This window comes from Trematomus bernacchii, unplaced genomic scaffold, assembly GCF_902827165.1.
Source record: "Trematomus bernacchii unplaced genomic scaffold, fTreBer1.1, whole genome shotgun sequence".
Lineage (NCBI taxonomy): Eukaryota > Metazoa > Chordata > Actinopteri > Perciformes > Nototheniidae > Trematomus > Trematomus bernacchii.
Genome location: NW_022987803.1, coordinates 5,804,254 through 5,876,342, shown reverse-complemented (window position 1 = coordinate 5,876,342; position 72,089 = coordinate 5,804,254). Strand labels below are relative to the sequence as shown.

Here is a 72,089-nt window from a genome sequence, read left to right as displayed (position 1 = left end):
AGAACTCCCCTCCCCTCAACTAGAAGGCAAATGTATGAACTGAACTAAGATACAAAGCCTAAAAAACTGGACGCCCATATCCTCCTTAGAAACAACAAAAAGATGGACAAATAAAGGGTAAAATCCATAAAAAGGATGACTGAGCTCTGCGGCGTCTGGCAGCTGAACCAGAGAGACCTTTAGCCTTCCTTTATATGGGTCACTAGTGCAGATCAGAAACACCTGAGCTGAGGGGGAGCCAGGACCAGACCAGGAACACCTGAGCAAAGAGAACAAAAAAAGGGAATGTATAACAACATATACAGAAATACTTGACGTATATTTCCAAGTGACAGAAACAAAACTCCAAACACATACACGTTAGGGATGGGAATTTGAAAGCAAATGTATATTCGAATATTCGACCCCCCAAAAAACGGTTAACCGGTTAACCGAAATGTACATATCCTATAAAAAAAAATTGGGTAAAAAAAAAAATGTCTAACATTTTTTATCGAACATTTTTTTTCAATAACTTTTGGAAATAAATAAATACATGTTCAAATAAGTATAGAAACCAAGTCGAATTTGTCAAATTTATTAAACTGGTGATCACAGTTTGACAGCTATAGGCCTACAGCTTTCATGTGCGGAGGCGATTCACAATCAGGCCAGCTGTAGAGAAGACCCTCTCAGCTGGAACGGAGGTTGCGGGTATAGCAAGGTATAGTATGTATATATATATAAGTTTAATTTGGCATAGTTTGCACTCTACACCGCACTCACTAACCTGGTCGAAATATTTCCACACATTACTCCTTTTTGACGCCTATTGTGTAGGACTCTTCTTACGAGTGTAAATAATTACCGGACTATACGGTAAAATATGTTGAATACCGGCAAAACTAAATCTCTCCAGTCAAAATGTCTATGTACTTTACCGCCACACACGGTTGCCAAGCAGTGCTTATTGTTGTTTAGGCTGGCCACTCATGTGTCGCGAGTGTTGACAGGGGGCGGGGGAGCACGCTCATGAACTGCCCCGGAACCTCGCAACGGCTGCGGAGTGCATTTGCGCCGCATTTGGGCATAAGATGAGGTTTGAGTCTGCGTGATTTGCGTGTAGGCAGGGGCAGCAGCCATATCATTAGCTAGAACTAGCTAGATCTGATGGATTTGGACATAAACGCGAGTGAAGTACCGGATGCGAGAGAGAGAGATCAGCACCTGCAGCTCTGCCCACTGTGACGGACCGTCCACACAGCAGCGTTAAAAAAATCTTGGAGGTGGGTATCTGAAGCTTGGGGATTTTTTGCGAGCAAGGCACCAACAACCAATCACATGAATCTCCCGCCCCCGACATACGAAGCAAAAAAGTTTGAAGTAAACTGGATATAAACTCCCCAAACAGGCGAAAACATACCACTGTCTCTGCCACCTCCCTCCATGCCTGGCTCCTCCGGTTTATATCCCGGTAGGTAAATAGGGACTGGTCATAAAGCACCGGGTGATTCCCTACCGCTAATTTCTCCTCCATTTTTTGGAATATGAGGAAATGACCTGCGGTATGTCTCTCCCAGCATACATGCGGTTTGATTGGCTGGCGCTTGAACTGTCAGGTTTGCATACACGGGATTTGATTGGCTGACGCTTCCACCTCAGCTTCAAAAGTTGAACATTGCTCAACTTTGAATCCTGAAAATCCTGAAAATCTCCGCTCGCCTGCCCACAATGCAGTTTGGCGAAAAGTGAGGCAAAGTGACGTCACCCCATTCAAAGTGAATGGGTAGAAGCGTTTCAAGATTTTTTAACGCTGCTGTGTGGACGGTCCGTGAGGGACCGGTGAGCGGAGCAAAACACACCTTTAGACGTCACCTAACACATTTAGCTATGGCACTGTCGTATACATTTAATTATTCAATTTGATAATATGTAATCAACTTAGGCATCCCTCCCAAAAAAATAAATAATAATAATAATAAAAATATTCATAACTCATATTCGAATACCTGAATAATTATTCGAATACCTGAATAATTTCGAATATTCGAATATTCGATTAATCGTTCCCATCCCTAATACACGTGTCTCCGTATCTAAGCTTAACCAAGTAGTTTTGCTACCAAATCAGCAAAGAGTGTTTCACAATATTAACCTTCTACCTAAAGATGCTCTGTCCTAGTGGCAAACGAAATGACAGAAATAAGATCAAGTCCATCACACATATGCTTCCATTTATATCAAATACCTTCTTTTTAGATCAAGAAGCTCATAAACATTGAAGTGTGTCAGATTCTGCACCTGTCGGATACATATTTAATCAAAGCAACATATGCTCCGCTGTCTGAATATTCATTATTTCTGTGTATACTGAACATATTCGGCTATTCTTACAGGGTTCATTTATTAATTTATCTATCCTCTTAGTAGTATTGGATTAGTGCTGGATTAGTTTTGGCATCAAGAGATTCATTACTAAGGTGCCTCGGATTAAGGCCATGTAATACCTAAGGCACAATGAAGTTCTACGTATCTTGACGTCAGTTAGGGTTAGGGTTGATAAACCGTTAAGTTTTTCCTCTGCTGGTCCATGTAGCGGTCATGATGTAGGTTGACAGGAATATAAATTGTCCAATGAATGAGTTTCTGTCAATACATGTTTACACCTTTTGGTTCATGGGTCATACTTTGGTTTGGACCAATTGAACTGAAATGCTGTGTTTTCAGGGCAGTACTGTGACTTTACAGCAAAAAAATATCTGGAATCTACCATGCGACTGTGACCTTTTCTTCGTGGACTTTGGCTGCATCTCACTTCTCTTAAATGCAATCCTTCCGTCCCTCGCTTGCGTCTTTTCCTTGCGTCTTAGTCCCTCCCACCAGGGAAGCATGGAGAGACGCAAGGAAACCACGAGAAGGGAGAAGAAGCAGGGCAATGAGTTTTAAGAGCAATGAGACGTCCTTTCCTCCGGAGCGTCACGTGAAGCGACGTCCGTTTGTGATGAAGCCGCACAGCTGATCGTCTTAAGGTCCTTACACACCAAACTGACACCAAAGAACACCAAAGAACACGTCCCGAGGGAACGTCGCCTCACGTCTCCTGCGTCTTGGCCATGTTTCGCACTGAAACACACCGCAAAGACTTCAGCCAACGGCCAAGTTGCACGCACGAACTGCGCATGCGTGAGTGGCAATAACTCTCCTTACAAGCAGGCGGCGGTAGTGTGTATTCGTCATTCAAAAGAGGCAACAACCGGAAGACAGACTGCGTGATACACTGAGAGAAGAAGAACAGACTGTGTGATATAAACAAACAACAAATAGCGTGTGCGTTCCATTTTCACTCTACAGCGAGAAGCTCATGGGGCTTTCCCGAACCTGTGTCGAGAGCTGGAGTTAAATGAAACCTCAGATTTGCCTTCTTAATAGTTTGTTTGGGTCCCTCACTTCCGTTTCGCTTCTCATGCACTGATTCGCTAAGCTGAACAGCCAATCAGAGTGATTTATTTTGCATGACGGGCTTTAGCCGACAGCCTCCCGATTCAACATGTTGAATCGGCGGCGGAAGGTGTCGGCACAGCCGAAAAGACACGACGGTGCGGGACACACCAAGACACACCAATCTGAGTAGGGCGACACAACGCTCATCGACGGCCCGACATCTATCGACGGCCGAAATCGGCTTGGTGTGTAAGGGACTTTAGAGCAGCCAGCTCTGTCCCCGTTTTCTTCACAAACACCCCCCGCCTCTGTTAGTACACATTTACTGACATAAACATTTGTATCATCTGTTGTAGACCCAAATAAATAAAATAAGAACTAATTCTCAAAAAAGATAAACGCCATTCTTAAAATGTATAAACGAGCAATAGTTCGATTAATAGTTCGATTAATATTGATTTGAGTGCACAAAAGAATGAAAATTATTGAGAGAAGAAAAAGAGATATGTTATCTATCTAGGGTTGCAAAGGGGCGGAACATTTCCGGTACATTTCCGGAAAGTTTCCATGGGAAGTTAAAGGGGACCTATCATGCAAAATGCACTTTTGTACGTCTTTTATACATGAATATGTGTCCCCGGTGTTCCAAGGAACTCACCAAGTGTCAGAAAACACAACCCTCTCTATTTTCCTCCATACCCAAATCTAAAAAAAAGGGGCTGCAACGGATCTGATGAAAACTGATCACCCACGACTGCGTGGCCACACACAGCTCCAACACCATCGTGAAGTTTGCTGATGACACGACCGTCATCGGCCAGATCACAGACGATGACGAGACGGCGTACAGAGAGGAGGTCGAAAACCTGACATCTTGGTGCCAGGATAACAACCTCCATCTCAACATCAGCAAAACAAAGGAGCTGATTGTGGACTACAGGAAGCAGCAGGGAGAGGGACACGCCCCCATCGCCATCAATGGGACTACGGTGGAGAGAGTCAAAAGCTTCAGGTTCCTTGGGGTCCACATCACTGAGGACCTGACATGGTCTCTTCACACCACCACCATCACCAAGAAAGCTCGACAGCGGCTCTTCTTCCTCCGCAGGTTGAGGAGGTTCAAAATGGATTCCAGGATACTCTGCAACTTCTACAGGTGCACGATAGAGAGTATCCTCACTGGCAGCATGACGGCCTGGTACGGCAGCTGCACCGACCTCGATCGTAAGGCTTTTTTGGTGAAAACTGCACAGCACATCACCAGGACGGAGCTGCCATCCATGGAGGACCTTTACTCCCAGCGGCTCAGGAAGAAATCACTACGGATTATCAAAGACCCCCATCACCCCAGCCACAAACTGTTCTTTCTGTTGCCGTCTGGCAGACGTTACCGCAGCATCCTGGCAAGGACAAGAAGATTCGGAGACAGTTTCTTCCCGCGGGCAGTGAGACTGTTAAAAAATTGAACTGTTGAAACAACATCAAACATTCATCTGCTCCTCAGTAGTATGTATCTAATACCTAATATATATATATCATTCCAATAACTTGTATATAGACTCATACTGCACTATTCCACATCATAACTTTATTTCATTTTTATAACTATTATTATTTTTGTATTGCTCATGCTCTTATTGTTATTATGTTATGTTATTATGTTGCATTGTTGGAGAAGCCTGTGACATAAGATTTTCAACTGCATAATTACTCTGTAGCTATGTCAGATTGACAATAAAGAACCTTGAACCTTGAACCTTGAACTGTCCTGACGTCAGTAAAGTGGCGCTACGGCTATTGGGCCAACTCTCCACCTATCAGGGGAATGTGGGGTTGGGCCACGGCCGGCCATTGCCGCTCGAAAGCGCTGGAGACGCTGTAGTACATATGCCAGGCCTGTAAGTGGCGCTGTAGTCTGCCACAAAAGCAGCGAAGAAGACTTCCCGCCCATAGTTACCATGGTTACCCTTCTGTTTATTCTCCGCTGTGGCTTTTTTTCTCCCTCCCCGAGGCAAGCGTTTGCTCCCGCTGCTTTAATTCAATGCAATCCCTCCCCGTCGAGGCAAGCACTGTAATTCTCTCCGGTTAGTCCACCAGCAGATGACAAACACCCACCTCTCCGCCTCTTCCAAGGAACGAGGGGACCGTGCGGCAGAGTTTCAGTTTCAGTTTCTTTCGCCGGTCAAGATGTCCGTTAAAATGTAAATCTTCCGGACAAAATTAGAAAAGTGCCGGTCAAAGGTCTTCTTTGTTATTTATTGAGCTTTAAAACAAATGAATAACGACTCTATAGGCCTATAATAATATAATAAAACACGGAGGACGGAGATCTTTTTTTCTCCCCCTCTTGACTTGATCAGAGCACGGCTCCCCTCTCCTGCAGGGGGGCGTAGTCAGCTGCAGCTCACAGAATCAGCCCCGTAGACAGCAAACAGCACATAGAGCGAAATGAGGCATGGCTAAAATGCATGATCTGTTTGGTATTTTGAAAACAGAAACGTATAAATATACCTTATATAGGTATGGCCCTACAATATATCATTTAAATATAGCATGATAGGTGTCCTTTAAGCTGGGGAATTTTGGAAATATTCGATGCAAAATTAAACAGAAAACATGACATTTCAATAGATTTTTTCTTTTTTTCTTTTTTAAGTAGAACAGAACAAGTTTTAATTATTTTATTGAACAATTATTTGTTTCATTGAAGAATGAAAACAGGAATGTTGAGTTAAATATTACTCATCCCCCCCAACCCCACTCATTAAAAAATGAACAAAAATGCACCCCCCATCAAAAAATCCCCACAAAGTCCCATTCAAAATGTTAAATGAAAAGAGCCCTTCTCACTCCAAAAAGTCCCAAAGTGTGATCCAGTCTTCTCGAAATCATCTGTGCATGTGATGGAGGAATGCACAGTGCCTGTAGGGGGTGTGGTCTCAATAGCCATGCAGTAAGCAGTGTGCTATGGCATGGATATTCAAGTGTACTTGAATGGCATCTGTTTGTTTTAGTCAAGATTATGCTAAAATATACTTTCCCCAACTATATTTAAGTTCCCTATGAAGAGCCAACCTTCAAATTTGAAAATTCCCAGTTTATTCCCATAAATTCCCGTTTGTTCCCGTTAATTCCCATGGAAAGTTTCCATCTTTGAAAATTCCCGGAATTTTGCAACCCTATATCTATCAAAACCGAGTTAGATTAACATTCATTGGATTGAATCCAATCCATCCACTTTGTTGTTCAGATATATCACATATTTGTAACTAAATGATACATTAATTGAAACAAAACACAGTATAGACTGAGGAGTGAGTCCCGTGAGTTTCATGTGTTTTTTTCACTCCGCTGGTAAACTGCTCTCATGTCAAGAAGCATCAGATCAGTGCATGCGCTGCATCGTCCAATCAGTGAGCGATACACAGTAAGGGGGCGGGGCGAGTGGCTGAGGATTTCACCGGAGGATGGTCTGGTTGTTCCTCGATTATCGCTCCTCCGTTATCGCTCCTTGATCCTCGATCCTCGGTCCTCCGGCACAAATAAGGGCAGTGGGACGCTACTCAAGATGGCACAGACAAATCAACTTCCGGTGATGCCGAGGACCGAGGACCGAGGAAATAAAAAATAAGAGAAGTGAGAAGCAGCCTTTGCGTCTTCTCACCATGTCAGCATGGTGCAGCTGTGGGTGCTAGATGCTAATTCAAGTGTTAGCGTTTCCAAATGTCTCTCGCTGGGATGGACCACAAAGCCTGGTCAGGGTTAGCAGATGGATGTGTCTAATGCGCTCACAATGTAATCTCCATTTGCAACATGTGAGGATATAGTCATTTCCTGAAGAGTTGCTAAAAAATAATCATTATAATTGATGTCAAGGCTAAAACAGGTCTATGAAAGAAATGATAAAGGTGACTAATTCACAACGTAACAAAGACAGCATTCAAGCCAAGAAGCTGTTTGTAGAAGTGATTCTTCCCTTTTCATTTCACTGAACGCACGAACCAGTGGTGCATTATCTTGTGTTCTAAAGCTGGATACTTCAAGGAAGGCAGAAACTAGTCGTATCCTGTGATCGCAGCATTATTCATAGTCTCTTGAAGGCTGAAATAAACAAAAGCCTAGCTTGTTTACACACTTAACATTCAAGATATATTGATGTTTCAAAACCAAATCTCATATCATCGTGGAATATTTACAACTTTGAGAGTCTCTTAGACGTTAATCTTGAATTATGAAGTATTGGAAGATGTTATTTCTGAAATGACCCGTTTTTCACTGGAAGAAGTGACTCATCTTTACATAACATACGTTACATTACCACAACAGAAAAAAAAGTATCTGCGATTGTGTCAAGGGGCTTTAGCCTCTGTGCAACATACAAACTATTATTTGATTGAGAAAAAGCGAAGAAGCTTCAGGAAGAATAAGAACAGAAAAACGTACAATAGATGACCTGTGTGAACAGAATAGACAAAGACGTTTCCTCCTCCATTACATTGTTTGGTTTCTAAAGTGGACACTACGAAGATTTTTTTATGGAGGTATGAATGTGATCCATCAGTAGAGAACAACAGATATTGTTAGGCCCACCAAACGTTTGACTTGTTTGGTTTTGGTTTCCTCTCCTGGTAGGGATTTTCCTTCCTTTTCATTAGATTTTTTTCCGTTGATGGTGACAACCAACTAATTCATGGGTTGGACAAATATTTTTCTCTCCAGGCACAAAGGCCACAAAAGGGATTTTTATCAGAGCCCCTAAGAACGTCTTGGTTACAGCTTGAGATATGATCACACATACGCAGATATGATGCGTGATACTCAAGACAATTACCAAATGATAAAAATAACTCTAGCAATTTTAAATGCACCAAATGTGGAACAAACTAGCCTTTTCTCCTTATAAAATGTTCTGCAGGCTCAGTTAAAAACCAGCTACTCAAACTATGAGGATGAAACATTATAAAAAGTAGGGAAAAAGCCGGTAAACATGCTTGCAATTGAAGTGAAAACATTCATATGGAAGCACTCCATCAATACTTTAGCACAACTCATATGATCAACAAAGCATATGATCAACCATCATTGATGTCAAATGTAAAACAAACAGCAAGAGTAACATAAGTTATTTTTGAAATTACCTTTGACAAATTAAATTAGCAAGAAAAATAAATACTTGGGGTCCCATCTCTGAGGTACAGATTCACAACACGCATAAATCCTTATCACCCTTAATACATTTCATTAGGAGGAGATGGTTACCACAGGTTTATTTGTTGTAAAAATAACCCCACTGTCACTTTGTTTGTAGAAGGATATTATACTATAGATATATACTGTGTATAGCAGAGTAAGCATTTGACCAAATAGAGTGGCCTTACCCATTTTATACTCTTCAGTATTTGTTTTGGTCCCAACGTGCCTATAGTGGTTGAGAGCACTGTTTCATGAAAATCTTTCCACTGGCTGCCACTTGTCCCTATTGCTGTTTTCCTTAGGATTGGAATCTGTTGCATGCATAATCTGAAGGAAAAATCATATTACTTGTGTTTCAAATCGTCTGGCATGATCTTTATCTAATTGTATATGTAGGTGATATTCTGTTTACCCTGTCCAAGCCATTACCCTATGCCAAAAGTCTGATGCCATTCATCAGTTTCTCAGGCTTCAAAATAAACTGGACCAAAAGTCATATCTTTGAATAACTGTACAGTACTGATCTTGGACCAGCTTCTTTTATATGGAAAGCTAGGGAGGTTAAATATGCAGGTGAAATGGTTAGAACACCCATGAGTCAAATATTGTATTTGAATTCACAATCTCTTAAACATTCTATGAAGGAAGACCTAAGAGGGAGGTCCATCCCATCTTTGTCCTTATCGGACCCCCTGGAGTGCTGCAGATAAACACACTCTATTCCTAATGTTCACAATTTTTTTTTCTGTGGAATGACAACGATCCTAGAATGAATCAGAACTACCGGATCTTGGTATAAAATGTGAATCTGTATTACCTTGAAATACAAAGGATATACAAAAGGAGAACAAATAGGTAGTTTAAATAGGGTAATGGAGTTATTAAATTCTCGTTTGCTATGACAAAAAGGGTATAAGAACTGCCTCCAATCCGGCACAATGCACCATTTACAGCTGCAGAGCATCTAATGTGAGAGTATGTATGGCAGAGACTCAATTTAACAGAGATTTCACAAATCATAAATAATGGGGAGACTTTATCCTTAGAGGAGCTTATAAGGAGAATCATTGGTATCAGGACAGCAGGAAGTCTACAGATTTTCTGTGACAGAATGGAAAACCTTGGTCCACCTTGGTCTCACTTCTGCATGTAAGACTTAGTGTAGCACTGTATGAAATGCTTGGCTTATTTGGAAGCAGTGCATTAGCTTTTACGATGGTTTGGCATAATGAAAGCTAATGAACTTGCAGGGTTTTTGATTTGTTGAGTTTGTATCTTCATGATTGCACTGTCTCTTTGGAAAGAAGCGTCAGCTAAATGTATTGCAGTTTATTGAAATTCAAACACAATTTTCTAACAAAATATCACATTTCAAAGCAATTTTCCCAAAACTTCCCGAACAACTAATTTACTAAAATGTTGAGACACATACAAATTCAGGTCATTAGCATCAAACTGAGGTAATGATGTTGATGTATCCTCTTCAATGCCTTTTATTCAGACACCCAGTCCCAATTATATTTCTCTTAATCACCTTGGCGTAGTAGGTAAGAATGTGGAGGGACAGATTAAGAACTATACAATTGTAAAATCCTTCACAGAGCATATTTCATTCTTCCATATCCATTATTACAACTAACTAAAAAATACAAGAATGGGGTGACTCTATCCTTTGACGAGCTCAGAAAGAGAATCAATGGTATCAGGACAGCAAAAACTCTACAAGATGGCCACATTAGACGATAAATAAAACTTGTGGCTTAATTGAAGGCAATGCGGTAGTCCTTCTATTGTTTGGCCTTATAAAAGCTGATGTACTTGCAAGGTTCTTGATTTTTTGTTTCAGGGTAGAAGCATCAGCTAAATTAAATGTAATTTTTTACATCTTACTAAATATCTAATTATCAAATAGAATTTCTCAAAAATTGATGATCAACACTACTTTATCTTATCTTATTTATATGGATAAATAGCTGATATGATCAGTGACACTGAATACAACTCTGGAATTAATTGGCAGTGCATTTGGAAATCCACTTCAGCTCTGTTTCTGAAGTTCATTCAGTCTACTACTGAGCAACCCTATGTGAGTATATCTAAAAACCCTGATTCCCCCTATATACTGAAGATCAAGCACAGGATATCATCATCATTAATTATGAGGCACTATACTGTACATCCCCCTCCTATGGCATGTGTGAAGTGCATTTGTGAGAGAAGAGGAGAGACCCAGATCTAACATGTTGAATGAGGTGCTGACAGCCAGAACACACAGAGAAATGTCCTATGGTGGCCGGTGGTCCAGCACTAAAGCCTGACTTGAAAGAAAAAGTGAGGGGGGGTTATTGAGAGAGAGAAAGTGGTACACAGCAGTTCTTGTATGGTACAAACAACAGGATTACTCAGAAGCAGGGTTTTCAGGAAGTTAATATTATTCTTGTGAGGACAGGACTGTAGGCTTATTGTATACATTGAGTCTTAGACCAAACACGCCTGCAGGATAATGAACAGATAAGCTACTAATTGAAAGTTAAGGCCAAAAGATCAGTTTTGATTTGAAGACCTCAACCGAAACAGACTGTCTGATGTCCATAAGAGGATTATTCAGAGGAAGGCGATGGGAAAGGCCCTGAGGAAATGGATGTTCCTATAGGTCAATGTTTCTCAAAGTGGGGGGCGCGCATGCAGAACAGGGGGGGCGCAAGAGACCAGGAGGAAGAATTGTTATGACAAAAAATAAAATAATTCATAATTTGAAAAATTATTGATTCGAAAATAATATGCTACAGTACAGTATAGTACGTCTGGGTCTCTGTGTTTCATTCAAGCTCGGCTCTGTGTGTGTGTGTGGAACGAGCCATTTTGTGTGCGTGCGTGAGCGAGAGAGAGAGAGAGCGCACCGGTACCGGAGATCGTTGTTGTTAGCTTCTGGTGCTAGCGAGCTACGCTAACGGGTATAAGGAGCTTTTTCAACAACAAGGTGGAGGAGAGTCCTAACTTTAGTCTAAGTTATCTCAGTGGGTCTCAAACGTTTTGGTCACGATTAATGTAAACAATTATTTCCGAGGCACACGTTTATATGATCATTATAGTTATAAAAATATAAGAGAATAAATGAAAAACAGGTATGAAATACTATATGACAGTAAAACAAGAATAACGTTTAAAAGGGTGATTTGTAAAATATCCATAAAGAAAAAGTAAATCTGTTTACATTTCTGTTTCATATGGGTGTTGAGAGATGTCCATAGATCTCTTAATTTTGCTCTCAAAATGCACCAGATTGATGCATTTAACTTCAATATTTAAAAAAAATCTTCCCGGGGGAGCATGCCCCCGGACCCCCCTAGAGGATGTTAGGTCCACACACCACCTATAAAAATAGCACTTTACACCTATAAGCCGTGAGCTGATTATCGAGCCTTCGTTGTAACAGTCGCGGGTGTACTGTGTATTTGCGTGTGGATTGTTGCAGTACAAAATTCAACTGTAGCGACCGGTACATTAATGGGAAACCCTACATGTTTGAGCACCCTCTATAAAACGTCAAGCTACCCCACAGCACCCCCAAAAGAAAATCTCTGGCGCCGCCACTGAGCCTGCAACGCCGTTTTGAAGAAATGTGCAGTGCAAAACAGGCTCATTGCAGACACACTTTTTTGCCAAATATCAGCATTTTCTTTCTTTTCATTTTTTTGCACAGATTGCAAAGTGGCAAAGTATTATAACTTATTGTTCTAGCAAAGGGATTGCACAATTGTATTATGTATTTATTTTTTTTGAGCACACAGACTTATGGAGCATTGTTTTATTATCACTGTTCTAGCAAAGTGATTTTTTTGAAAGGAATGCTCACGTTCATATTGATGTATTTTAATAAATGTTAACTTGGCCCATTACGTGACTATTTGTGTTGGGGCTGCCCGACTTTTTTTTTCTCCAAAGGGGGGGCCTGACAGAAAAGGTTTGAGAACCACTGCTATAGCTGGTGGTAGTGTGTATCTTCTCAACCTGAAAAACAGGTTGAGAAGATACGCTAGACTGCAGCTGCAGAAGAGGGGACTGCTATGCTGGATGTTTCAGTTAAAAAAAAGAATGCTTCATAACAAAGTGAATTGTAAGAAATTGAAAAGAGTGACAGAACATCAAGGACAATTGTGTCACAGGAAGCACTATCAGCCACTCTGTAATTGGATTTATTGATCTAGCAGCGATGCCCAATTAATTTCAGCTAAAAAGTCATTATTACGTGAAAATGAGTACTTTTTAAAATCTTTACAGGTTAACTAGTTAGAGCAGTTATTTATATGCAGAACATTGACATAGAAAACAAGTGTTTGTCTTTAGGAGACTTAAGAAGGCTACATTTCCCTTCCAAGTTCTTGGGACCTTTTTCAGGTGAGCTATAAAAAGCATCCTGAATGGATGGGTATTGGATGTGAACAGCCTAAAATAGGAGCTCTCTGCAATGACTGATACAAACTGCCCAGAACACAATCGGTACAATCTACAGAACATAGTCAGAGCAGGTGTCTGCAAAGAAGCCCAAAGGATTTTAAAGGGAAAAACTCACCCCAACAACAGTCTGTCAACCCCGCTGTCATCTGGCAAGAGATAGAGAAGGCAAGGCAAGTTCATTTATGTAGCATTTCAACATAAGGCAATCAAAGCCTTAAGAAATAATTAAAAGCATAGTGCAACAGAAAAACATAATGAAAACAAATGTAAGTACTTTAAATTCAAAAATCATTCAAACTCAAAGAATATATAGTCCTAAAAGCCATAAATGACGTAACATTTGACCACTGCCGGTTCCTTTGTTTGTGGCTAGAGGCTCAACATAAGATATATGGCTAATACAAGCTGAATAGATGTTAAAAAATATGTTGGCAAATACCTCACTTGTGAATGTCCGAAGCTTCTATGGGCCGTGTCTCAATTCAGGGGCCGCATCCTTCGGAGGCTGCATTTGTAGACCGCATACGTCACTTCCGCCGAAAGAAGGCTTTCCCAATAGAGTGGCGAAGTCACGCCCATCTACTTCCGGTCCATGGGACCTTATTTCGGAAAAATAATGTATTGAAGTCAATGGAGAGAGAAAACGTATCTTTCGATCCCGTTTGAATTGTGCCATGAATTACACATATGTGACCCGCTCTATCGAAATCAGTCGGATGTCGCAACGGCTCATTTCAAAATAAACGTGGATTTGCGTAAAAAACAATTTTTTCGGGGTTCGGGTGTTTTGTTTGATTTTAAATAAACAAAGTCTTGGCTTTCAGAATATGAAACTTTTATTTCCAAAATCACACGATAAATACATTTGTGAAGCTTGTGAAGGGAAGATGACAGGCACCTCTCGCTCGCAATCTGCTCTTCCGTAGCGCAGCTCACCCTCCCTCCGGCTGAAATTATGAATGTAAGGCATATAGTTATCTAGATAACACGGCGGGGTCCGTTACAGTTTGTTTTCATCTGATTTCAATTAAACAAAGTCTTGGCTTTCAGAATATTAAACTTGTTTCGGCAAATTTAGATGATAAATACAACTATGAAGCTTGTAACGGCATATTTACAAGCGGAGAACGGAGTCATTTAACGTCACAGCAAGCATAACAACAGCCGGTGTTTCTCGTGAGTGTTTTCCCCGGGAAACAAACACAATACACACAAACGCAAAAATACACAAACACACACACACACTCGCGAGCTTCCCCCAGACCAGTAATCCAAACGGAAATATTTTCCCTCCGGACTATTTTGATCATTTGCTCCGCTAATAATCAATCAGATCGATGGATTCCAGAGAAGAGGAAACTTTGAAGGCCTTTTTCTCAAAATGATGACTCGGTGACAGTCATTATATAATGTGACATATTTTGCTTAATATTTGGAGTACAAAAACAATCTTGATATCATTAGAAAGCTAGGAATCTCCTCTTTCCAACAGTGTATACAACTCAAAATGTGTCTTCGGGTCAATGCGACTGATTTCGATAGAGCAGGTCACATATGATGTTTGTCAATCTTAAAAAATAATTTCCATGTCAAAAAAGTCACAGTTTGTCGTAAAACTGTTGAAATATAAGACTATGAAAAATACGCAACTAGAAAGACTACAAATCCCAGAGTCGCGTAAGTGATGTCACAATTGTTTTCCTCCACTAAGAGATAGCTAAGATCAGCGCCATATAGATAGAATCTATCTATATGGCGCTGGCTAAGATAAGATAACTTTAACAAGATGCCTGTGTGCTTAGTACCAGGTTGTTATCATACCAGCAATGGGTCTTGCTCGTTCTTTTGCTTCCCGTCTGATGAAAGGACCAGGAGTGGCTTGATCAAGTTAGCTACCTAGCTAGTAGCTAGCACGTTAGTTAGCATTACAGCCTTGTCATTTTTATTAGCCTTAACATGAAGTAACATTAAGTAACCCAAAATGTTAAACAGTAAGAGTAGTAGTCATATTTCGTGAACCCTTTGAAGAGTACTGTCACCGGTGTGATAATTCTATAATACACAATTTAAGCCCGGGGGAGAAATGCTAATGCTAACGCTAGCATCGGCGATCTTTTCTACTTCATACTATCTGCACAAATGGTTGAAATTAAAAAGACCAGGCAGTTCAGAGAGAATCAAAGGAAGGCAGGCAGGCAGCTTTGCATGACATTCTTCTGGACGTGTTTCATTGTGCTGATAGTGAGGGTAGTCAATCGTTTTGTTGACAAGACAGTAGTGACGGCCATCTTGGTGACGTGTGTTGTTGACGAGAGATGTAGTTCATTGAGCGTTTCACACAAACAAATGTGTTACTTCACAGTTTTACGACACATTTTATTTGTTTTGACTTGCAAAATTATCTTTTAAATTGACAAACATCATATGTGTAATTCGTGGCACAATTCAAACGGGATCGAAAGATAATCTTTCTCTCTCCATTGACTTCAATACATAATTTTTCCGAAATAAGGTCCCATGGAGGTCCACCGGAAGGGGAGGGACTTCGCCACTCTATTAAAAAAAAAGACAAGACAAGACTCTTCCGAATGCGGCCCACGAATGCGGCCTCTGATGTATCCTCCGCAGTCTACCATATCCCAGGATGCAATGCGCGATGGGGGTGAGTTCGTTTTTTTCAAGTGAAATGGCGGTCCGATCTCCCCAGCAGAGTGGATTTAAAAGCAGCAGCAAGCAGAGGAATCACTAATAAATGTGAGTATTGGGTTTTAACTTAAAATAACTAACGTCACACACGTCAAACCCAAGGGGCATTAAAACATACATTTTCGTTAAATAATACGGATAAATACTGACGTTAACTAGCTAGCTGGACGTGCTGCACTGTTGGTTTACACTTATTTTTTAATTCAATTCAGAAGTTTACTTAAGTCATATAGAGATATTGACTCTGTTATAGATAAGTTATACTTTATATTACATCTATAAATAGACCAAAGTGAAAACATTTAGACCTGTATAGCCTACAGTACGGTGGGATTTATAAAATGGTACCCTGACGTTTAGCTGCTGTTTACTTTATTTATTTCTCTGACATTTTGCAATGTTTTACTGTTTATTAAACTTTGGGACAACATTACAACCTTTTCATTCAGCTCATGCTGCTTTGAGGTAGGGCTAAAAAAAGCCTATTTGAAATATTTCCAACATATTTGATCATCTTTTATTTAGGTTAAAGTTTATTTATTTATTTAATTTATCCTAATCCCATAATAATAAGACAATCAAAAATGGACAGCAGCCTTTTGCTTGATTTTAGTGTTTGCCGTGCTGTCAAAGGGATGCAAGTGAGACTGTCACTTCATCTCTTTAGTTTTTTTAAACCAAAACAGTACATCATTTTAAATAATCCTTTAGGGATTTTTTGTCTGAAATGCTTAGAGTTACATTTTGCAATAATAATTTAGCAACCCTGTGTTTAATGTGATTAATTCATTTTTCTTTTTCTCTTGTTTTTCTCTGTGATTAGGACAATTCTGGAGAAATAGATCTGAAAGGTGCACGGCAAATCAGCAGGACAGAGCTGCCATCCACCTGGACCCCCGTGGTGCTGGAGGAAGCAGAACGGCGTTCAGGAACATCATCCACCCAGACCTCTGCTTTCTGTACTCCTACAGACGTATGAGTGCAGAACTGTAGAGATCATCACTGCTGTCCCTTCAGCCTTACATAATTTTACTTCAAATTAACATATTTAATCTGTGTGTCATATATAACATCTCATTTTGCATATGCTGTATATACTTATTACATTGCTGTTAACAGTTAATTTATTTGCAATACTGTCTAGATTTAATCTACAATTAAGATTATATTACTTTATCTAAATTATGTTTGTTTATATTTATCTATATTTTATCTTGCACTTTTCTGTGTCTTAGTTTCAGAATTGTATTTTTTCTGTGTCCTTTCTTTTAATAGATATTTAATGATTATAGCTTGAGTCTGTCTGATTCCCGAAACAGCTGCTTCTATATACTTGCTGCACATATAATACAAATAAACAACTCCATAAACACACTTTTGCTGCTGATATTTGTTTTACTGTTGTTGATGTTAAATGGCATGATTGATTTCCTCTGTCTCTCAATGATGAAAGAATACATGAAGCTGCAGAGAGAGGATGGATATATTCTTACCTCTACATTGTGATAAGATGAAAATGCAAAATTGAATGAAAATAGTAATTGTTAAACACATTGTTTATTTCATTTACTGAGGTTTTAACCATTATTTCCAACATGGTTAAGAAGTGGAATAATAGGATATCTCTAGGTCATTAAACTGTCTTAAATTCAGTTTAGTTATATCAATACAGAACATAGGCCATACAAAATGTTTAATTGTGTATTTCAGCAGAGCAGGGGGTCATGGTGCTGCTGGACCTGGAGGTGCTGACCTGAGGCCTGTACTACGAAGCTGGTTCAACCTAACCTGGATATGTTTGAGTTAGCCGGTTGGCCCAATCCAAAACATACGCGCTCTGGCTAAACTGTACTACGACGCTGGTTATCAAGTGGATCGCTCAAGCCAGTCGTGTCCTATCTAGTTAGGTGCGCGTTCACATGAAAGGGGTGGTATTTGGAGCATTCGACCAATCTCAAACACGGACAAGCGTACTGACAGCGCAGCGTCATACTTCCTGAATGAAAAGTGAACTTTAATATTAGTCAAATATGAAGAAGTTAAACTTTAAACATCCATGTCTTAAACACTTTATCCAGGATAAAAGCCACATAGCTGCACCTGCAAGGTGAATACAGCTGGTAAAAGAAAAAGGTTTGAATGCGTACATTAACAGGTTTATGAAATCACTGCCCCGTCCAAGACACGAGTGGATCTGACTTTAATTAGGAGAATTTGACTCGAGTGTTTCATCAACTTAATGTGTTGCTTAAAATAATACTTCTGCATACAGTATGTGACACTGTGAGTGTTGCACGGCCAGATACGGCTCAAGAAGCTGACTCAAATAAGGAAATATATGATACATTATGATGTGATATGATATGAATGATAATGGGACACATCGACGTCTGCACTCACAGTGCCGCGGACTGTACTTAATGTTACTCTGATCCGGTTACTTATGTCGTGGCAGATATTTAAGTAAGCTTTCTTAACGCTAATATTATAATAGTCAGATTGCTCTGAAGATGGGAGGGGATATTCTATTAATTTTCACGTTCACACAGTCAGTTGATTTTGGCCGGCCGTCTTTCCTGCAACGGCAGTTTTTCTGTATTTCCTCTATCCTGTAATATGAATTGATCGCTTTAAACTCCGCACACGGAGCTCTGATTGGTCAGCAGGCGGTGCTTTCACTGAGTTGATCTCTTAGCCTGCCACCTAACCTGCTCCGGAGCAGGTTTGCCGCTCAGCATAAGTTACCATGGAAATCTAGCCTGCTAAAAAGAGAACCAGCGTCGTAGGACCGGAAAGCCCGAGATTTCCCTGAAGTTAGCCGGCTAAGCGAAAATCCAGCTTCGTAGTACAGGCCTCTGGTGTAGGTAGGATATCATCTGGGCTGGTTTAGGGGAAGAGGGAGAATATAAACAGTTATAAACCATAGCTAGATATTAAGATTAGAAAAGTAATATTGTTAAAAATCAATCTATACAACATGCTTTTGTTCATTTAAAAAAACATATTGTTTTATTAGTACAGAAACATTAAGACTTATTTTAAATATGAAATAATATGATTAAATTACATCAGCTATATACATAATGTACTTGTTAATTTACTAATGTAAGATTACTGGGGGCTAATGGAACAGCTTAATCTTATTTACCTGGCCATGGTCCTCTTTATTTAATCGCCGTCTGTGATCTCCAAAAAATGGTTAAAGTAAAAAAGTAAAAGTAAAGTTTCTGGATCCTTTTCAGCTGAGTTAGCTTGTAAGCTAATTTGCTAGCAGGCTGCTGGAGCAGCGCAACCGAACAGCGCGTATCACGTGACGTAAATACGAAGCGCTCCGTAGGCTAGACAGTCTCATTTCGTAGGCCGCTCGGTCCAGCCTACCCGGTCTACGTGGGCTGCATCCTTCGTGGACCGCGTAGGCTGCATCCCCCGAACATGCAGTCCCTGAATTGAGACACAGCCTATGTGTCATAAAAACAAGGGTTGCTAACAAGTGACTGAACTACTAAACAACATCACGCCAAACATTAGCCGCTTTTAGCTTTTTAACGCAAAGTCATGTGACATGATGTAATTTGCTTATAGCAATACTTTTTTATTTCTGGAAATCGCAATGGAAAAATCCTATTGATCTTGATCGAGGGCGCACTTGCTATACATACAAAAACAAGCTGAAATAAAACAGGAATAACATTTAAAAAAGTACATGAGCAGTGCAAGATGTGCATAGTTAAATAGAAGGCAGCCTCCATAAAAAAAGAAGATCTTCAACCTTTATTAAAAGTAGTGAGACTTGCAGAGGACCTGAAGTTTTCTCAGTGTGTTCCAGATATTTGGAGCATAATAACTGAACGCTGCCAATCTATGTTTAGATTTGACTCTGGAGACACAAAGCAGACTCGTACCAGACAACCTGAGAGGTCTACAAGGGGTCAGATTACGCAGACAATCAAAAATGACAGAAAATATAAATAAAATAGAAGTACGGCTGTTGCTCAACGGACTACAGGCATAGGCGGATTTTGCGGGGGGGGGCAGGGGGGGCATTGCCCCCCCTAGTGGCTGAAATATGTTACAGCATTACTACGTCGAAAACGGTTCCAATATAAATATTTCGTATATCAATATTTTAATAAGGTAGGACACTGGTTAATAATATTGTAGCGTGTTCAAGTAACCAAGGGATATAGTAGTTATCAAATAAGTATAAGATGTGCACAGTTATGATAAGTTTTACAGTTATGTAATGCACTGTTGTGGGGGGGAGAGACCGCCCCTTCCATATGAGTGTGTGTGTACGGCGGGCATGGAAAAGTCATACTCAGTGCGGTGAGCGCTGGCTTTATTGCTACTGTATCCGTAGCACCCCACGCAATAGTTGGGACTGTGTACTGGTACTGACGTCAGTAAAAAAGGTTTTCCCCCCCAAGCGCAAATGTCAAACTCCACCTATGACTACAGGGCAGCTTCTTTCCTCAGGATGTGACACTACTGAACTCTTCCTCCACACGCTAACACAAAGATTAGTTTTGAAGTTATTTTCTTATTGATGGATTCAGACAGAGCCACAGTGGGATGGTTTCTCTCTGGGTTTACATCTGTCTAAAATAATTAAAGGGGACCTATCATGCAAAATGCACTTTTGTACGTCTTTTATACATGAATATGTGTCCCCAGTGTTCCAGGGAACTCACCAAGTGTCAGAAAACACAACCCTCTCTCTTTTCCTCCATACCCAGATCTCTAAAAACGGGGCTGCAACGGATCTGATACAGACTGATCCAGGTTTGAATTATTTTCTACGTCACAGAAGTGGTGCTCCGCTTAGTGGTCAATTCTCCACCTATCAGGGGAATGTGGGGTTGGGCCACGGCCGGCCATTGCCGCTTGAAAGCGCTGGAGACGCTGTAGTACAGGCCTGTAAGTGGCGCTGTAGTCTGCCACAAAAGCAGCGAAGAAGACTTCCCGCGCATGGTTGCCATGGTTGCCCTTCTGTTTATTCTCCGCTGTGGCTCTTTTTCTCCCTCCCCGAGGCAAGCGTTTGCTCCTGTAATTCAATGCAATCCCTCCCCGTCAAGGCAAGCACTGTAATTCTCTCCGGTTAGTCCACCAGCAGATGACAAACACCCACCTCTCCGCCTCTTCCAAGGAACGAGGGGACCGTGCGGCAGAGTTTCAGTTAGATTTTTTTTCGCCGGTCAACATGTCCGTTAAAGTTTAAATCTTCCGGACAAAATTAGAAAAGTGCCGGTCAAAGGTCTTATTGTTATTTATTGAGCTTTAAAACAAATGAATAATGACTCTATATAATCATATAAGAATAAAACACAGAGGACGAAGATCTCTTTTTCTCCCCCTCTTCTGACAGCCCAGCAGCTGTTCAGAGCACGCTCCCCTCTCCTGCAGGGGGGTGTGGTCAGCTGCAGCTCACAGAATCAGCCCCCTGCAAAAACAGGGCTGGAAAGAGCAAATAGAGCGAAATGAGGCATGGCTAAAATGCAGGATCTGTTTGGTATTTTGAAAAAAAAACTATATTTATATACTTTATATAGGTATGGCCCTATAATATATTGTTCAAATATAGCATGATATATCCCCTTTAAAGTAACAGCCCTGAAGATTTCTGATCCCAGAGCAGCCGGTGATGATTGATGTGTCTGGGTTTGGAGGACGGAGAGAAATGGAGTGTCTTGAAACTATGCTCTGAGAATGTCTAAACAGAACATGTCTGTTGGAGCATCAGCTGCTCCATTCTTCAGCAACAATCCCAAAGTGCCGTTTTCTCAAGGCAAAACATTTTTTCTCCCTTTGACGCTGCCTGTATTTATTTTGGTGGAGGGTGGAATGACAGTTTGACAGTTTAGCCTCAAGCACAGGGTGTGGGTGTGGGTGATTATGTCCAGGAAAATGAGGTGGTGATTTTGTGTGAAGCAGAAGAAAAGGGGGATGGGAGAAAAAAAGATAAAAAAACAAATACAAATGGTGAAAAAAATACTGAAATAATCAATGAACCACAAGGTGATTTGGAAAAAGAAAATGTAGAGACAGGTGAAGTCAGTAAAACACAGGAGGAGGATAGTGAAACGCATATGGAAGAAACAGGAGAGGAGAAGAAAACATGGGGTGAGCAAGTGGAGGTTGCTGAGATGGAGGAAGAGGAGGTGGCAGCAGAAATGATAGATACAAAAAAGAATGCTACTAAACGCAGGAGAAATAAAAAGGATATATCAACCGTTGCAAAAAGCAGTAAAGTAGTGAGTGAGGGAAAGGAAGGAAGAGAGCAAGGACAGGCGGATGAGAGTTGGGATGATTGTGTGTCTGACAGCAGCGATGTGCCAGGTTTTTTGAGCAGTAGTCAACAAAAAAATATATACTCAGTTGAAATGATAAAAAATTACCTGGTGCAGACAAAAAACCAACATAACGTAATAATTGAAGAATATTTCCCAGATTTGGCCGTTTTTTGTGCCTCAGCAAGACTCCACATGAACCGGAAAGAGCACTCTGTCTTGGATGAGCTGGAAGTTTATAGCCTAAAAAGAATTGTAACTAAAGTAAGGAAGCAAATGGGCAGCGGTGATTTTAAAAACCTCAATGTGTGTGTTTAATTTATTTGTTTTTATTTTTGCTTTTAATATCTCACTCGCAATGGATACTTTTAGAGTGGGAAGTTTAAATGTAAATGGAGCCAGAGAGGAAAGAAAGAGGGCATTAATATTTCAGACTGCAAAAATAAAACATGTCAATGTTTTTAATGAGACGGACTGGAAAAAGGAGTGGGAGGGGGAAGTCAATTAGAATCGTTAATGATTAGATTAGATTAGATTAGATTAGAATCTTTAATGACCACACAGCCAGGCTGGTGGAATTCGTGTTCAGTGCAGATTATTACAGCTTGTTCCATACAATTCAACATACAATAAACAGACAATAAAAAGTACAACACACAGCACAGGGCAAATACATACATCATGACATATATACATAAAGTTCTAGGTGTGGTGGATTGTGATTGTTCATTGGGGTTATTTAGAGTCCATTTAGTGTCCGTATTGCAAAGGGGAAGAAGCTGTTTTTGAAGCGGGTGGTTTTGGTGGACAGTGACCTGTAGCGTCTCCCTGAGGGCAGAAGTTGGAAGACATGGTGAGCTGGGTGGGAGGGGTCAGAAATAATTTTCTTTGCCCTTGTGACAGTTCGTTGGTGGTGAAGTGATTCGAGTGATGGAAGGGGACTGCAGGTGATTTTTGATGCTTTATTGATGATACGTTGAAGTTTATTCCAGGAGTGGGTGTCTGAACTGCTGTACCAGACTGTGATGAATGCAACACACTCTCACTCCATAAACGTCCAGGAGCGACGCTTGGTCAGGGTCCCGAGGCGTGCAGTTGGGACGCTCCTAGGCTCCTTCAGCTTCATAAACAGACGCAAATAACTTTCAACTGATTGCAATGTATTCCCATCTGCGGCGGGATTTGACGCTCATGGAAGCACGGCATTCGTTTGTGTCGGAGGCTGTTAAAGGCAATGTGAGCGTCCATTCCCATTGGATAACAGAGAATTGTACACGCGGAAGTAAGTATTCCCCTTACTGTCGATTGATTTGACAGTGATATCTCCACTACTCATCAACTCAAAAACACCAGATTATCCTTGTTAATTAAACGACATTGATAGGTTTTAGTGTGTGTACAATGCTTTTGTCACGTTTACCCCTTCTATTCTGAGAAACAAGTAGTTTTCTATGAGTTTTGGATGGCCGAAGACATAACATTACCCACAATCCTCTGTAGCAACCATAGACTGTATATTGCAACAGGCAACAGCTTCGGTTCATGTTAATTTACAAACTCTTCAACTACAACCGTAGTTATATTTAAAAACATGTTAGGAGGCCTCACGAAATACTTTAATGTAAATTTTAATTTAAATGTGAAGGAATGTGTGTATATTAACTGTGGGTTTTTCTCTGGAAGTTTTTCCTTGTACGATGTGAGGGTCAAAGGACAGATGATGCAGTTTTTCTCATACTGATATTCCGCTATGCACGCTGGGATTTGGTGTTTATGCGATGTGAAATCCGAAAAGATTTAAAAAAAATTAAATAATACATTATTCCGAGTGTGCTTGCTTTTCTCTTTGAGAGTCATCACATAACGGCATTGTAATACACGTTTCGGCTGCATTAAATATTACATATCTGCCGTAGTTAACTCTATTTATAGAGCCCTGATGACAAGACTTCTAGACAAACAGGAACTGCCGCCAAAACTGAAAACTTGACGTGGATCTTAAATATATAAGCAATTAAACAACATCTTACATTTCTTTTCACACAATACGTCTCCTTGCAGTATCAACACTAATTCGGCTGACTTTTATATTTGATCCAATTGGTAGATAGGCTGTATTTACCAACCTGGTCTCACCAGAATGCGTGACTCCACCACGACTCCTTAACACCGCATTGCGTGGTGGAGTCACGAACTTTGCTACATTTACGTGTCTGCACCATAGACTGTATATATAAATGGACGTAGGGTCCGTGACGTCACCCATAGGATTCTGCAGAGTTGCCGAGAAGCCCTTAGTAGGCGGAGTCGGCCACTAACGGCTCGACAGTGACGTCTGAGTCTAACTCCCGCCTGCTCCAAATAAGGGCAAAGAGGCGGAGCCGAGGCGGGACTTGCTGCCTCCAGCTGGGAAGTAACAGAGCTAGCTCAAGCTAAGAAGCTAAGCTAACATGCTTCCCCATCTGCACACTGCCGTCACATTTTACGTTTCTAAGGTAAGCGGACATGAAACTATTCAGCAAAACTATAAATAATAATCTAAGTTATTGAGTTTTTAGCATACTTCAGAATCTTAAAATCCCTTAACGTTTGTATGCAATGTGCTAAATGCAACACTGGAATCAAGCAAATTAATATGTTTGCATGACATTAGTTATTTATATTTTGCTATCACTTAATTATACGTTTAATACATTTAAGTCAAGCTAAGGTACAGTACATGTGATGGTAGCTAGTTAGTGCTCTTACCTGTGAGGCCTCCTCCAAACAGCATTATAACCAGACTGTATCATTAAAACTATAAGTACCAGTTCTAGATCCTTGACTTTAGACAAACAATTCAAAAGACAAAATGTATTTAAAGACCAATCTTTATTTGAAGGTGCCTACTTAACCTGAGATATTAGTTATACAGTAATAGTATTGACAATCTAAAAAAACTGAGCAACTCAACAGTCAACTTTATATTTCTTATTGTCTAAAGCATTTATTATTTTCATTTTCCCCCACTCATATTCAGTGTGGACGGATTGAGACAGCGTGGTGTCCAGAGAGCTGCAGAGACTTCAGGGAGAAACCTCCGTGTGATGGACGTCCAGTCTGTTGGTTTGGAGAGGACTGAGGGTCTTTCCTCTGCGAGGAGGACCAGGCCTGATGGAGGAGCCCATGCTGGGCATAGCTGATACCAACTGCACAGGCCTTGTCTGTCACTTTATTTGACTAAATGTGTTTACTTATACATTTAATAGGTTTACACCTTCTGTCCATATGTGCTTTTTTATTTAAAACATGTTTGATTAACTTTTGGTTCAGATTTCAATAAATTGAATTTGTATTTGCACTCCTTTTGTCCATTATTCTTACTGAAAATGTTAGATTACACATTCACATCTGACTGAAGATTGGCCCCATTTATTTGTGACGTTGCAAACTCTGCGGTACAAGGTACAGGTGTTGTGAAGCTCATAAAGTGAGGCAAATATAATTAATCAGCTGATGGAGTGTAGATGTGGAAATAGGTGCATTCGATCAGCTGACTTCACAATAAAAGTAGTTTCTTAGTAAATGTCCTGTACTGGTCTTAAAATCTCATAACATCAGCTTTTAATTTTCCTCTTGGATGTTCTTCTTGACCCTCAGAGAAGGAGAAAATGTTGAGTCGTGTCTTTCAGGCATGTCCTTTCCTAACAAAAATTACAGGAAACATAAAACATATTATTGCAGAACAAGTGTGTTATTTATGAAAGAGGTGTGCTTGTATTTTGTAATTGTAATGTTTTATTTTATTTCAACAGTGAGCTACAAAGACAATCAGATTATGAATGAACAGTATGACATTCATCAACATTGAAATATATTTTATTATCAAAATAATATTTAACTGTTATCAAAACTTAGTGCAACTGTAGAAGCTTGCTCTGTTGTCTCACTGAAAGAATAACTTTTACCACGTTTTTACAGACAATATTGAGAGATAAATAGCAGTTGTCACTATGCGTTAAATATCTTTGCCTTCAATACCTTAAATTAGAAAGCTGACAGTCATATTGCTTGTTAACATCTAAATGTAACCCTTTGCATGGAAAAAACCCTCAACTTCACTGATGTGTAGGTGATCTAGTATTTAGTATTGTTTAATGGAATGTATATCAGTGTATTAAAGTCAATACTTCATTTATTTAAACCAATATCTTTCTTGATTCTTTGTACAGTATGAAAAAAGAGTATTTGTACCTGTGCTGAAGTTCACTGCTGTGAGGAGTCCAGTTCTGTCTCTCACTCTCTGGTCCAGCCTGTCTGCATCACCTGCACACTTTAAACAAACAGATATATATGTAAAGTACCATGTGTACAAACAATATAACTTATTATCTTCTGTTGAACATGTTGGATTGTGTATTGTCCGAGTCAGGGTCCTTTTTATTTTACTGTAACTTTGGAAGTTGTGTTACCAATGCTTACTGTTTATTTGATACCAATTTGGTAATGCAATTAATAAAAACAACAAGGTTTGGGTTCGTTCTTCAGATGACTGTGATGTTAATGTGTAAGCTCAATAATGAACTCCAGCTCAACCAACCATATTGTAATATCTAAGTAATCATCTTGAAATATGACATTAATAATTGTAATATACACACATCTTATTGTGAGGTTGATTTCACATAGACTACTTCGACGTTAGCTTGTCTACATACTCGAGCATAGCCAATTTAAATTAACCTTAGCGATGCATACAGTTCCTACCTACATAATAAAATATCTCTCTAAGTTACAAGGATGACCTTATTTTATCAACCTCAAACAGAAGCCTTTTGTTCTCCAGTATTATCCCACTTAACGCTTAACACTTGTCTATTTCGTTTTAACCTTTATATATACGGTCTATGGTTTTAAGTTAACTTGGAGGCTACGATTAGCATGGTTAGCACCGATGTAGCTACCACTCACTTACACGCTAATCCAAGCCTTAACATTCATTACGTAGCTGATTAAAATCATAAACACATAAGTACTCGAATTTCACTTACCGCAAAACGGCATTCATGCACCGTCTGTTTTAACCGCAGAGCGAGTCACAATAGTCCGATATATAAGCATGAAGAACAAACAAACACGGCCGGGGTCAAGTTGTGTTCCCTGGATGAACTGAGCATGGAGAGTCCCTGTAGCTTCACGGAGACGGAGCAGCTAGCAGAGAGACAAAAAGCTAACAGCAGCAGTCACTTGACAGAGCTGTCACTCAATGTGACCACGCCCTAATTTATGCAAAAACTTTAAGACCTAATATAAATAAAAGGGTCATGTTAGAAAACAATTCACTCACAGATTCATAATCATGAAGGTGGAATCTAACTATATACATAATAAAATGTATTGCAGCCAGGGCTAGAAACGTTTTTTTTCTGCTGTGAAATTGGGCATTTTAACATGGGGGTCTATGGAAATTGCTCCTTTCTGCAGTCATCGCCTATCGGCCAATATATGAACTGCAGTTTGTGGCACTTCCGTATTGGCGTCCCGGCTCTTCCCCAGAGTTTGCCGCTTGGTCTGCACCACGCAAACAACCCCAATGTAAAGCGAATGAGGCTCCTTTGTCGTGGTGCACACACGCATTTCTACAACGTCCAGCAGTGAGCTTTTATTCTATAAAACGTTTTTAAAATCTACTTTATAGCTTGTAGTAACTCACAGGAGGCTTCTTTTATTTTATTTGTATTCATAATAATTTTTTTTTTTCGTCCGAATGTATTATGGTGCATTATTTACCAATGTTTGTTCTCAAAAAACAGTGCATTGTGTGTAATACAACTGTGATTTTTATTAAATTAGTTCGTTTTTAAGGAAGGCCAGCTGTGTCAAATAGATTGTTCCCTTTAGTTAACGTTATTTAAAAGATACTTATATTCCTATTTGATCAAGTCCCCTTTATTGTATTACGGACCCAAAGAGCTGAGCGTCCATTCCCATTGGATAACGGAGGATTTTACACCCGGAAGTAAGTATTCTCCTTACTGTCGATTGATTTTACAGTGATATCTGCACTACTCATCAACTCAAAAACACCAGATTATCCTTGTTAATTACACAACATTGAATGGTTTAAATTGTGTATAATGCTTTTGTAATTTTCCCCTTCGATTCGGAGAAACAAATATTTGTTCAGAGTTTAGGATGGCCGAAGACACTACACTACCCAGAATCCTCAGCTATTGTTCCGCTTTGCCTCAAGCTCTGTGATTGGTTGACCTCCAACTGCATTCCATATGAAAAAAACGTTTCGTAAAAGATCAAATCATACTTTATTCAGCAGTGCTTGCTTTACTCTTTGAAAGTCATCACATGAATGCATTGTAATGAATGGTTTGGCTGCATTAAACATTACACATCTGTCGTAGTTCTTTATTTATCTACAGAGATCGGGCCTCAGAATAGACCGGAAACTATTCTTTTACCGTTCTATTTTAATTTCACAATAAAGTTAGTAGTAATAATTTGTTTTGATATTATTGTTTTTTATTAACTACTAGACCGCTGGGTCATGTTAAGACCATCTTTTCTGTGTTGCTGTGGGTTTTTTCCATCGCTTTTGTGTTACAAATATCAAAACAATAACAGAATATATCCGTCGTAAACTAAACCAGAAACAGCAGTATATTTTATTTTGTTAACACTGTAAACTTGACAGCTTTTTAACCCGCACCTCCTACTGGTTAAAGCACGTTATTACACGTTTAGAGTAATTGCAATGCAGGTAGATTGTGTTGCTTTTTAATGACTGTTTTAAAATGCCTTTTTCTTAATGTCTTTCATTTTTGTAAAGCACTTTTGAATGTGTTATATTTGATGAAAACATTTAAATATTAAGAGTACATACTCTTAATATAGTGGGAAAGTGGAAGGTCAATGATATAAATAATATAGAATAGAAAATATCAAGAAGATGCTGTAAGTGATCTCTACAATAAAACAGTTTAGTGCCTGATAGGAGGATGTGAAAAAAACAGACAAACTAATAAGACTTTATTTAAACATTAAAGAATACTTTAGTTTAAGGTCTTCTTTTAAATAAGAAAAAAGCTTTGGGGGTATCTACAGATATTAAGCCTGACAAAGTACTTAACGTCTAATATATTGCATGGTTTGTTTTGGAACTTGACAATCAACTTTCCTGCAATGTTAACTATGTTGAAGCACTTATTTTAACTGATATTATACATATTAATTATACTCTTATAAGATGTATGTAGATAGTTTAAGAAATGTGCAGAATATGTTTAATGGTGGAGGTACACAGATATCGATAGATGTCTTGTAATGCACTGTTGATGAACCTGTGACCCAAGTTTTTCATTCATTGCATAACTACACCGTAGTTGTGTATATGATATGTCAATAAACCTTAGAAAATCTTGAAATCTTGAAAGGGATGTGCAAAATAGCCATTATATACAGTTTTTAATTAACTATTAGTAGAGAATAACGAGTAATGAATATGCTTTATAGGGATCTGCAGATAAATATTTAGTCTTCTCAAGCACCCACTACCAAATATCTCGCCTGATTGTTGGCTGAATTCACTGAATTTTACTCAGGTGTAACTACAGTCTGATTTAAGGGTTGTTTATATTTCACATCATTAATCCAAATCTGTAAAGTAACTAAAATAAATGTAGTGGAGTAAAAATACCAGGTTAACCTTAAAGAAAGCCCTCAGGATTATAAAAGACCCCCATCACCCCAGCCACAAACTGTTCTGTCTGCTGCCGTCTGGCAGGCGGTACCGCAGCATCAGGACTAAAACCACCAGACTCAGGGACAGTTTCATCCCACAGACCATAAGACTATTAAACACCTGAACTTAGAAACAACATCCATAACATTCATCTGGCTGCTACTTAGAAATTATTTATCTAATATATCATATTCCAATCACTTGTATATAGACTCGTATTGCACTATTTCACTTTTTACTATTTTACTATTTTTCTTTTTGTATTTACTTGCACTATTTCTTCTGTGTAGCCTATCCGTTTTATTGTGTTGCACTGTTGGAGGATCCTGTGACCTAAGGGGGGGGGGGGGGGGTAGGACACGTTCTAAGCACATGGTGTAGTCCCATAGCTGAGGATTCTGGGTAGTGTAGTGTCTTCTGCCATCCACACACTCCGAAAAAATATTTGTTTCTCCGAATCGAAAGGGGAAAATACAAAAGCATTGTACACAATTTAAACCAATCAATGTTGTGTAATTAACAAGGATAATCTGGTGTTTTTGAGTTGATGAGTAGTGCAGATATCACTGTAAATAAAATCAATCGACAGTAAGGAGAATACTTACTTCCGGGTGTAAAATCCTCCGTTATCCAATGGGAATGGACGCTCAGCTCTTTGGGTCCGTAATACAATAAAGTGGACTTGATCAAATAGGAATATAATTATCTTTTAAATAACGTTAACTAAAGGGAACAATCTATTTGACACAGCTGAAGCTCTGGCCTTCCTTAAAAACTAACTCATTTAATAAAAATCACAGTTGTATTACACACAATGCACTGTTTTTTGAGAACAAACATTGGTAAATAATGCACCATAATACATTCTGACGAAAAATAAAAATTATTATGAATACAAATAAAATAAAAGAAGCCTCCTGTGAGTTACTACAAGCTATAAAGTAGATTTTAAAAAAACGTTTTATAGAATAAAAGCTCACTGCTGGACGTTGTAGAAATGCGTGTGTGCACCACGACAAAGGAGCCTCATTCACTTTACATTGGGGTTGTTTGCGTGGTGCAGACACGTAAATGTAGCAAAGTTCGTGACTCCACCACGCAATGCGGTGTTAAGGAGTCGTGGTGGAGTCACGCATTCTGGTGAGACCAGGTTGGTATTTACGCCATAACGGTGCACAGCTGATAGAAAGGGACACCTACTGGTTAAAGCACGTTATTGCATTTTATAATTTTATTATTAGATATTAATAGGAGGATGTGCAAAACAGACAAACTAATAAGGCTTTATTTAAACATTAAAGAATACTTTAGGTTAAGGTGTTCTTTTGAATAAGAAAAAAGCTTTGGGGGTATAGAAGATGAATATGGAGGGATGAAACCCTCTTTGATGGTCACACATGCAGAGCACACAGCACACACAGTGAAATTTGTATCTACAGATAAATATTAAGCCTGACAAAGTACTTAACGTCTAATATATTGCTTTCCTGCAATGTTAACTATGTTTAAGCACTTACTTTAACTGATATTATACATATGTATTATACTCTTATAAGATGTATGTAGATAGTATAAGAAATGTGCAGAATATGACAATGTAATGGTGGAGGTACACACATATTGATAGATGTCTTGTAATGCACTGTTGAGGAACCTGCGACCCAAGTTTTTCATTCATTGCATAACTACACCGTAGTTGTGTATAATATGATATGTCAAAAAATCTTGAAATCTTGAAAGGGATGTGCAAAATAGTCATTATATACAGTCTTTAATGTCAATAAACCTTAGAAAATCTTGAAATCTTGAATGGGATGTGCAAAATAGTCATTATATACAGTCTTTAATTAACTATTAGTAGAGAATAACGACGAGTAAAGAATATACTTTATAGGGATCCTATTAATATCTAATAATAAAATTATAAAATGCAATAACGTGCTTTAACCAGTAGGTGTCCCTTTCTATCAGCTGTGCACCGTTATGGCGTAAATACAGCCTATCTACCAATTGGATCAAATATAAAAGTCAGCCGAATTAGTGTTGATACTGCAAGGAGACGTATTGTGTGAAAAGAAATGTAAGATGTTGTTTAATTGCTTATATATTTAAGATCCACGTCAAGTTTTCAGTTTTGGCGGCTGTTCCTGTTTGTCTAGAAGTCTTGTCATCAGGGCTCTATAAATAGAGTTAACTACGGCAGATATGTAATATTTAATGCAGCCGAAACGTGTATTACAATGCCGTTATGTGATGACTTTCAAAGAGAAAAGCAAGCACACTCGGAATAATGTATTATTTTTATTTTTTAAATGTTTTCGGATTTCACATCGCATAAACACCAAATCCCAGCGTGCATAGCGGAATATCAGTATGAGAAAAACGGCATCATCTGTCCTTTGACCCTCACAACGTACAAGGAAAAACTTCCAGAGAAAAACCCACAGTTAATATACACACATTCTTTCACATTTAAATGTACTTTTACATTAAAGTATTTCGTGAGGCCTTCTAACATGTTTTTAAATATAACTACGGTTGTAGTTGAAGAGTTTGTAAATTAACATGAACCGAAGCTGTTGCCTGTTGCAATATACCGTCTATGGTTGCTACAGAGGATTGTGGTTAATGTAATGTCTTCGGCCATCCAAAACTCATAGAAAACTACTTGTTTCTCAGAATTGAAGGGGAAAACGTGACAAAAGCATTGTACACACACTAAAACCTATCAATGTCGTTTAATTAACAAGGATAATCTGGTGTTTTTGAGTTGATGAGTAGTGGAGATATCACTGTCAAATCAATCGACAGTAAGGGGAATACTTACTTCCGGGTGTACAATTCTCCGTTATCCAATGGGAATGGACGCTCACATTGCCTTTAACAGACACAAACGAATGCCGTGCTTCCATGAGCGTCAAGTCCCGCCGCAGATGGGAATACATTCCAATCAGTTGAAAGCTATTTGCGTCTGTTTATGAAGCTGAAGGAGCCTAGGAGCGTCCCAACTGCATGCCTCGGGACACTGACCAAGCGTCGCTCCTGGACGTTTATGGAGTGAGAGTGTGTTGATGGATGATGTGAGGATGCTTTGGATGATGGCTGTGTAGAACTGGATTAAAAGATGTTTCCTCACTCTGTATTTCTTGAGCTGCCGCAAAAAGAATAGCCTTTGGTTGGCTTTTTTGTAGATGTGGTCTGTGTTGGTCTTCCATTTGAGGTTATTGCTTATGTGAGTGCCATTTTAAGCCACAACACCTCTCTCAGTGGGGGGGGTGGGCTTCCTCCTCTCCAAGTCTTTCAATCCTGTCTCACTGGAGGTCGAGCATTTTATCAATGGGAGGTTGCTTTTAATAAAAGCACGGTTTGACCTTTTTACAGCTGTTTTTATAAATGTGTATGCTCCAACAAACAGTGCAGAGAGGAAGCTGTTTTTACTCAAAGTTAATGATGTTTTAAACGGTTGTGCCACGGAGGATTTTTTATTCTTGGGTGGGGATTTTAATTGTACAGAAAATGCATCTTTAGATCGCAACCATGCAGAGCCGCATCCAGCATCCCAGCATGCTCTGAGGCAGCTGGTCCACTCCCACGGCCTAGTGGATGTATGGAGGAGGATGCACGCAGACAACAGGCAGTACACCTGGTCCCACATCAGAGAGAATAGAATCTCATCAGCAAGACTAGATCGTTTTGACTGTTTTAAGCATCATTTTAACACTTTTAAAATGTGCAGCATATCACCTGCTGGTTTTACGGATCACTCTTTGCTTTTATGTAATGTTTTTATTAGAAATGTTTTACCCAGAAGTGCATATTGGCATTTTAACCTGTTTAGCCCTGAGCCTGTTTTTCAGGTCTCAGGCTCGAAAATGACATTCCCAGAACAAATGACCATATCTTCCCTTCTAAAAGGGTTAAATTAATAATATTTTTTCTCAAAGTAATGATAAACCTGTGAGTTGGATGTAGAAGAGTCAGAACAATATAGATGTTTTTTATTTTAAAGAAAATTCAGATTGAACATAGTAAAAAACTGTAAATTATAGTGTCCGTCCAAAAATTATTTTTTACTTATAGTGAAAACCAGGGGCGGACTGGCCATCGGGACGTTCGGGACGAATCCCGATGGGCCGGTACTGAAGTGGGCCGGTCGGACGACAATTTACTAGCGGTGATTACTTGCGGTACCGAGTTGGGCCGGTCGAGAGTCCCGGGCTGATTTGTAGTCCCAGTCCGCCGCTGGTGAAAACTACCCTTAGATGATGGTAAGGTAGACTAAAAGCTTTAGGAATCCAAAGTACAACATATAATAAGTACCCTGTATCAAGATTGATGCAAAACAAGTGACATTTTACCTTTTTAGAGAGGTTTAGCAAAAGAAAATCCACCTCTGAGGTGATTTGGGTGGAAATGGGGGTTTTACCGTTTCTCTGGAACCCATTGGTCGATTTTGGTGATTGACATCTCTTTATGACCGTTAGAGCCAATAGAATCGAAGGGGAATCTCCCCTCTCACACACATGGTAGAAAAAAAAGGTGGGGGCTTCGCGCATGCAGTTTTGCATCAGAGCGAACCTACTCTAGCTCTGATATCTGGAAACGGAAAGGCAGGTTTATTGCTCATGGATTATCAGAAATCATTTCAAAGGGACACAAACACATTGGATTAACCTATGGATTAACTTCAGCAGCGTTTTTATCGTTTTAATGCCATTGAAGATCACTTTTGACCAGACTACAGAGACAGGTAAACCATGTTAGCATTTTTAGCTACCTAGCGCCACATGTTTTGATGTCTGTTTTTGTTTATAAAGTCGCGAGTTCGTATCATGGAGTGATAATGTATGCACCCATCGATTCTGTGTCACCTCACGATGTGAAACGATGTCATGGATGTGCAGAAAAGATAAATAATAAGGTTTTGTGAGTGAATTTCGGTGCAGTAATCTGTTAGCATTTTTCGCTCGTTGCTAATTCAGAGGCTCAGCGTTAGCATTGTGGGTTTTATTTTGAAATTTTTTTTTAAATGATCAGTTAGATGAGTTTTTTCCCGTTACATGGATATAAAACATTCATAGTTTATTAAATGAACATGCCCTCAGACACTGTTTCCTGCAAGATGTTGCGGCAGTGCCCCGGTACCGGGGTCTCTCGGACTTAACAGGTTAACTCGGTTTTAACATTTGATAAACATTTTAAAGAGGCCCTTATTTATTCCTGGAGTGTTTTTAGGCAGAGGAAGGGAGATTTTAGCAGTCTTAGGCAGTGGTGGGACCATGGTAAGACTGAAATAAGATTGCTCTGCCAACAGCACACCCTCAATGTCACACAAGACATCATTAGATCTATGAAAGACCTGGAGAGTGATATAGTGGAACTAGAAACAATAAGTGAGACCACAGGAGATCGAGGATATATTGAAATCCTCAAAGAAAAAAAAATGGCTTTAGCCAACCTGCTGGATGTTAAAGTTCAGGGTGCACTAGTCAGGTCCCGGTTTCTCAACACTAATGAGATGGATGCTCCCACTAGCTTATTCTTCGGCCTGGAGAAAAATAATGGGCAGAGGCGAGTGATCCACTCACTGCTGTCAGACACAGGGCAGGAAATAACAGAGCCAAGCCAGATCAGGAGGCGAGCTGTGAGCTTTTATTCCACACTCTACACAAGCGAGTATGAGGAGGGGGAAACTCTGTCCAAGGGGTTCTGCAATGAACTACCTCAGGTCTCCGAGGAGGCCAACTCACAGCTCGAAGGGCCGTTAACGATCCAGGAGTTGCAGACCGCCCTGCAAGGCATGCAGGGACGGCGGGCTCCTGGTATCGATGGCCTCTCCGTAGAGTTTTACAAAGCCTACTGGGACGTCTTGTCACATGACCTTTTAGACGTTTTTAATGAAAGTCTGGCCTCTGGCTCTATGCCGATGTCCTGCAGGAGAGCGGTGATCACGCTGCTACCAAAAAAAGGAAACCTGCAGGACATCAAAAACTGGCGCCCTGTGTCTCTGCTGTGTGTGGATTACAAACTTCTGTCCAAGGCTTTGGCCACCAGGCTGGGGAGGGCTGTGGAGCAGGTCATCCACTGGGACCAGACTTACTGTGTGCCTGACAGGTCCATGGTGGACAATGTCCACCTAATTTGGGATGTTTTGGAGGTCTCCAGCTCATTGGGCATTAATACTGGTCTGATTTCTCTAGATCAGGAAAAGGCTTTTGACCGCGTTGAGCACAGCTTCCTCTGGAAAGTAATGGAGAAGTTTGGGTTCAGCGCTGGTTTCATAGCCAAGATCAAGGTGTTGTACAATAAGATTGAGAGTGTGCTGAAGTTCAACGGTGGGTTGTGTGCTCCTTTTAGAGTGTGTAGAGGGGTCCGGCAGGGCTGTGCTCTGTCTGGCATGCTCTATGCACTCTCCCTAGAACCCCTCCTCAACAAAATACGCTCCAAACTGCAAGGGCTGTTTTTACCTGGTTTTAATGGAAACATGGTTTTATCAGCGTATGCAGATGATGTCATTGCTTTTATTAGAGACCAGAAGGATGTTAAGGAATAATTCTTCTAGATATCTAACCTTTTGCTCTGTGACGTTTTATGATCTACTCTGACGTCTGTTATCTCCTTTAAGGAAAGGCATTGGTGCCATATGTGTTGTTGTCACCAGTTTGTGACCGGTCAACTTGTCTGGCACGAATGGTAATTGTTGTGAGAACACTGAGGCACTTCTTTATCGGTGTTTGTGGACTCTAAGATGTGAAATCTTTGAGGCCATGAGTGTCGGACGCAGGTGGCTCAGTGTTCCCAGCTGTTTAGTCTACTCCTTCAGAGATGTTGATTACTCTCTGTGAACCAGTTAAAAGGTCTAGCATAGAGAGAGGCTCTTCAGAATTGACGTGGCAACTCTACCGTGTAGTCAGAACCTCTGACTCTTGGATTTGTGATGTGAATCCTCCGGCCGAATACTCTGAATAAACCCATCAGTGTTTGCCATCAAAGCTCCAACTCTCACCGTGTCTCCTTCCTGAGTCGGTGACTCCATGCATTGCTACACAGAAGTTTCCTGCACAAATTGGCGTTGTCGGCAGGATACCAACAGATCTTCAGAACTGGTAAGTGTGATTTCAAATCTACATTTGGACATTGCCTTACCAGAATCTGTGATTGACGGTATCCTAAAATTATCTGTGAAGCTAAGCAGCTGCGTTTCGTTTTGGTTAATGAACATTTAGGGCTATTAACCCCAGGGGATCATCCAGGGACTCTGTCCTGGCTGGTTCCCTCTGTGTGTGCTGCTCGGGACGTATGTGCCGTGCAGGCATACACGGAGATGTTTAAAAAGACCTTAATGAGGGCAGCAGTAAAGTGGAACTTCTGTGTGAAATCAAAATAGCGATTTGTAATGAACAAATCGCCGAGATTCCGGGGGTTTCAGCGGCCAACACTAGCAGTTAACACAAGCAGCCAGAGATATTACCCCCAGCGCCTCGGCTCCGGCTGCGGCTCCGGGGGATGTGTGTAAAATACCTCCCCGTATCTGCATGGGCTGGTGAAGTGAACTCAGAGGGAGAAAGTCATAGCTTTTGTCTATAGCTTTAACTCACACCACCGCCGTCTCTATTAAAAATGAGATAGTTTAAAAGCACTCTCGTGGCTTGTGGCCGTTTACGACGTGCTGGGAGGTGCGAGGTGCGTGCATTACCTGATGCGCCACAGTTCCCTACATTGCTGGAGGAACTGGTGCCGGTCCGGGGTGCATACATACAATTATAGGCTAATTGATCACGGGTGGGCAGTGGCATGCAAGTGTAGAACAAAACTGTGTTTCATCGTTGTGATGAACATGATGGCGTGTGTATAGGCTGGTCGAGTAGGACTACAGTTAACTGTGTAGTTTCGGATAGAAAGGGTAGCGGAGAAAAAAGTCTATGTGCTCCAGATCGGGGGGGGCATAGCACCACTCGAACAGGGTAGTGGGGTCGCAAGAGGATAAGCTAGTTATTGCTCTTGGACGGTCTTCAGGCACCGATCTAGGACTTGTATACAAGGGTGGGAGCGCAAGTCAAGGTGCCCCACTGGGTTCCCCATAGAGGGAGAGATAATTACCTACCCCCTCTGAAACCTCTTTAATCCGGACTAAATTGAGCTGGGTGAACTTTGCTGTCACGCTGGTGTTTATTATGAGTTCATGTTTGTTCGTCTAATTGCAGTGTGGTTTTTCTTGTACTAACCGCCGTCTTGTGCATGTTTTGTAACAACTAATAATGAATCAGTCCATAGCCAGGGTAAAATAAACTAAGCTTTAGTTAACTCACCAAAAGTAAATGACTTGAGAAAAATAAATAATATATTTGTTTTGCAAAATTCTGGTAGTATAGATGTGCTGCAAAATGAAAATAAATAGCAAAAGAGTGTTTTATGTCCTGCATCTGAGTGTGCAGAGGAACATGTAAACAAGAAGCACACTATTCAGGGTGTGCGCTGTAGGTGTAAGAAGAAGAGAAGATTATATTACTTTAAGAATACATTCTTAAATTGTATTGCTGGTATGTTAAGATATGTTGTGTGACCTTTTATAAACCCTATACCCCGTCCTGCACCCTGAGACCCTGAGAGGCATCACTGCTAGTCGTAAACAACCTGCTTGAGGAGGTCAGGGTGGCAAAATCTGTCTGCTGTTTTAGGTCAATGTTGTATTATTTGTTTCATTTATTCTTAAATCTATGTATTGTATGGTAATAATGAAAAAAAAACGTAATGTATTGAACACATTCCGAAACAAAGCTGATAAGACAGAACTAGACTCAAACATAATACAAATTATTGTTGAAACCTTTTGCGCTGTTGCTGCAAAATGGAAACTTTGTTGATTATCTGTTCCAACTGGCCACTGGAATCAGATAATTAATATAAGTTGAAGTTTAATTACAGTTTTAAATATAGTTTAACATTCTTTATTAAACTGCTTCAAATGATTTCTCGTATCAACCAATTGGTCTCCATAGACATTACTAAAATTATAATAGTTGTTAAACTACTGACAAGTTTTGTGAAACCGAGCTTATGAACAAAAGAGTAAAGGTCGCTGGTTAAGCCAGGATCAATATATTTGTTGACGTTTTCATTACAGTGTGCATAATAAATGTGTTAAATGAATTGAGCAATTCTTTAAAAAGTATAATGTTGCAATCTCTTTACAATAAGTAATTACAGTTAAAAAAAAAGTAGATGTTGTTTTCCAAGGGCCTCTCCTTCACAACCCTACACTTTAAATCATGAGACTTTCAAATCATAACAGACAGAGATCGGTATCACTTTGTGTTGCAAGCTAAATCCATGTAAAGGTTCTACTTGAGCCCAATTTAAATACCATAAAGAAAGTATTGAACCCAGCTCAAGCTAAATGTCAAATATATTTAATTAATGTACAAGTGTTTTGATTTATTTAAAATGTTCCAGTCTAGCTTCTTTCGAGTTCAGTCTAAGCAACAAATTGTTTCTCATAACATTCTCACTGCTGTCCCAAATGTTTTAACCTTGGGCAGACAAGCTGTTCACACACCCACACACACACACACACACACACACACACACACACACACACACACACACACACACACACACACTTTGGATAAGTATTCACCTTATCCACATTGTAAATGGTTGCCTTCTTTAAAGTTATGAGTAATTTAAGATGAATTATTAAATTAAATGTGGTACATAAGATAAAATAAATAAAATAACTTGACTTGATCATTTTGTTCACAACATTAGACCTGTCCTCTAATCTCTACTAGAATAAGATAAGTGTGCATGTTTGGATGTTTTAACACTCCTGTAATGTACCTAATCTTGATATCTTTTCATTACAGAGCTGGGAAAATGGTGTATTGATTAGATTCTGATCCGTGCAAGTCCAATTTTGACTGACTTTAGTTCTAATGTTAATGTTAATTTGACTTCAACCCATAAGTAATTATTTAAATTAACTCTAAATTTCACATGATGATGGATTACTGTTCCACATTTCTTCCACTAATTTGTTTTACAATTAGGCCAAAGGTAAAGAGAGACATTGATGACCTTGTGTCCCTTTTGTTAGTACGTGGTTCCATTTTGTCTATGGCCTTGGACGGCTTCACTAAAAGTCACCCAGTTCTGCCCTGCTGCAGTCCGGCTGAGTGCAGTCACAGAGATGCTATGGCTGCTCTACAGTACATGACATTAATGGTCTGGTCTGAATGGACACCATTTCCTGCTCCAAGAGAGAATGACACTCCTCAAACTGAACATTACAGCCGTTGATACTGTCTCACATGGGTCTGCTCCCCCCCACCGAGCCATGAACTGAAAGCATGACATCTGCTATGAACACTTGGAAGCCTCCCTGTCACACCAGCACCAACCCTTGGGTCAGTCAGATGAGACTAACGGCTTCACTTAGGGCATTTGGTTCAGATACATGACTCTCGTTACCAAAGAGAGGGTTGTTTTGAAGGCTATTCATACTGCTATGCAGAGGATGCCTGTAAGTTGGCGAGCTGGTAAAAGCCCCTACTATTGTTTCAAATAGGCCTAATGTCAGGGGTCTCTTAATGTCTAGTTCTACATGTATTCACATTATATAGACAATGTTTCCACCTGGTAAAACTAAAGGCTGCACGAAACTCAGGCTACAATACAACCATTCTGTTCTGCTCTAACGATTCAATATATAGATTCTACATCAAAACAATTAGCTTTTATTGTTTCCAATGATAACGTCACCTTAAGTGGAGGAATGCAAACCTGTTTTCAAATGTAAGGTTTTGATTTTGTTTGACATTTCTCAATAATGACACCCTCAGACACCCAATATCATTCCTGCTATGCCATCAGTAATAACTCAGATGTTAAAGGGATGAAGCTTTTCCTCCCAAATCAGATATGCTTTGTTTTTCAACAAATGTATCAATTTCCTGCATAATATATGTTTATCACAATGGTTTTTGTAAGCTGCACACAGGTGATACTGAGTCTTCTCGATTAATAGATTATAAACTATACCATGCTTAAATAGACTCCTAAGTTATTATTTCATATGTACCATATGTAAGAAAAGGGAGGGAAGAGTCAATTATATTGAGTAATTTATTTTATATTGGGTAATTTATTTCTCAAACCTATGTTTTATGGAAGAGACAAAATATTTCTGATAAACCAATATTTTATCAAAAGGTAAATGGTGAATTAATATACATTTAGAATCATTGAGAAGGGGTTATATCTGCAGGGACAAGCTCACCTTTCACTTACAATAACATTTCTCTGCTATGGACTGATGAGTATATGATTCTTGCATGTTAAATGACTAACACAAACCTTCAAAATGATAATGTGCATGTGTCAGGAAGGCTCCCAAATCATTCTGATGGGCCTATTTTTGTAATTAAATGATAATGTGCTAATCCATTACTTTGAGTTGTCTTCACTCAGAAAAACATCCCTATCAAGTGTTAACCCAATAACTAGGACAGCTCTCAAGGCCAAGGGTCAGAGAGAGAGGGTCACACTCTCCGGGTGCAGAGAGCACCCCCAGCCACGTGCAAGGAAGCACGAGGTCGTTCGAGATGGGATGCTTCTCTTCACCTTTCTGATAAGATGGGATGCTTCTCTTCACCTTTCTGATAAGAGGGGGTTCTTCTCTTCATCTTTCTGCTCGGTGGGCTCTAGCAGACAACCCTGCAGGACGAGCGAGGGCTTCAGAGGTTTCTATAATACAAGGTTCCATGTTTCTTGGAGGAGTTTGATGTCTTCCTAACCTCTCCCATCACGGGGGGGACACCTGGATGCATCAGGAATACGCAGTTGTACTCAAGCAGATAGCAGAAGGAATACAGGCAGATGAGCCTCCGTCTCACTGGGGCATCAACTACAGTGCTCACTGAATGAGCCACACAAAAGCAGAGCAATTGGGGGGTTGAAGTATGGCGTTCTGATGAAGAAGAGTTTGAGCCAATCAGCACCTCAGTGCTAATCTACAGTATCAGGATGCCTTTGCACACCAGACACTCGGTGTCATAAAGGGAGGAGGAGAACGAGTCAGGAAGACTGACGGACATGTTCTTCCAGCTCTCGTACAAAGATGAACTTTGAATTGAATGACCAGATGTTTAAAGATGTACAATTAATGATTGTTTTTTTATATTTTCAATGACCAGACATGTGTTAAATAGTGGTGATAAATATATTTTGTCAGATCAGATTACACTTTCACACTAAACAAAATTAATAAATATTTTCAGATTATAAGGTATTGAATAATAAGGTATTTCTAATATTATAACAGATAATGTTAATATCCTTAATCATCCAGCAATCAGGCTTAACAACACTACTCTTTAATGTATTGTCCATGCACAGGTCAGACCTAAAATGATGTTTCAAGTACTGGATTAATTTCAGTTTTGGCCCAAAACAAATATTTATAATAATTCATATAACAATTATGTAGCATATTTGATCCTCAAATTAGAGAAGTATAATTTAAAGAAATTGATATTCTATATTCAACATTAGATAAACACAGAAGAACCCTTTCCAAGTACCATAAGTAGATGTTCAGGTAAGTATGGCTAATAACAATAATTGATAGACTTAATTTGGTACAGATCAGTTGTAGCATTTACAAATGTATGAATTAAAGTTTTAAGAATGTTTAATCCTTCCTTTCCAGGTTTTTACAAAAGTCTTTGAATATTTGCCTAACTTTTCCTTTTCAGATTTTGAACAATGTACTTGACTAAAATGAATGTATTGATTTTACTAAGACTAAGTGCCTTACTCTTGACTAAAGCGTAATGAAGTAAACGTAAAGTAATCCTAAAATTGAGGACACTGCAACTTTGCAGATTACAGATTGATCAAATCACCACTGTGAATTTATGCCTTAGCTGGATCTCTTATGATATTAAGTTTTAAATGCTTTTGACTAGTGATTGCCTTAAAGCAAATCTTTAAGCTGCAAGCTGGTTTTGATTGTATAGTTTGATAAATGACATTAACTAATGGTTTAAATGATAAAAGATATTAGTTTAAAACAAATATTTTTGCTATTATGTATCTGTGTTTTATGTGTTAATTATTGTACTTATTGACAAAAGATGCTCCAAACACTGATGAGAGATAATTTTTCCTATTATGATTGGCTGTATCAATCATTGTGATTGAATGTTTCAATCTTATTCTACTTTGTGATGTAATTGAATGTAAGGTGAGACCACACTCGACTCTGAAGGTGCCTATTGATTTAAGTATTGACCAGAATTATTATTAGACTAATGTTTTAAGTTTATCAAAAATGATAAAAAGAGAGGAACTGTTAAGGAATAATTCTTCTAGATATCTAACCTTTTGCTCTGTGACGTTTTATGATCTACTCTGACGTCTGTTATCTCCTTTAAGGAAAGGCCTTGGTGCCATATGTGTTGTTGTCACCAGTTTGTGACCGGTCAACTTGTCTGGCACGAATGGTAATTGTTGTGAGAACACTGAGGCACTTCTTTATCTGTGTTTGTGGACTCTAAGATGTGAAATCTTTGAGGCCATGAGTGTCGGACGCAGGTGGTTCAGTGTTCCCAGCTGTTTAGTCTACTCCTTCAGAGATGTTGATTACTCTCTGTGAACCAGTTAAAAGGTCTAGCATAGAGAGAGGCTCTTCAGAATTGACGTGGCAACTCTACCGTGTAGTCAGAACCTCTGACTCTTGGATTTGTGATGTGAATCCTCCGGCCGAATACTCTGAATAAACCCATCAGTGTTTGACATCAAAGCTCCAACTCTCACCGTGTCTCCTTCCTGAGTCGGTGACTCCATGCATTGCTACACAGAAGTTTCCTCCACAAAGGATACAGACATTTTAGTTAACATCGTGAGGGAGTTTAGTTCAGCATCGGCAGCGAGGGTGAATTGGAAGAAAAGTGAGGCCCTCGCTGTCGGTGAGTGGAGTGGCGGTCTCCCAGTTCTTCCCCAGAACATGACATGGAAAAAAGATGGGCTAAAGTACCTGGGTGTGTTCTTGGGAAACACAAATATAGTCCTGAAGAACTGGGAGGACGTCACAGAGAAGATAGAGGGAACTGATTTAAACATTTTAAAGTTAAGTGGGTTACCTCCTTTTTATCAGGGTGTTTTTCAATCTTGGGCCCTTTTTAACCATAAAAGGTGTCCAAAGACTGACTCTCTGTACTGGTTGTACTGTTGAAAGAGCCTCTGATTCACAAAGCCAGGTTGGACGTCAGCAGCAGCGAAACACCCGGCCTGACGGTGGCGCTGTGCCGATCCAAGACCCTGTGCCTTCAGCAGTTGGTGGATGCAGTGGGGCCGGAGCTGAGCGATGCCCGGGCCTTGGGCTCTCTGCTGGGTCTGTACTCTGTCCGGGTGGCCGAGAGGATCCTACAGACTCTGGAGCCAGATCATCTCCCCTGATGACAAAATACTTTTAAGAAGCTACGGACAGGGAAGAGCCAAGCCGGACCCAGCAGACCCTTTCCCGGAGATCTACCTGAGCCCAGGGCTCGGAGAACTGACCGGCCCCCTGCTCAAGGTCGCAAACAAAGAAAGAATGACTATCCACAAAGCTGACAAGAAAACACTTTACATGAACATTGTAAAGACGACCAACAAAAATGTGCTGAAGGACAGGGCCTCCACTGTGTGGAGCACCAGACTGGGTGCAGGAAGCGGACCAGGCCCACAGTGGAGGGTTTTATACAAACCTCCCATTGAAAAACGTACTGCCGACCTCCAGTGGAGAATTTTACACGGTGCCATCGCCTGTAATTCTTTTATCTCCATTATTAATCCTGCTGTTTTTAACAAGTGTCCATTTTGTGGTTTTAGAGAGACTGTTTTCCATGTTTTTACAGAGTGCAAGAGACTCACGGGTTTCTTCTCTCTTTTAACATTGGTTTTTAGTCTTTTTAGTATAGCTTTTACCGAGAGTGTTTTTATCATGGGGGCTCCATATAAAAAGACAAGCAAGGAAAAGTGGCAGCTCCTGAATACCTCTCTGGCGAAGCAAAAATGGCCATTTATTTAAGCAGGAGAAACAGGGTTGAAAATAAGAAAGGGGAAGAGGCAAAAGCGATCTGGCTGTGCAACATCAGAGCCAGACTCTGGTTGGAGCATCGTTTTTATAAGCACATTGGGGATCTAGACGCTTTTAAACAGCGTTGGTGCTATGATGATATTGTGTGTTCTCTTATCAATGAAGATTTGCACTTTGCACAAGTTTTTAAGACATAGGTTTTAATGTATTATTTTAAGTGATTCGTTTTTTTATTGCACAATGAAGCACTTTATTTGAAGAATGTATAATTGATCGTATGTAAATAAAGTGTTTTTGCAAAAGTCAAAAAGTCTTCTTCTTCTCACCTTGTAATGAGCGTTAATTGACACCTAGTCCCTGATGCACAGATGTTTAAAGAGGTACTTAGATCTTAATAGTTTGAAGCGTAGGGGCACTGACCGTGCTGCGGTCTTTGGGTTGGGTTGGGTGTGAAACTGTATTATACATGATTCATATACAGTATTCACATCCTGTATTCAATACAGCAACCCCTCGGCCCTTGCACTCTCTCGGCTACGAGGAGTTGGAGGATGTCAACAAATGGGATCTATTTTGGTAATTTTGCATACTCAGGATCTACCTCCAATTGCCTCTTCATCTCCAGCAATAGCAAACATTTAAGGTTTTCTTGATATATAGAAATGATTCTACTTTAACAAATGTAGATAGATATGACAAATGTCTTGAATGACATTAACCACTCAAAAAGACACAAAGTAACTCAAGTCAGGAGTAAGTGATTCGTCCATCAACCACAATCTTTTCCTGATCCCAACCAAGTTATTTTGCTGCCTAAACATCCTCACCCTTTAGGGTCAGGGTTACTCTGCGTAGGGCTTGTTGCCTACTTCTGACTTCCTATGAAGACACACATTTATTTCGAAATAACACTGGGCATGTACAGAGCGGATATTGACACCCAATATCGGACACTCAGTTGGGTGTGAGAATGTGTTGGACTAACATACAGTATTCATATGCAGTATTGGCATTCCTGTACATTTAGAGTGGGATGATGATGATGGTGATGACTGTGAATAATCTCCCTGACAACGGCAGACTGGAGAAGCTCTGATATATCTCAACAAATATCCTCAGGCTAAATTTGAGAACATATTATAGCAGGTTAAGAAATATTCCCTGTGGTAGTTCCAGTGGTGAAAGTAACTAAGTAGATTTACTCAAGTACAGTACACAAGTATGATGATGAGGTACTTTACTTGAGTATTTTCTCTTCATGACGCTTTATACTTTAAGTCCATTACAAGTAAAAGGGAAACATTTTACTTTTTACTGTATGTATATTTTAATGTAATTAACTTTAGTTACTTGTTACTCAACACATTAAGATTTCTGAATAAAACACAAGAGTTTATAAAATATTTGTTGTTATAAATCAAATTATGCTTTATACAAGGTTGGATTAGACAAGAATCAACAAGCCAATTTAGAATTGGCATTTATTAAAATGTAAGTGATTTTGAAATTAATCTTAAAACATTGTTTTCAATATTTTAGAAATGTATTTAAGAGTTTTTCTGCAATGGGTCTTTTCATGCTTATTCAACTTACTTACTATTAATTAAGTAACATTTTCAATGCAGGACTTTAATTTAATTTGACAGAATATTTATGGTACTTTGTCTAGACTAGAGAATCTAAATACTTCTTATATTACAGCCCTGTCTATTTGAACACTGATCGCCTTCCTTGGTCTGTCAACACATGGTATTTTATAACAAATAACCGTGAGTCACACTTACCCTTAACCCTAATCAAGGGTGTTCAAACTACGGCCCGGGGGGCAACTGTGGCCCGTGGTCCATTTTTTAATTGGCCTGCAGGAAATTCTAAAAGTGTAATGGAATATGGTCCACACACGAAACGTGTGCTTGTCTTATATTGTATTCTTAAATAAATATGTAACAATATGTGACCCGCTCTATCGAAATCAGTCGGATGTCGCAACGGCTCATTTAAAAATAAACGTGGATTTGTGTAAAAAACTATTTTTTCGGGGTTCGGGTGTTTTGTTTGATTTTAAATAAACAAAGTCTTGGCTTTCAGAATATGAAACTTTTATTTCCAAAATCACACGATAAATACATTTGTGAAGCTTGTGAAGGGAAGATGACAGGCACCTCTCGCTCGCAATCTGCTCTTCCGTAGCGCAGCTCACCCTCCCTCCGGCTGAAATTATGAATGTAAGGCATATAGTTATCTAGATAACACGGCGGGGTCCGTTACAGTTTGTTTTCATCTGATTTCAATTAAACAAAGTCTTGGCTTTCAGAATATTAAACTTGTTTCGGCAAATTTAGATGATAAATACAACTATGAAGCTTGTAACGGCATATTTACAAGCGGAGAACGGAGTCATTTAACGTCACAGCAAGCATAACAACAGCCGGTGTTTCTCGTGAGTGTTTTCCCTGGGAAACAAACACAATACACACAAACGCAAAAATACACAAACACACACACACACATACACACACACACTCGCGAGCTTCCCCCAGACCAGTAATCCAAACGGAAATATTTTCCCTCCGGACTATTTTGATCGTTTGCTCCGCTAATAATCAATCAGATCGATGGATTCCAGAGAAGAGGAAACTTTGAAGGCCTTTTTCTCAAAATGATGACTCGGTGACAGTCATTATATAATGTGACATATTTTGCTTAATATTTGGAGTACAAAAACAATCTTGATATCATTAGAAAGCTAGGAATCTCCTCTTTCCAACAGTGTATACAACTCAAAATGTGTCTTCGGGTCAATGCGACTGATTTCGATAGAGCAGGTCACATATATAACATAGTATACATGTAAGCCCAATTTTCAAATAGACTCAGTAAATTAAAGTTGAGAACATTTTCTTACAAACCATAGTTAATAAAAAAAGCCGTATAATTTATTTACATAACAAGCATGAAATATACCCTTCCTATTCCCCCTGATTATAAGCAATCTGACACACATTGTGTTACTAAATAAATGAAACCCTATGGAAAGCTGTGATGTAGGCTGTTTTTTTTCATAAAGCAATTTATCTACATTTGATTGATTTTACTAACTTAAAACTTAACATAGGAGGCAATATCAGTCACCTTTAGTGAGGGGCCCAGCCCATCGGCCCCTTAGTGAAAAATGTTTGGACACCCCTGCCCTAATACTTTTTGCAGTAACTTAGACTCAATTCACGCCCTGGTACGGCAGTTGCACCGCCCTCAACCGTAAGGCTTTACAGAGGGTGGTGAAAACTGCAGAGCACATCACCAGGACGGAGCTGCCATCCATGGAGGATCTCTACTCCCAGTGGCTCAGGAAGAAAGCCCTCAGGATTATCAAAGACCCCCATCACCCCAGCCACAAACTATTCTGTCTGCTGCCGTCTGGCGGGCGGTACCGCAGCATCAGGACTAAAACCACCAGACTCAGAGACAGTTTCATCCCACAGGCCATAATACTGCTAAAAACCTGAACTTTTGAAAGAAAATCCATAACATTCATCTGTTTGCAACTCATATATCAATTAGGGATGCCAGAAACTGACCATGATCAAAATCGAAAATCGGACAGCCCTGGCGAATATTAATCGATTATTATACCCCCCGCGGGAGAGAAAAAAAAAAGTATTTTCGCAGAGCTTGCATTTGACTTCATTTGCACTTGTCAGTTCGAAGTAGTTCCACGAGGAACTCTTCTGTGGACGTGCCGCTCTGTTCATCTTTAGTTGTGTTCTCACTGTTCTGTCGCCAATAAATCAATCGCACGTGTGACGGGGAGGGGGGGGGGGCGGGGGCGGTGTGTAGCAGGCTGCAGCAGCAGTCTGCACTCTGCGCTGCTGGCTTCCTCCAAGTTTACAGTAAAACAAACTGGTGGTGTGATCAATGGTCATTTACAATTATTAATACTATTACTATTATTAGCATTAGTCTATATTTTGGTTGAAACCAAACCAGGAAAAAAAAGAAAAACATAAATATTAATAAAAAAATATATAAATAAAATCGAATTTTAAAAATAATCTTCGATTATGGAGACTGTAACGAATATTTGAATAATCGAATAATCGCTGGCATCCCTAATATCAATATGAATTTCTATTAAATTCAGTTTCTATTATATTCAATTTTATTTTATTTACTTGCACTATTTTATCTGTTATTGTTTTGCACTGTTGGAGGAGCCTGTGACCTAAGATTTTTATTGTCATAACTACACTGTAACTATGCACTCATGGCAATAAAAGCCTTGAAACTTGAAAAAGCTTTTGGTAGATCACTAAACAAGTTACATAGTCAATTTCTTACTCTAAACTGATTTAGTAAACTGTAATTATTGCCTATTGTACTGAAATGACCCTCATATTAGTACTGTGATCAACACGCCTGTTAGATACAATCATGTGATTTAAAGACAGCACAGTGGCAGACAGCATTACGAATGTTCCAATATGAACAGGAAGTCGCCTCAGGATAAACCCAGTGACCCAAGACCTCCACTACCAGCTGAACCCACTTCAACTAACATACAATCCTGAAATGTACATATTTGTTAAGACTGCTGCATTGTGCAAAACCTATTTTGAACATATGTCCTTTATACTGTATCCTCTGCTAGGTAAGCTGTATGTTTATGGTTTACAGAGTTTATGCATGAATAAGATAACATTAATATTACCCTTAAAATTGTGCATCTTTCTTTGCTTCAGAATGAGAAGCAGAAAATAATAAAATACGTATAATGAATTTTATTTTCTAGCAGGCATGAATATTTTGATCTGAAAATACATGTAAGATGTATGTGTTTATTACACTTTCTGTAGACTAATAAAAAGCACAACAATAATAAATATGTCTTGGAATACGAACGGTGCTGTGAGGTCTCCTCCTGCGACAGTCTTTCTTCTCTGACATCATTACCAAAAACAAAAACAACTCACGTGCCTTGTTTGCTACTGTCGACAGACTAACAAACCCCCCAGTGTCAGTAGCCTCGGAATTGCTATCCACCAGGGCCTGCAATAAATTTGCCTCCTTCACTAACAAAATTCAGAAAATCAGACAAGCAGTCAGTGCCTCTGTATCAGGTACAGCAATGTGTTGTCTTAAAATCAATTCAAACATCATGACACAATTCCGGGTGATAAATGATAAAGACCTGGAGGACATTATTCAACATCTGAAATCCTCCTCCTGCAGCCTCGATATTATACCTACAGGCTTTTTCAAAACTGTTTTTCATTGCATGGCCTCAGAGGCCTGTACTACGAAGCCGGATTTTCGCTTAGCGGGCTAACTTCAGGGAAAACTCGGGGTTTCCGGTCCTACGACGCTGGTTCTCTTTTTAGCGGGCTAGATCTCCATGGTAACTTATGCTGAGTGGCTAACCTGGGGGGTATACTACGAATCTAGTTCAACATATCCTGGATATGTTTTGAGTTATCCGGCTGACTAAATCCAAAAAAAAAAACGCTCTCGCTAAACTGTCCTACGACGCTGGCTATCACCTCGACCGCAAGCCAGCCTTGTCCCATCTAGTTAGGTGCGCGTTCACATAAAAGGGGTGGTATTTGGAGCATTCGACCAATCACAAACATGGACAAGCCGTGTACTGACAGCGCAGCGCGTCATATATTTCCTGAATGAAAAGTCAACTAATATTAGACAAATATGAAGACGTTAAACTTTAAACATCCATGACTTAAACACTTTATCCAGGATAAAAGCCACATAGTTGCAGCTGCAAGGTGAATACTGCTGGTAAAAGAAAAAGTGTTTGAATACGTTCATTAACAGGTTTATGATATCACTGCTGCCCCGTCCAAGACACGAGTGGATCTGACTTTAATTACATTTGACTCGAGTGTCAACTTAATGTGTTGCTTAAAATAATACTTCTGCATACAGTATGTGACACTGTGAGTGTTGCACGGCCAGATACGGCTCAAGAAGCTGACTCAGATAAGGAAATATGATACATTATGATGTGATATCATGTGATATGAATGATAATGGGGTACGTCTGCACTCACAGTGCCGCGGACTGTAGGTTACTTATGTTGTGGCAGATATTTAAGTAAGCTTTCTTAACGCTAATGTTATAATAGTCAGATTGCTCTGAAGATGGGAGGTGATATTCTATTCATTTTCACGTTCACACAGTCGGTGATTTTGGCCGGCTGTCTTTCCTGCAACGGCAGTTTAAACTGTATTTCCTTTCTCCTCCTGTCATATGAATTGATCGCTTTAAACTCCGCACACTGAGCTCTGATTGGTCAGCAGGCAGTGCTTTTATCCTGGAACCTATCCTGTTCCGGAGGATAGCCGTTCAGAATAAGTTATCTAGCCCGCTAAAAAGTGAACCAGCTTCGTAGGACCGGAAACCCCTGAAGTTAGCTTGCTAAACGAAAATCTTGATTCGTAGTATAGCCCCCTGGTCGGGACCAGGTTAGGTTGCAGGCTAAGAGATCAGTCTATAAAAGCTCCGCCTATCGACCAATGAAATCTCTGTGAAAATGACGTCGCCATTTGTGAATGACACTGTGGAGCTTGGAGCTCAGACTGTGAGAGGCGCTCTCAGGCGGGAGAGGAATTTTAGGGAAAGATTAAACCCTTTGGCTTTCCCTGAAGAGTATTTGTATGAAAGATACAGGTTCTCGTCAGAAGGGCTGACTTATCTGTGTCAGCTCCTCGAGCCATATATTGCTAATGCCACACATCGGAGTTGTGCCCTTACAGTGCCGCAGACTGTATGTATTGCTTTGCGATACTTTGCAACTGGCAGTTTTCTCTATGCTGTGGGGGATGCAGAGAACCTCAGCAAGAATACAGTCTGCAGTGCTATTCATAAGGTCGCACATGCTCTGACAGGGCTCACAGAGTCCTTTGTTGTGTTTCCTGGCACATGTCCCACACAGACGATCAAAGAGGGATTTTACAGCATGGCAGGTATTGATATGTGATTATATCTTTAAGACCCAGACACACCAGGCCGATATCGGCCATCTTCGGTTGTCTGGCGACAAAGCGTGCCCGGTCGCCCAAAGTCAATTTGGTGTGTCCCGAACCCTCGGCCGTGACACGCCTTATTTGGCCTTTCACGGTCGACACATGGCCGATTCAACATGTTGAATCGGCCATTTGTCGGACACAAGCTATCGGGCCAAGAAACCACTCTGATCAGCTGTTCAGCTAGCAAATGAGAAGCAAAACGGAAGTGAGGGACGTAAACAAACGATTTAAGAAGGCACAGGACAGCAGCTAAACCCCAGCAGGTGATACTTAAAGACATCAAACATAGCCCTTAAATGTCCTCTCTTACCTCCCACACATCCCTTACGCAAAGAAAATATATTTCCCCATATATTAACTGTCAATATATTGCATTATTTTGTTTTCTGATTTACTGGTTAATTGATAAGATTTAATAAAGGAAATCTTGCTGTTGGCTACACCAAGTGATACTGATTAATAATCAACATGAAAAACATATTTATTCATATCTACAAAATATATTGAAAATATATTGAAGATATATAGAATATATTGTGTTAATATATTACAATATATATATATTGAATAATATATTGTGATAATATATTGTAATATATGGGATAATACATCAGTAATTGCCGCTTTCCATATATTGAGTAATATATGTAAATATATATAATATATTGGTTGTGTATATATGTGAACATACATTTACTATATATTAACATTTATATGGGGACATGTACTATATATATTCACAAATATATGGGGACATGTATGTACTATATATTCAGTTTTATATGGGGACATGTATGTAGAATATATTCACAATTATATGGGGACATGTACTATATATATGCACAAATATATGGGGATATGTATGTACTATATATTCAGATTTATATGGGGACATGTATGTAGAATATATTCACAATTATATGGGGACATGTACTATATATATTCACAAATATATGGGGACATGTATGCGCTATATATTCAGATTTATATGGGGACATGTATGCAGAATATATTCACAATTATATGGGGACATGTACTATATATATTCACAATTATATGGGGACATGTATGCGCTATATATTCACAATTATATGGGGACATGTATGCACTATATATATTCAGATTTATAAAAGACCATGTACGTACCATATATTCTGAACATGAGTGCAATATATGTTCACAATGAGGAGAAATGCATGTTCTGATAAAAAAAAATCTTTCATTTAATTTCAAACCTTTATTTATGCAGGTGAATCCCATTGAGATCATTGATCTCTTTTTCAAGGGTGACCTGCTGCAAGTAGGTTCCACATGAATACATATAAACATAACAGAAAAACAAAAAAGGACATCATACAGCATATTTACAGTGACTACAGTTTACATAGCTAGTAACATTTACAGGTTCCAACAGTTTCCGATTGGATAGCATCTATCCTTGCTTTAAAAACATTTAGTGGAACCAAATTGCTCAGACTGTTCCAAGTTAGCGGAGCTGCGCATCTAAATGCTATCTTCCCTAAGACAGTCCTAGCAGTTGGCACATTTAATAAAACCACAGCATTCGATCTCAGGCAGTAGCCACTTACAATTCGCCGTGAGATCAGGGAGCAGATGTAGGAAGGAAGTTTCCCTAACATGGCTTTGTATATAAAAATGTAACAGTGACTGAGCCTCCGTACAGTTAGTGAAGGCAAACCTGCCCTTGCATACAGGGTACAGTGATGGGTTAATACTTTACAGTTTGTCACAAATCTCAGTGCACTGTGATAGGCGGCATCTAACTTGACCAGGCAATTGGCAGGTGCATTCATATAGATCAGATCACCATAGTCCAGCACAGGTCAAAAGGTCACAGTGACTAGCCTTTTTCTGGCCTCAAGTGAGAAACAGGACTTGTTCCTGGAAAAGAAACCTAGCCTAACCCTCAGTTTTTTAAGCAGGTTATTGACATGAAGTTTAAAAGTGAGACAATCATCAAGCCAGATACCAAGGTATTTGTAACAGGTAACCACTTCAAGTTTTATCCCTTGCGTAGTTACAATATCTAAAACAGGCTCTGGTGTCTTTTTAGTTTTTGAAAAGAGCATTACCTTGGTTTTATCAACATTTAAAAGAAGCTTAAGCGCTGAGAGCTGAGTCTGAATAATGAGAAGCTTAATTTGTTTTTTTCTATCAATGTGTAACAGTTATCAAAATACTCATTAAAAGAAGGACAAGGAAAGAATAAAAGAAAAGGCCTATAAACACATTATGTAATGACTCAAGAACATTTTCATGTAATTATGTAATAAAACCCACATTTTGTAATAATCTGCTGCATTCTGTAACAGCCTGAACGCAATATAAAATACATTTCCCTGCATTTTGTAATCAATTATTACATTTTGCAATGGTTATTACAAAATGCGTGAGTTGCCCTTTTAAAAAACTGTAATATTCATTATGTAACCATAACCAAACTGTAAATATATCCCAAAATTGATGTTGATATACATGTTGGCTAATGAATATGGTAACACTTGATCTAGTTTTGGCCAATGAAAGATATTCTACTGAAATATTTTAAAATTATGATTAAGGATGATTCATGGTTGAATAAATAAATAAACAGTTGTAATGTTATTGTTTGCAACTCATTTTGTAATAACCACAGCAATATGTAATAATATATTTCAAAATGTGGCAACATGTATTACATATTTGCATTGAACTTGTTTACTACATAATGGGCAAATTATTACAAAAGGAGGTGTTATTACATAATGAAGGGAAAATGTATTACATTTTGTATAGGTATAGTTAATAAATGATGCATTGTTATTTCATACAGGGCCAAAAAGAGCAGTCTGTTATCCTATTTAACAATCTTGTTTTTTGTTTCACCTGGTGACAACTTTAAACATGAGCTGATCACTCATTAAAACAAGGTCCGGAACAGGGCCAAACAGTCTTGTACCCTATTTGATCGTCAATCTTGTTTTTTTTCGTGCCTTTACTCACAAATTCTTGTGTTAATGGATGTTCTTATATCTGATGTCTTGGTCCCTGGATGGTGGTTTACTACAGCATCTGTGGAACAGAACAATTACAAATAATTAGAAGTTCACAAAAGACAGCAGGAATTATAACAATATCCATAATATCTATATTAAAGCATGGGCTGGCTTGGTGAATAATGTGGGAATACAAATAGTGGAAGAATAGGCTTTGTACATTTTCGTCTGAGTGTGGCGCTACTGGTTGGTATATTTTATGGAATTTGGACCAAGCATCTGCATCTGTGACAGTTCTGTTTAAAACTTAAAAAAATGTAATTGCATTCATCTTTAAAGGTGGGGTAGGTAAGTTTGAGAAACCGGCTCGAGATACACTTTTTGTTATATTCCATGGAATGCTCTTAACATCCCGATAGCAATGAATATCTTAAGTGCTTTGACAAAAAATCCATAAAAAAATATCATCTGTGGAAGCCGTGGTACTGTAAAAAGCACAACCAATCATTTTAGCCGGCCCGGCTGAAATGACTGGATGGCCTACCTGCCTGTCAGCCTTCCATCTGTGCACAAACTTATCTCGTGCCCTCATTGGTCATGTGCGCGTTCGTGTGTGTTGGAGGAGGGGCTCTGTAAGGAAGTGGCACATTTTTTCCGGCTGTGTATTTTCAAATTCTAGCGATCTCGAGCTGGTTTCTCCAAAATTACCTACCCCACCTTTAAAAGACTACTTTTATTGAATGAGAGTTTTACCTAGCACAATGAGCCTGGGGTGGTGGGAAGGGAGAACTGGGCCTCGGCATCGGCAGGAGTGGTAGTCGCCTATGAGTATTAGAATTTAGATGAACAAAGGCATAGAAAAACCCTGAAATATGTACTGACACAAAGCTACAACCCTCGATTTTGTAAGTAGTAGTAGTAAATACATACGTATATACAATATACAACAATACGCATAATGCAATTAGCAGTACCAGTAATAAAATAACTGAATAAATAGTAGTAGAACCTTTATTTAGCCAGGAAAATCAATTAAGAACAAATTCTTATTACAATGATGACCTGACAGGAGGTAAAAGGCGTCCTGAGGGGATGGGGTTTGGGAGGAAAAAAATAAAAAGACAGACTCCGGGCACTACATAACCCAGGAGACAACACAATGACACAGAGCAGAGATGACAGGCATAGCAGTTAAACATATAAAATCTCTAAAACAATATTGCTGTGGTTCAATCTATCATTAAAATAATATAGAACATTCATCCATTCAATCCTTCATGGCAAGGATAACTAAGCTGAATAGTGAATAAAGTGATATGTGAAAAGTAAAATGACAGTGAAATTAAATGACAGTGCGTTCCTTACCACTGCGATCTGGCTCCTCTGTCCTCGTATCTTTTGGGTCTGATTCCTCACTACTGATGTCTGCCTCTGCATGGGCCCTCTCTCCTTATTTATTCTGTCTCAGTCACCACTGCTATCTGGCTCCTCTGTCCTCTTGACTTGTGGTTCTGCAGGCTTAGTTCGACCTATGAATTTCAACAATGCTCCTGTAAAATATATAGATATATAGTATTATGGGTCAACATTAAAATAACATACACTGGAGAGCAAAATGTGAAATGCCATTGACTGTAGGCTACATATTATCCACACAATTGTCAGCAGGGGCAATAACAACTAAAATGTGAACTAACTTGAATGCATTAGTCCACAACACATAGCCTAACGTAGAGTAGAGAATGAATGAATGGTTTCTGCAAAATACACAGAAATAGAAATAAGGTTCAAATTACAATAACTAACCAGACGATGGTTATTAATAATAAGCAACAGCAATACTAATTGTTGCTAAAACACATTAGACACGTTGCAAACACACGGCTAATAAAAGCTAAGTTAGCATCTCATCCACACACTATCATAGCTTAACTTAGCTAACTAGCTAGCATTAGCTCAATTCCTGAACAACATAGAAACTAAAAACGGGACATCAAGACTCATTAACACACTGACTCAGCAGGACACTATGCATACAATCTTATAACATTACCAACACTAAAGATCTGCATATATGCTCACATTCTTCACGAACGCATTCTCTCTGTGACGATGGTAATTATGCATGTGACGATGCGCAATAATGTCCTGAACGCACATGTGTAACCAGCTCGAAGACCCGTAGCTGAACTACTTTAGCTGTCCCTAAATGTGCCTGACTAAAACACGAACGATATAATGCAGATCAAGGAGAACAAGGGGAATTTACAAGACATAGACTAACTGTGGTTACATTACTTAACTAGCTCATCATCGTCACCAGTCAGAACATGTCCGTTAGCCGTGGGGCTAGTTTTCGCTATGTTAAACTCCATTGACTTATGCTAAAATGTTAGCGATCTAAAGGTCCGTTATTTTTGGCTGTTTTGGGTCGACTTCAGTTGACTGTAACATCGAAAATCTTCGAAATTGAATGTTCACAAAGCTGCGGACCGGTTATACACTCATACACGAGGGAACTAACATAGCTAATTTAACTAACGTTAGCTAATGTAGCTGGTGTAGTGCCGAGAGACGGGACATACGGATTAAGCAACTAGACTACTTATAGTGTACATGCAGAATTATTTCAATTTAAAATAGTTTTAAATGCTCACACACATACCTGACTCTGGTGCTGTATTTTCCTCTCGTTTCTTTTTAATTTTCTGTTTCGAAGCACCTGATGAATGCTTTCTCTTTGACACTCAGCGACAGAATCAACAGACAGAGGCAGCAACGCAGATTTGAATCTGCCAATCAGATCAATCTATTGCTGGAGAGGGGGGGGGGCTCCCCGAAATCAGCCGGAAGTGGCGCATTCGAATACTGTTTGGGCTGTCTGCCGTGGATGGGCTGCGTTCCACTCCAAATAGCCGGTCGGCCGTAATATATGCATAGATATATATGCGTGCATATATTCATATATATATGCGTGCATATATGCATATATATATATATTTATATATATATATATATATATATGAATATATATATGCGTGCATATATGCACGCATATATGAATATATATATGCGTGCATATATGCGTGCATATATGTGTGTGTCTATATATATTTATAAACTGTATATTATTTTCCATCATTCAATGGACAATTTGTACTTTTTTTATATGTAGGCTACCATCAAACATATGTTCATATATAAAGTGGGTAACTATACAAAACGAAGTGAGATAACTGTTTATGAACATCTGTTCAATTTTATGTAAACTCATGAAAGATAAATGAGTGTTTCAATAAAACTATTACATATAAATGTATAGTGCAGTTTTTGTTTTCATTGCAATATATTTTTTTTATATGTATCAATATATAGCCATACATGGTCCATGCATATATTGCAATATATTTAAAAATATAAGGACTACTTTCCCATATATGGAAATGTATGATCCAATATATTGTATTATATTTACCAATATATTACAATATATTTTTGTTTCATAAGGGATAGCAGGGACATCTCTGATATCGGCGGGAGCGTCCCCGGCTGTCCTCTGCTGAGAGCTCCGTGATTTGTTTGGTCAAGTCCGGTTTTTCATCTCATCGGTTTATTTGTCAGTATAAAGTTGCAGGATTAGTCTCAAGTACCTCAACATTGTCCTTAAGTACAGTGTCTAAGTAAATGAGATACTGTCTACTGCTGTTCATTTACCTATTGTGAGTCGCCTCGGATAAAAGCATCACATGGAAATGTAAATTTAGCAAGAAGTGGCCATTATTACATTACATACATTACTACATTGCTGACTCAATAAACTACACACCCGCCAGAACACTGCGATCATCAGATGCAGGTCTATTAACTGTGATTTTATAGTATGTCTGCACTTTATGTGCTCATTTCATCATTCATGTATTTTTATATTCTAAAACATGTTTTCGATGGACGAGAGTGAAAATGGAACGCACACGCTATTTGTTGTTTGTTTATATCAGTCTGTTCTTCTTCTCTGTCTTCCGGTTGTTGCCTATTTTGAATGACGAATACACACTACCGCCGCCTGCTGGTAAGGAGAGTTATTGCCACTCACGCATGCGCAGTTCGTACGTGCTCGGCTGAAGTCTTTGTGGTGTGTTCCAGTGCGACACATGGCCAAGACGCAGGAGAACTCGCCGATGCAACAGTCGATGTCGATGTCGGTGTCGGCGAGTTCTCTGGTGACTGCCTGGTGTGTCAGGGCCTTTACAGTGAATGTTGTTCCTATGACGTACACTGTTGTATAATAAATGCAGCCTACTATTTCATAGGGTTTCCCAGGGTGCTTGGGTGTATCGACTGTACCCATATACCGATCTCTGCGTCCCTGGGAGATAATGAAGGCGATTATGTGAATTGCAAATCATTCCACAGCCTCAACATTCAGGTAAATCTTGTACATTCACTAGAACACACATTGAAGTATGGGTGATTAAAGGAAATCACACATTTAAATATTCACACAGTACATGTTTCACACTTGGACTATCTGTATCTATAACATGGACTCATTGCAAATGAACATTGATGCTACACTGACTATGATGCTCTTATTGTGGAAGTAGGCTTGTTAACCCCAAATGCTTTTACAGGCCACATGTGACCACAGGTGTGTCATCACCAGCCTTGAGGCAAAGTGGCCTGGGTCAGTCCATGACTCGAGGATCTTCTCAGAGTCTTCACTGTGTCACAAACTCGAGCAGGGTATGGCAACTGTACATTCTTATTGTTTCGTGCTTCTTAAGCTGCCTTTTGTGTATACTTATGGAAATGTTCCTTTATCTTCAGGAGTCTTCAGTGGAGTGCTGCTCGGGGACAGGGGTTATGCCTGCCAGCCTTTCCTAATGACCCCATATCCTGACCCTGGTGAAGGGCCACAAACCACTTTCAATGTGGCCCATGCCAAAACCAGGGTCAGGATCGAAATGACCTTTGGGATACTGAAGGCCAGATTCACCTGCCTGCGGGGGCTCAGAGTGGCCCCTGAAAGAGCTTGCCGCATCATAACGGCCTGTGTTGTGCTGCACAACATCGCCAACATGAGGAAGGAGAGGGCCCCTCCTGCAAACCCCCAACCTCCTGATGTGGTAGACCCCATCACCCTGGACTACCCTACTGGCAGGGCTGGCAGAGATGCTATCGCATTGTTATTTGCATAATAAAAAAATAACACACAGAGAGAGAGGCCTTGGGTGATTTATGTTGGTTTTTATTTTCTCAGCCATTCCTGAAAGAAAAAGAGAAAAAAACATAATTTTGGTTTACTTTTTCTGTAAAGAAAGAAGGGATTTCTCTTTTAGGTATCCTAAAAGATAAAGGTCACCTTATGCACCGTTCATTTGACTAGAAAATAAATGACCGAATGTTACAAAATTACCTGTCTTTCTCTGTCCAATTTGTCCACCTCCAACTTTGTTTTTTTGATGAGTAGGTCATTTAGTTGTATAGTTTGGACTAGGGTCCGTTTATAAAGGGCCCTCACAGAGTCTGCTTCAGCCTGAAACACATGAAACACATATATGTTGCTTTAACATTCAAGCATGGCTCACAGCAAGAAAGCTGACCATTTTAAAGTTGACTATACTTTTAAATTTTGTTTCATTAATTACTTGTCGTGATGAGGGCCTAGACGTCGAGGGCCCAGGCTGCGGGGGAGGAAGAGTTCCTTCTTCCTGCAAATTGAGCAAAGCAAATATCTTTTCAATAGAGAGTAGTTATTTGTCCCATGTGCAGACCACCACCATGTGCAAGTAATCAGAAATAATCAATTAAAGCAACATGCCCACACCCTCTATCTGTGTTAGGGCAAATTGAAAACTTCATATCTTTGGTAACAAAATACTAAAGTGTACCGCCAGAGCGCTCTCTGAGCCGACCGACAGCGTCTCATCATCTAGGCCCTCCTGAAAAAAAGAAGAAATGTAAATGGTCTATGTTATCCATATTCAGCGACCATATAGGTGACATACTAAAGGTTACGGTACCTCTGTATGAGGTAGTGGGTGATTTGGGGGGGGCAGGAACACCACGTTCTCCCCATCATCTGCAGAACAATAAAATACATGCTACTTACTCCCACAAAAATAGATATATAATTGTGTTTTATAGCATCCCAGCTGTTTAAAGCTCCCTGACTCTTACCCTGTATATAAAGGTGGTGGGAGCTGCTGCCACCAGGGTCAGTAGAGACCCCCCCTTCCACCCCTACCATCAAGGGCCGACCCGCATTGTTGCTGAGGACCAGCTCCTCGGCAGGGGTGAAATCTGCTGGAGGAGGGCCCCCTCCTGTCTTCCTCTGCTCATTTTTTTTCCTGTTGGCTGCAAGAATTGGGAAAAAATGTGACCGCTTTCCTATACAGTTATGAAACACAGACTAATTGAAGCAATACAAAACGTGTAGTTGTATTTTTAAGATCTCAAAAGAGATGAATTATGTTTTTGTGTTTGACTCGCATTTGCTCCCAAGTCCTTTTAGACCCGCCAGGGTTACATCTGAAAAACGAAAAAAAAAATGTCATGTACAGCTTGAATTAAATAAAAATGCTATAAATTAAAAGGATTACAAAATATTAGGCTTAAAGTCCACTTGTGACCCTCGGGCGATGATATTATAATGAAAAAAGGCTGCCACTCAATGATCAATTTGGTATTTTAATGACTATTTATCCGATAAACTAGAAAATGTATCTGGAAGCGCCGGATTTATTTTTGTACATGACTGCCGTGCATCCAATACACTTTTTAAAGATGTGCAGCTCTGCACGCTGTTACATATATATATATATATATATATATATATATATATATATATATATATATATATATATATATATATATATATATATATATATATATATATATATATATATATATACGTGTTTTACTTACGCATTCACGGAGTCTGCAATCTCCTGCCAACATTGTTGGCAACGTTTGGCAGCCACAAGGGTACTGCTTTTGGCTTTAATGATGTGCTTCACATCTTCGTAGCGGCTCATGATCATTGTCTGCTCCTCGGCCGTAAAATAATTCGCTCGAGGTTTCTCCATTATTCCGATTGGTCGATCGCTCCAAATACCACCCCTTTTATGTGAACGTGCACCTAACTAGATAGGACACGGCTGGCTTGAGCGATCCACTTGATAACCCGCATCGTAGGACAGTTTAGCGAGAGCACGTATGTTTTGGATTAGGCCAACCGGCTAACTCAAACATATCCAGGTTAGGTTGAACTGGCTTCGTAGTACAGGCCTCAGATCTACTTCACATAGTAAACAAGTATCTCCACTCAGGTGTATTTCCACAGGCCCTGAAAACTGCAGTATTTAAACCACTCTTAAAAAAGAATAATCTATTGATAAATAACTTCTCCCATTGGTTAAATCTTGTGCATCAGAGCATTGTAATTTCAGATCATGCTCCCATCTTGCTGGCCATGTCTCTCCCTAGCATCCCGCAAAGGAATAGACAATGGCGGTTCAATTCAACCTTACTTTTGGATGAACATTTTGTAAATTTCATGGAGAAAGAGATAGCGTTTTTTTTCTCTACTAACTTAACCCCTGGAATGTCCACCCTTACCGTGTGGGATGCTTTTAAAGCTTACCTGAGGGGGCAGATAATATCATATACTGTTCAAATGAAAAGAAAATCCTACAAAGAGCAAGCAAACCTGGCTCACAAAATTGGAGAGATTGACAAAGAATATGCACAAACTAAAGAACCGGCCCTTTATAAAAAACGATTGGAACTCAAGGTATGACTTGCTTACAACACATTTAGTTGAGCACTCACTTTTAAAACAAAAGACCATGTTTTATATCCATGGAGATAAATCCGACAAAATGCTGGCTAATCTGCTAAAGGGCACTAAGGCGAAGCAAAGTATTTCTACTATCAAAAGGGAAAATGGCCATACAACATCTGACCATACACAGATTAACGAAGCCCTTAGGAACTTATTTTCTCAGCTTTACACCTCAGAGTCTCAAACGGAGGACAGTGAAATTCTTAAAATGTTAAGTAGTCTCAATAATCCCAAACTTTCACCTGACTTCAGGAGGAAGTTGGAGGAGCCTGTATCTCAGGCAGAAATAATTTCAGCCATCTCCACAATGCAGTCGGGCAAATGTCCAGGTCCAGATGGCTTCCCCTCAGAATTTTCTTTAAAATTCTCTTTGCTTCTCTCCCCATATCTTTTCCCTGTCTTATCTGACTCTTGCAGACAGGGCTCTCTTCCCCAATCTTTTACCGAAGCTTGCATCACTTTAATTGCCAAAAAAGGGAAGGACCCAACCGAATGTGCCTCTTATAGGCCCATATCTCTCTTAAACACAGATGCAAAAATATTAGCTAAGATCCTAGCACGTAGACTAGAACATGCCCTACAATCCTATCTGCTGACCAAACTGGCTTTGTTAAGAACAGACATTCCTATTTTAACATCCGTCGGCTTCTTGATATTGTTTATCTGGCCTCTGAGGAAGTCCCTGAGTGTGTGGTTTCTCTCGATGCAGAGAAAGCATTCGACCGGGTTGAGTGGAACTACCTGTTTTGTGTTTTGGACAAATTTGGGTTTGGACCAAACTTTGTTTTGTGGATTAAACTATTATATTCACATCCCTCAGCCTCGGTTCGTACCAACTCTCAGCTCTCAAAACCATTTAGCTTGCACCGCGGTACCCGTCAGGGGTGCCCCCTGAGTCCCATGCTCTTCGATCTGGTCATCGAACCGCTCGCTACAGCCTTGCGTGATAGCAAAGACATATCCAGCATTTGGAGGGCCAACATGGAGCACAAAGTCTGATTCTATGCTGATGACATATTACTTTTTATATAAAATCCAGCGCCATATAGAGAGAGTTACGACAGCGGAAGTCCAAAATGCTTGATCGTCACGTGGTTCAGGGAGTCAATAGTTCCCCGGAAGTTCGTGGCGGGACATATGAATGCATGATTACCGGAGATAGAACTACGATTTTTGGTAATAAGTAGTGAATAAAGGTCTTGATTTGCAATATTTATACAACATACCGATATGTGTATGTATTTACATCAATATGTTTTAAAAATAAAATAGAATCTGCTAATATTTATGGATAATATTAGGAATAGTGTGAACAGCTAGTTTACTTGTTAACATATACATGTTAGGCTGTTGCCTTGGTTAAAGAGCCTGTTGCTGTTGTGTATTGCTTTGAATTATTTAAAACAAATATTATCTTCTTAAACAGGTATGGTAGTCAGGAGCATCACTTCCTAATGTTTATTGATATATTTAGAGGGAGGGGATGGTAAGGAATGCTTCAAAATTTAGATTAGATTCATTTCTACCATTTTTTTAATTCATGGTGGTTTCAGTAATCCCATGGTACTTGAGGACATAAGTAATCTAAATGACTAATGTACTCTTTATGACTTTCAGAAAGGACAGGAGACCAACAGGTGACTATCAATGGACTAGCAGCAACATGATTATGACGTTAAAAGTGTTGTTTTAGGAACATCCATTGTAAATACATGGAATTCAATAAACATTGAATAGCATGTCATGCAGTTTGTCTGTGCCTTTTCCTCCGTGTTGTCCTGGCATATCGTCTCCACCATGGTTTGCTGTGCTGCCTGGGGATGCTCCAATCGCTCAGAGAAAGGAGTAAGAATCAGAATGTACGGCTTCCCCACTGACACAGAGAGGAGGGAAAAATGGCTAGCTCAAGTCAGCAGGAGCAATTTAACAATCAAAACAGACAGCCGCAACAAAATATGTGAGGTAATCATATTCAAACACTGCATTTGCACTTTTTCACAAAACGAAGACCACACTATTGGGAAGCTTAATGTTTGGTTTAATACAAATAACAGGGAAAGGCTTGAAGAACTCTGAGAGTTGAGACTCAGGGTGCAGGGTGAGGGTCTCAGTGCAGGTATTCAGGCTCTATTGAATCCCCCTCTGGTTCGTGTGCTGAAAGAGGGAGAAACAGGCAGGAGAAAGGGTTATACACACCTATATAGCACACCTATTGGATGGGAAATTGCCTTGGGGAGATAAGGTGTGGTCTTTGTTTCCAACTGAAGTTATGGAACTTTATTATTTGTGAGTTTAACAAAGTAGGACAAATGGCATCAGTAATGGATGTGATATGAATTTGTATAAAGTTGTCTCACATTCTTGGTCGTATTTTACGTACAGTATGTAATGAGTGTATACATGTCCAGTAAGTCCTCCACCTGTAACATCACTGCCCCTCCACCTGCCATACAGTAGGTTACTAATATACACTAACAAGATTACTTATATAATACAGTGATAGAATACATGTTTAGTATGCTTACTTATATACAACAGTAGTATTAAATGTACCTTGTGTTTTCACTCTCACTTTGCCATCATTTCAAAATCAGCTGAGCTGCAACATAATACAGACAGGTAATAATCAACAGAATACACTAAAAACACTCACCCATAAATTACGTTTTTGTTTACTGTTTGGAAGTCTCAAATATGCACTCTAAATTAATATCAAATAGCTCTCTTCCTTATTATTGTGTAACGTTAACTTTATTATACTAGCTTGTAGGTCTACTCCAAAATGGAGATCGTAATTTCTCCACTTCCACTCATTCACTCACACGTGCCCCAATGTTATATTTAACTAATATTATATTCCTCCACCCCACAAAAAAATCACGTTTAGAAGCCCTTTTTCTCTAATTCCACAACGTTGGATGAAATAACATTAGGAGAACGGATTAATAGCTGTTCATGGTTAACGTGTGTTGCTAACTTTATCCGGTATCCTAGCCTAATCTGTTATCTGTAAACGTTCCCTAAATCTACTGATTTAGGGATAATCCACTAACATCCTTTAATACACATGTTCATTTGACTCAGATGTGCTGATAATATCCGCAATATAAATCTTTAAACGTCTTCTTACCTTTAAAAGTCCATCACGAACGCTGCAGCTCTACTGCGCTGCCAGCCACAGATCGTGGAGTCTCTCGAGTCAATAGTCCCCCGGAAGTCAGCGGCAAGCTAACTTCCGGGGAACTATTGACGGCTCCACGATCCGCCATTGCTGTAAAAAAACTGGTCCATTGGAGTGAACGGAGATGTCGTAACTCTTCTATTATACGGCTCTGATAAAATCCAAACACCTCTCTTCCCCCCGCCATGTCACTGCTCAGTCGGTTTGGTCACCTGTCAGGATACAAATTAAACCTTCAAAAAAGTGAGCTCTTTTACTATCAATGACAAAGCACAAACCTTGAACTTCACCTACCTGCCTTTTAAAATGGAAAGCTACAAACTTTCTTATTTGGGTGTCTCAGTTACAAGGAAATACAAAGACCTATTCAGAAAAAACTTGCTGGTTCTCTTAAATTAATTAAATTCAAATAATGAAAAACAATGACCTAAGTTATCATAGCTATGCAGATGACACCCAAATGTATATATCAATTTCACCAGGAGACTATTCTCCAAATACAACACTGAGTAAGTGCATTGAGTTCGCCAATGACTGGATGAGAAAGAACTTTCTCCAATTAAACAAAAAGAAAACTGAGATTTGATTGGTTTTTGGAGCAAAGGAGGAACGAATAAAAGGAGGAACGAATAAAAGTCATCGCAGAGCTTCAGTCGGCAGACTTCAAAACAACAAATAAAGCAAGAAATCTAGGTGTAGTGACGGACTCAGACGGACTCAGACCTGAATTTTGAACACAACAATTATTAAGTCTGCACACTATCACCTTAAGAACATAACTAGGATTAAAAGACTAATGTCAAAGCAGGATTTGGAAAAACTTGTCCATGCTTTTATCTTCAGTAGACTGGACTACTGTAATGGTGTCTTCACAGGTCTCACTAAACAATCTAGAAAGCTGCAGCTGATTCAGAACGCCGCTGCTCGAGTCCTCACTGACACTAACGGCCCCTACACACGGCGGCGTGCGTTGACTCTTCAACGCTTCTGTCCATTCACTTTGAATGGGGTGACGTCACGCTTCGCCGAACTGCATTGTGGGAGCAAAGCGTAGCAACATTGCTCTACTTTTGCATCGGTGCTCGCTGCAAAAGTAGAGCAATGTTCTACTTTTGAAGCTTCGATGGAGGCGTCAGCCAATCAAATCCCGCTTATGCAAATCTGCCAGTACAAGCGCTAGCCAATCAAACTGTATGCTGGGAGAGCCAGACCGCAGTTCATTTCCTCATATGCCAAAAAATGGAGGAGAAAATAATCGCAGCGGTAGGGAATCGCCCGGTGCTTTATGATCAGTCCCTGTTCACCTACTGGGATACAAACCGGAGGAGCCAGGCATGGAGGGAGGTGGCAGAGACAGTGGGTGAAACTGGTAGGTTTTCGCCTGTTTGGGGAGTTTATATCCAGTGTACTTCGTTTTAATGGACAGCTAGCAGGCATAGACAGTATTTAGCCAGCATGGAATGTTGCGTAAAATAGCACCATAGACATTAATGTCATAAATGTTCATCATATAAAGTGTGACATGTAAAACCTTTTATGCAATTGACAGGAGAGATTCATGTTGTTGGTCGCGTTGCTCGCGTAAACTCCCCAACCCCAGGGTACGCCCACTGCCAAGCGTCAACGCATGCCGCCGTGTGTAGGGGCCGTAAGAAAGTGGATCACATCACTCCAGTTCTGAAATCTTTACACTGGCTTCCAGTCTGTCAAATAATTTATTATAAAGTACTGCTGCTGGTTTTTAAAGCACTGAATGGTTTAGGACCAAATTATATTAACGATCTCCTGCATAACTATGAACCATCCAGGAGTCTCAGGCTCTCTGTTCCAAGAGTCAGAACTAAACATGGAGAAGCAGCGTTCAGCTTTTATGCCCCGACTATCTGGAGCAAACTCCCAGAATCCTGCAGGTCCGCTGCAACTCTTAATAATTTAAAATCCAGACTGAAAACGTATCTTTTTGCCGCTGCTTTTGATTGAACTGTTCATATTTACACTGCAGTACAGATGGAGCCTCTTATTTTGGACCCCAGCATACAGCTTCCTGCCGACTGCCAGCCAGTTGCCTGCCAAAGACCAGTATTCAGGAATGTTAGGCCCTCCCACTATTCTCCAATTTCAGGGTTTAACCAGGAGATGGCGCTATATATTAAATAACTAAGACTTAGTTTTTCACAATAGAAAATGCAGATATTATATAAAAAACTAAAGTTAAAATCTTGTTTTTAATGCCCCAAGAGCAATAACATCTTGTCACAAGCTTTTTGGAAGAAAAAGACTGACCCAAGAGACCTGTAGTTGACTAATTACAGGCCTCAATAAAGTTCTGCCATTGGTTGTGAAAAACAACGGTGGACATAGTGGAAAGTGAAATTGACATTGTCGAATTTAATAAAAATACAAAATAATGTATCTGTGTATGTGTTTTACTATGTGATCTGCACTTATCAAACATCTAATTAAAGAATGGTAGCTGTACCTCTCAAACAACCTAAACTAGTTATAAATGTTTAAATGTTTAAAAACTCTGCCCGGTTCACCGACCCCCCTCTGAGTGAATACCCAAGATATCTTGGTTTGATTTGGAGAAGGCTTTTAAAGTATACTAACTCTAACTCTATTGTATACTAACTCTTCCCGTCAAGAATATGAATAGAACTTAGATAGATCACTTTACATTTCTGCAAATGAATAGCTTAGCTACTTGGCACTAAGAGTACAGATATGTCTACCCTTTCTTTTCAGAGTGTAATATCTGCATTTTCTCTTTTGGTTTGAATAGGAGAAGGGCAATGCTTATTATTGCAATATACAACTACACAAAAATAATATTTTTTTAATTTACTATATCACTTTGTATGCACTCATTTCATAATACAGAGGCAAACTCTATACCTAAAAATAATTATTTAAAAAAAAATCCTCACAGAACCCCATATTTCGCTGTTAACGCAGTTGCAGGTGGGAATTATAAGACTGAAAGTGTGTTATGTAGCACCCTATGTTGTTAAAAATTGTCAATTTATACCTATTTCCGCCCAGCGGGTCATATTGACCCCACCCCTTTTCATATAAACATGACGTGTTGCTATAGCAACGCCTTTTGTCTACTGCGGTTCCTTATAGATTGAGAGATAGATTGAGAGAGAGAGAGATAGATGGATAGATATATTGATAGATAGTTATAGATAGAGAGAGAGAGAGAGAGAGAGAGAGAGATAGAGACAGTCTGTAGTGAAGGAGTGCGCTCCCGCTCACGGGAGACTGCTCGCGCTGCGCTCCGCAGCAAACAGCTGTGGGGCGAGTTGAAAGTACGTTATGCTGGCCGCGGTGTCTAAATAATGCTTCCGGGCCAGCGGGCCATTTATAATGTCGAGCCCTGAGATTATATTGGTATACGTTTCATCCCTGTGCTTTGATGAAGCCTAATTTGATAAAGTTTCAAATTAATTTCTGAAATATTTCGTTAATAAATATTTCATGAGTAATATAGTTGTCTTTGTCACATTTTATTTGGCATTAGTAAATAATTATGCACATTTACAGATATTTTACATGATATGAGTGATAACACGTGTTATAAGGGCTATTTCGCACAATAGGTGTGCCTTGAGATTTTTACTTGTCCTTTGGTGTGCCTTGGGCACAAAAAGTTTGGGAACCACTGCTGTAGAGAAATGTAAACGTTCACCATCCCCCACCCGCCTACTGTATGTTGCTTTTTGACATGTAAATGAGTAACTACCCCCAGACCCGGCGCCAGAACAAATCTAAAGGGAGGGCATATGATTTTCATGGGAGGGCAGACAAAACCGTCATGTGCTGCGGGCCTGCGGCACAATATATATCAAACAGCAAGGCCAACAGCATTGCGTAAAGACCATAGGTAAAGACGCACACTTATCGCAAATACATACACAAATAAAGGGCAACATAGAAACAACTTTTGAAACATTGTGTGCGTGGCAGCACAAACACTGGTAGTAAATCACGAGCAAGGCACACTGGTTAAGGATGGCAGCTTCCTCATTGTTGCACTCGGAGAGAAATAGTAGAGACGGAGACTATGAACTGTTTAGCCCGCCTTGGGCATGGTTTATTTTCCTATGCACTGCAGGTGCATCATTTCGCTCAGCCGAGCTAACTTAGAACAACAACACACATAGATCTGGACATCAGGTGAACACACCCTCATTTACATATGACGAAAGCCTGCGTCCTATAGCACACAGTGGTACAACAATAATAACATGACATCCCTTTGTGAGCTTGAGTACAGAATAGACATAATATATATATATATATAATATAACAACAACTGAGGACATATGTACACATTTCCCTTAACACACACATTTGAAATAAAAACAGCAACAGCTTTGCTTGGGCCTTAAACTTGGGCAACCGTTACGAGAGGGAGCGACGCGACACCACATTATGCAGTGCGTAATGTGGCGCAGTAAGCACTGACATATTGACATGTAAACATTATACTTACTGCTTTATGCTAATAAAGCTGGAGACGCCGTTTGCCTGAAGAATGAAATCGCCTCAGCAAAGTGTCCTTCCACTCATCCCTGCATTTCCTGGTCAAGTCCTTTTCAAACCCGAGTTGAATAAGGTGAGCTTTCCGCTGGTGCAGCATGCTCCGTCGGTGGTCACTGAAAATGTTTTTCAGGGCTGAAAACGAGTTCTCGCAGGTAGCAGTGGAGGCCCCGAAAGTTAAGGCCGACTTAAATGCCCCTATGACACTTGGCATGGCTTCCAGGGTCTTGTGGAAGGTGGTGAGGAGTGTTTTAATGGTCCATTTTCCATCATCTGGGGACGTAGAGCCTTCCATTTGTGCGCGGAGAAACTGTCGGGACACAACAAACTCGGCTTCTACAAGTTTAGTACTGGTCAACTCCAACAGGGGCAATACTTTGTCTGTGTTCAAAAATAAATCACTCTCAGGATCAAGTGAAGCCAGTGATTCCATCAGTGTGCTGTTGCGCTCTCCAAAGCGTCGTGCCATCTCTCCACACACTGCGTCAATGCAGCTGTAAAACAGTCTCCTACTTTCTGTTACTGTTTCGTCCTGGTCAAGCCGTGCTCCAGTAGATTGCTCTACAACGTAATCTTGTAGAGCTGTGTTTTTTGTTGTGCGTCTCTTCTTACTTTGGGGCGGGTCAGTTGTGTCCTCTGCTGCTCCACACTTATCCCATAGCGCACCAAACTCGGTTTCTGTGCGCAGGCCCGCAACACACTCCGTGGCTGAGTTCACCAGTTGGACAGCTGTCAGGAGATCCATGTCTTTCGATTGTAGCATTCTATTAGGTGGTTCAAGAAGCATCAAAATCTTGTTAATCAGAAGCGCAATAAATCTGAAGTCCAGCTTTGAGATGACACTCAGAAGTCCCACAGCTTCCACTCTCAGGTCAGCTGGGAAGGAGCGTGCACGTTGAACTTCCGTCAACAGCTGGGAAATGTCCTCATGTGATTTCTGTATCACCTGCACTGTGGCCAAATGACCGGTCCAGCGTTGGTCAAGCAGACGTTTTAGTGTTTCCCCTTGATAATGAACCGCGACTGTGGGTTTTCTGATGAATTTGTACAAGAGGTTACACACATTAAAAAAATCTGTGATGGGCTGTTCTGCGGACATTGCCTGCACTACCACTAAATGGAGCTGATGATTGAAGCAGTGCATGTATGGGATTTCCCTCTTCAATGTATCCTGAAGGAGTTTCTGTACTCCACCATGTTTTCCCGACATCAGGGAGGCCCCGTCATACACTTGGCTCAGTATTTTGTCTGTGCTCAGTCCAGCCTTGGTCAGTTCGGAAATAACCGTTTGGGTTAGAGTGTTGGCATCCCCTCTGTCTGCAGTGGCTATGGTCAAAAGCCGGTCTTTTATCTCACAGTTTGCATTGATAAACCGAAGAACAATGGAAATATTCTCCTGCCCGGTGGGATCCCTGGTTCCGTCAACTTTAATAGAATACACTGCATCCCCTATCTCTTCGACAATATGCTCAGTCACTAAGGTGCTCATTAGTTCTATTATGGCATTTTGCATGTCGTGAGAGGTGTATGTTGCTGTGTGGGGAATGCTTTCCATTATTTTGGCCAACTCTGCATCTTTGTGCAGCGTATACTCAAACA

General features: G+C 39.8%; 1 protein-coding gene across 1 annotated transcript; it reads left to right on the top strand.

Annotated features, from left to right (window-relative positions):
- Positions 1–51,426: 51,426 nt before the first annotated feature.
- LOC117498603 (putative nuclease HARBI1) lies at positions 51,427–60,116 on the top strand. The gene is made up of 4 exons (XM_034150798.1): positions 51,427–51,859; positions 59,229–59,344; positions 59,550–59,661; positions 59,746–60,116. Exons 1-4 carry the CDS (start codon positions 51,427–51,429, stop codon positions 60,114–60,116), a joined length of 1,032 nt encoding a protein of 343 aa, XP_034006689.1.
- The last annotated feature ends 11,973 nt before the right edge of the window (positions 60,117–72,089 follow it).

What these genes read in the sequence shown, in the direction of transcription:
- LOC117498603 (XM_034150798.1), top strand. Translation starts at nt 51,427, where the DNA reads ATGACGTCGCCATTTGTGAATGACACTGTGGAGCTTGGAGCTCAGACT. An exon ending in TCCACAGCCTCAACATTCAG is followed by an intron (nt 59,345 to 59,549) that starts GTAAATCTTGTA and finishes ATGCTTTTACAG; the next exon opens with GCCACATGTGACCACAGGTG. An exon ending in GTGTCACAAACTCGAGCAGG is followed by an intron (nt 59,662 to 59,745) that starts GTATGGCAACTG and finishes CTTTATCTTCAG; the next exon opens with GAGTCTTCAGTGGAGTGCTG.